Source organism: Myotis lucifugus, unplaced genomic scaffold (assembly GCF_000147115.1).
Source record: "Myotis lucifugus unplaced genomic scaffold, Myoluc2.0 scaffold_198, whole genome shotgun sequence".
NCBI classification, from domain to species: Eukaryota; Metazoa; Chordata; class Mammalia; order Chiroptera; family Vespertilionidae; genus Myotis; species Myotis lucifugus.
Window position 1 is genome coordinate 2393466 of NW_005871246.1, and position 72089 is coordinate 2465554.

Here is a 72089-nt window from a genome sequence, read left to right on the forward strand (position 1 = left end):
GCCAGTGTCAGAGCTGCTGCTTGCACCACTGCCAGCACCAACCCCGCTCGCACCTGCAGGTGGTGCCTGCGCTGGTCCCGATCACTCAGCGCCATCAGCAGGTGCAAGCAGCGGCTGCTGGCCCTGATCACCCCTGAGGGGTTCCCCACCTCCCCCTGCTCCTGAGGGGCCATTGGGGCAGCAGCTGCCGCTCGCAGCCGCTGACGGCACCGGCCCTACTCCCACCCGCTGCTGGTGCCAGCCCCAATCGCTCCATGCCGTTAGCGGGTGCGAGCAGGGCGGGCGCCATCAGCACATGGGAGTGGCAGCAGTGGGAGCGGGGCTGCCGGCAGACAGGGGACCGGGGGCCATGGCGGGATGGGCCGAGCGGGGGCACAGAGGATGGGCCGAGACCCGCCCCTGTGCCTACCACAGCCTCGTGGCCCACAGTTCCTGTCAAGGTGCACGAATTCATGCACTGGGCCCCTAGTGTGCTTGCGTGTGTGTGTGTGTGTGTGTGTGTGTGTGTGCGCGCGCGCGTGTGTGTATACTGGTATAAAAGCCTAAGCAACCAAACTACCGAACGACCGAACAGCCAGTCGACCGGTTGCTATGACGCACACTGACCACCAGGGGGCAAATGCTCAAGGCAGAAGCTGCCCCCCGGTGGTCAGTGTGCTCCCACAGCCAACCTCCTGCAGTCCCTCCTCCCCGCGGGTTGACAAACTACCCGATGCCCTCCACCATCCGGACAACGTACCGTGGCCCTTCACCCACCGGCCAACCTCTCTTGGCCCCAATCGGCCCAATCGCCAGCCAGGCCGAGGGACCCCACCCATGCACGAAATTGTGCACAGGGCCTCTAGTAATAAAACAAGCACATCAGCACCTGGAAGATCTAAATAACTCAGCAAACCAAGCACAGTTGTAAAAGATCATCTCACAATGCAAGGAAGGACAGTGGGTTTAAATGTAGCTGAAAAGCAACATTCCATGACTCAATGGAGGTTTCAGGCTACCACTGACCTTTCCCTAAGTGACCATTTGTCCAGTTTTGCTGTCATATCAAAAAAAAAAAAAAAACACTCTAAAATTATGTCAAGAAGCTATTCAAATACTCTTCCATATTCCAACTACATATTTGTATACTTTAACCAAGGCAATATATGATAATCACCAATATTTTGTTTTGGAAAATAACCGTTATTTTTAGTAAAGATTTGTTATTTAGAGTAATATGCAATGGGTTTATCATTCCTATTAGAAAATAAACATTTTATCAACAGATATACCCATATAGACAAAAAAATTCCTTTGACTCCTCAGTATTTATAGCATAAAGAGTTCCTAAACCCTGGTTGGGTAGCTCAGTTGGTTAGAACATTGCCCCTGATATGACAAGGTTGTGGGTTTTATCCCACCAGGACACATACAAGAATCAACCAATAAATGCATAAATAAGTAGAACAACAAATCTCTCTCTCCTCTAATAAAAAAATTTTTATAGAGTTCTGAGATGGTAAAGTGTGAGGACAGGGCCCAGGACAGGAGAGAGTCCAGGACCCTGCCTTCCATCACAGAGCCTGTCAAGACCTCACCTATGACAATACCCTTTCAACTGTGTATCCCGCTCCCTGAATCCCACCATAAATGCTATTAACTAGATGTAATCTGAGCAATTCTCCCAAAGAAGTGTCGCTTTCTGGCCGTCTCCCTGGGGTAACTCCAGATGCCCAACACAGGGTTGTTCCATGTCAGGAGCACAGAGGCAGGCCTGGTCCCACCAGGTGGACTTTTCTGCTGTCTACGCTCCTTCTTTAGGAAGAGAAAATGTAGCCACCTCCAACTAAGATGTGTGAAGACCAATAGAGCACGTCCAGTTGGGCAATGGGATGGGAACTGGGTACACAAGAAGCCTGTTTGCCTCAGGCTGAGGCATGACCAGGAATGTGTCCCTTTTGCTCAGCAAGGATAAGACACACTATTTCAAATTTTTCTGACTCCTTTTCTAGACCCAGACCCAGTACTGTCCCTTGAATGTCAAAATGAAAAGGATCCAGAATTATGTAATGGGTGTGACAAGGATAAAAGCCTAAAGGAAAGGCTGCAGCACAGGCTGAGTGCACTGGTTCCAAGTCATCCCAAGCTGGCTACCAGCCCAGGACACAATCTTTCACCTCTGGACATGTATTCCGCCAGGTAGGATTCCACCTCGGACAAGACAGGGGTGGGAGAATGGGGGGCTGAGCAGGAATCCTGTTGCTGAATCAGTGTGCAGAGCTCACTCTCAAAAATGATCAGAAAGGGCCATGAATAAAATTAAATTATGTTTCAAGAATCTGATGACATTTTAAGCAGCTAAAAATCTAAATCCAGGTTAAGAATTACTAGTCTAGCCCTGACTGGTTTGGCTCAGTGGATAGAGCGTCGGCCTGCAGACTGAAAGGTCCGAGGTTCGATTCCAGTCAAGGGCATGTACCTTGGTTGCGGGCGCGTCCCCAGTGTGGGGTGTGCAGGAGGCAGCTGATCGATGTTTCTCTCTCATCGATGTTTCTAACTCTCTATCCCTCTCCCTTCCTCTCTGTAAAAATCAATAAAATATATTTTTAAAAAAAGAATTACTAGTCTAGTCTCTGAAACAAAAATTGTGGCCTGGGCAAAGGCACATTGGCTGACACAGTGGCGTACATTGTCCCAAGGAATCCAGCAAGGACCTCACACATCTCTAGACTAAGTGCATGGACCTCTCAGACATCCCAGCGAGACTACAGTCTAAGGCCATCCTTCTCACTCCCTCTCTCCCATCACCAACTCTGCAGTGTTTAAAATGTTGTGGGAATGGTTTCCATGCAAGATGTTTCAGGTGTTCCCTAAGGTCTGTATCATTCCTAAGCAATATCCTCCTGTTACAGTCCAGGGCTTTTGGAACAAACTGGGGACACAACACAGCACAAGCTTTGGGAGGGAATAGCCCCTCTCTTCCAGGCAGTTCACAGAGAAGCCAGAACTGAGTTCAGAAGTCAGCAGCTGGCTTTGTTTATTGTTTGTTTCTCCATCAGAGAAGATTGGAAAGATGATTAAAAGTGATCCAAGATGCCCTTTTGTAGGAGAATGGATAAACTGTAGGAAATCCAGATGATAGAATATTATTCAGCACTAAAAAAAAAAAAAAAAAAGAAAATTAAGCTGTCAAGCCATGGAAACCAGTATGAAAAGGCTTAATACTGTAGGCTTCCAACCATAGGACATTTTGGAAAAGGGAAAACTATGGAGACAGTAAAAAGATCAGTAGCTGCCAGGAATTAAAGGGAGGCAATGAATAGGTAGAAAGCAGAGGATTTTTAGGGCAGTGAAACTATTCTGTACAATGAACTTTTAGAAATGTACACCACCAAGAGTGAACCTTAACGTAAAGTGTGGCTTTTGGGTGATAATGTGTCAATATAGGTTCACTGATTATAAAAAAATATACCTATACCACTCTGGTGGGAGAATGTTGATAATGGGGAAACCTGGGAGGGGGATGTATATGGGAAATCTTTGCACTTCTCAATTTTGCTGTGAACCTAAAATTGCTCTAAAAAATAGTTTGGGCCCTAACTGGTTTGGCTCAGTGGACAGAGCATTAGACTGCGGACTGGAAGGTCCCGGGTTGGATTCTGGTCAAGGGCACATGCTTGGGTTGCAGGCTCGATCCCCAGTAGGGGGCATGCAGGAGGCAGCCGATCAATGATACTCTCTCATCATTGATGTTTCTATCTCTCTCCCTCTCCCTTCCTCTCTGAAACAATAAAAAAAAAAAATTGTTTTGTTTTGTTTTGTTTTAGTGATCCTCCTGCCAAAAAAACACAATGTGCAGCAGGACTTACTGGGTCAGTTCCCAGGGAGAACTGAGGTCCCAAGAGAGGGCCCCAATAAACAGAATGACTGATTTACATAACACAGGCAATGCCTTCCCAGAAGGGGCCCCATCAAGAACAGCCTGAACAACCAGAACAGCCTAGATCAGTGATGGCGAACCTTTGACACGCGTGTCAGAGGTGAAACGTGAACTCATTTTTTTGGTTGATTCTTTGTTTTACTATGGTTGCAAGTATCAAAAAATTTCTATATGTGACACGGCACCAGAGTTAAGTTTGGGTTTTTCAAAATGCTGACACGCCGAGCTCAAAAGGTTCGCCATCACTGGCCTAGATAGCACCGGGCCCTGGTCCCCCACCCAGCTGGTTGCCCAGGCACCCCACCTCATGATGCTCCTCCAACCTCCAGACCTGCTTTTAATATGGTCTCTGACCTCTTGAGGTTCACAGACAAGCTCAAGTCATCTCTGCCCACCCTCATAAAGCACCTGCCACCCATTGCCGGATGCTCAATGGTTAGAGCATTGACCCACAGACCTAGGGATCATGGGTTCAATTCCCGGTCAAGGGCACGTACCTCGGATGCAGGCTTGATCCCTGCATGTGGGAGGCAACCAATAAATGTGTCTCTCTCATATCCATGTTTCTCTCTCCCTTCCACTCTCTCTAAAAATCAATGGTGCCCTGACCCGTTTGGTTCAGTGGATAGAGCATCGGCCTGTGAACTGGGGTCCCAGGGCCAATTCCAGTCAAGGGCACATGCCCGGGTTGCAGGTTTGATCCTCAGTGGGAGCCATGCAGGAGGCAGTCAATCAATGAGTCTCTCTCCCCATTGATGTTTCTATCTCTCTTTCCCTTTTCTTTCCTCTCTGAAATCAATAAAAAATATATATTTAAAAAATTAAAATTAAAGGAAAAATATCCTCGGGTGAGGATTTAAAAAGTAATAATAATAAAGCACCTGCTAACTGTGCTGATGCCTTGTGTGCTCCCACTAAGATGAAAAAGAAACCAAGGTGCCAAATGGACAAGGTCCCTTCTACAGAAAATGCGAAAATTAAAACTTTATCAGATACATTATTTCTCTTTACATTGAAAAAAACATTAAAAGCCACGTTTTGAAGATTAATATCATGGGAAATTAATATTAAGTTTTAAAATGCAGAATATGAAATTATGTACAGCATAGTCCTTATTTTGTGAAAAGTATAACATTAAAAATTTTCCATTTAGATGTTTAAATTTGGTCGGATTGCACATTTTTTATTGATCTTGTTTTTTTGTGTTTTTTTTTAGAGAGAGAAAAGGAGAGTGAGAGAGAGAGAGAGAGAGAGAAACATCGGTAAGACAGTAACATCCATCAGCTGCCTCACGGACATACCCTACTAGGGATCAAGCCTGCAACTCTGGCATGTGCCCTGACCAGAAATCTAACCAGCAACCACTTGGTGCATGGGACAACATTCAACCAAGCGAGCCACACCGACCAGGAGGATTACACATATTTTTGTTTTCTTTATATTTAACTTCATTTACTAAGTGTTATTAGTTGAATTGTATCCCCCTGAAAAGATATATTGGGATCCTTCTAACCCCCAGTATCTCAGAATGTGGCTTTATTTGGGAAAAGGGGCATTGCAGATGTAGTCAAGATGAGATCATTATAGGGTGGGTTCTAACACAAATATGTCTGGTTTCCTTATAAGAAGGGGATATTTGGACACAGAGACACAAGCAGGGAGAACACCATGTAAAGATGGAGGCAGAGATGGAACAATGCTCTACAAACCAAGGAACAGCAAAGATTGTCAGCAGATCAGCAGGACTGGGACAGAGCCTGGACAGATTATCCTCAGTGCTGACACCTTGGTCTCGGACTTCTGGCCTCCAGGACTGTGGGGAGATAAATGTCTGCTGTTTAAACTGCCCAGTGTGGGGGACTATGTTACAGCAGCCATGACAAACTAATACACTTAAATTTTGTTCAATGTGCATAAACTACTTCAATAATAGGAAAATATTTTTCTAAAAGACACTACATAGCATAACTCTTAGAATAAAGATAAGATTTCTAGTTCATTGCACATAAATACTGACTTTCATCAAAAGAAAGCAATAGCCTGGCCACTGTGTTTGGATACCTATACTTTATTTTAACCAGCTCTTTGTAGAAAAAAATGGGAGTTACTTTACTGATACTAGTTTCTAATTAACCACCCCCATAGAGACAAAATAGAGACGTATAGGAACATCCCCACTAACCTTTCAACTGAATCTTCTCTTGCCTCTGAGTCATGTTTAGAGCAGGCCCTGGGGCCTCAACCCCAGGATCTCTAACTGTGCACTGCTCCAGGAGGTCAACCAGATGACTAGGACAGTAAGTAACTTTAAATGGGATCTTCACATTAATATATGTAGAGATACTATGAACTACACAATGTGAAATGTTCCTTAACTCTTCAGATAAAACACTTCAAAAAAATTCCTCCTGGATAAGTAAAGATAACACTCCTTATGGCCTAAAATGTATGAAATATCTGACATGTGCCAACTCAGGCCAGCCACAAAGCAGCTTTAAAATAATCACTGTGTGGCTAAATCCTATCTGGTCTTGATGGGACTCTCCAAGAACTCAGAGCCTGACGGTTCCAACCAAGTCTGAGACCATGTCTCTAGTGGTCTGGCTTCCTGGAGGGTCTGTGTGATTTCAGGGAGCCAGGCTCAGTGAGGGACAGCCAGATCGGGAGAAGCCAACAAATCATAATACATAGGTAAACTTAGGCCCAAAGCTCTGTGATGGTGACCCCAGTGATGGAGGCTGAAAATGCGTTCCCAGAGCTGCTGGTGGCTCTGTGGTTGAGCGTCAACCTATGATCCAGGAGGTCTCAGTTTGATTCCTGGTCATGGCACATGTCCGGGTTGCGGGCTCAATCCCCAGTGTTGGGCATACAGGAGGCAGCCGATCAGTGATTCTGTCTCATCATTGATATTTCTATAATAAAAGTCTAATATGCAAATCGACCGAACAGCAGAATGACCAGCCGCTATGACACGCACTGACCACCAGGAGGCAGACGCTCAACGCAGGAGCTTCCCCCAGGTGGTCAGACCCCTCAGCCACAAGCCAGGCTCAGGGCTGGCAAGCGCAGCGGCGGTGGCAAGCGCAGCAGGCCGGGCTGAGGGCCCCCTCCCCATGTGCATGAATTTCGTGCACCGAGCCTCTAGTCATTGATATTTCTATCTCTCACTCACTCTTCCTTCCTCTCTAGAATCAATATAACAACAACTTATCCCCTCAATAATGCCCAGCCCACAACTTTTTTGTCCAGCTTTGATTTCCAGTCGTACCTGTGCTGTGGTTTGGCTTCTGCTTCTTCTGCTCTGTTATCTTAGTCTCTGCCTGTGCCCTGTGACACAGATATGCTCCAGACCCGTCCCAGGGAGGCTGCCTGTTTCTATATTGATGGGCTGGAGACTGTCAGTTTGAGGAGTGCTTTAATATATATGTTCTCCTGCACAACCGCCCACTGATTAATTTGGAGACTGCTGGGGCAAAAGGGGAGGAAAAACTTAAAATGTCTCCCTTTTAATATTTCTCTATGGTTATTTCTAAATGATTTTCAGAGTAGCCCCCCCCCCCCCCGAATCTGTTCTCTCAATTTTCACTACCTTATAATTGACCAGAAGCCTGGTGCACGGATTTGTGCACTGGTGGGGGCGTGGCCTGCGGGGATCGGCCTGCTGTGGGATCGCCGCTCATCCCGGTCAGCCAAGCGGCTGTGGACCCGCCCTCTGAGACACAACGGCAGAGACACATGCTTCATACCACTAGAGAGCACAGCCTCACTAACACTACACACAGGGGAGGGTGGACCCAATCACGAACCACCCAATGTGCTTCTGGACTTATAGGCAGTCCTGAAGGAGACACAAAAGTTTGCAGTCCCGAAAAGAGCATAAGATACAAAGGCACAACCATGAGCTATGGAAACAGGACAGCTGTAGTGAAGAAATCAGATGAGCCCTTGGTGCTTAAGGTCTTAGGGGAGAGGGGGACACAGAAAACAGAAAAGGGCAGCACAGGGGCAGGAGAGCAGATGTGGCATCTGCAGGAATGACTTCTTCAAAGAAGCTAGACCTAAGTGCCTTCCCAAAGCTCACAGCACTAGCACCAGGCTACTGAGGATGCAATGTGCTATGTAGAGAGGCAGAAGCAAAATGCAAAAGAGGAGAGGTGGGAGACTCTGAAACCCACAGCCGAAGGGAAAACATGAAAGAAAAGGGCCTCAAAGGGAACACTGAGAAACGTCAGCACAATTAAAAGGAGGAGGGGGGTGGATAAAGAGAGCAGATGGGAGAAACTAATAAAAAATAATATGGTCAGCCCTAACTGGTTTGGCTCAGTGGATAGAGCGTCGGCCTGCGGACTCAAGGGTCCCAGGTTCGATTTCAGTCAAGGGCATGTGCCTTGGTTGCGGGCACATCCCCAGTAGGGGGTGTGCAGGAGGCAGCTGATCGATGTTTCTCTCTCATCGATGTTTCTAACTCTCTATCCCTCTCCCTTCCTCTGTAAAAAAATCAATAAAATTAAAAAATAATAATAATAATATGGTCACAGAGATTTGAAGAAAGAGAGCAAGAATGAAGCTCAGGAAACCCAACAGGGCTAACCACTGCAGGGTGTGTTTTCCACTGGCCATTGTCCTAACCCCAAGGGCAAAGGCACCCAGCTCACCAGTGTTAGGGCCACTGGAAAACACATGTAGAGTAAGAAATTAACTCCTTTGTTCATACAATAAAACTCCATCTTCCATTTAACTTGGGGGGAAAAAAGGCTCAAACTGATAAATTATGGATCAAGAATGAGGATGCCGATAACTATGTGGGAAGTCATGGCTGCCCTTCCTCAGCTACAGATTCAAGCAGTGGTGTTGCTTTCTCTAAAGTCAATCCCAGACAGGGAGCCAATGGCATATGTGTGACCACAGACGAGGAAAGGGAAGAGGCCACGGCCACAGCTGGCAGGACTCTGAGGGTGTTGCACTATTTGAAGAATACTGGTGTACACAGTCAGTCACCAAACCAATGCTGAGTGAGTTACCAGCTGAGACACCTCATACCTTCTCCCTTCGAATTCCTTTTGACCATCACCACAGGGCTTTACTGAGCTTCTCCTGTGGCAGTAAGCTCTGGCAAGACCAGAGGAGACTAGGCCCTCAAGACATAGACTGTATTATATAATTGAAACAAACCACTACCTCAGCAAGCCTTTCATGTTTACTTAAGTCTCAGGCTGTCATATAAACAGACAAGAGGAAAAATAGTGTAAAAAGGTCAGCTATGTAGGTAAGCCACCTGACTGGGCAGAAAAGGCCAGGATCAGGAGCTAGTTCCCTGGAAAACAGAGAAGGAAAGGATGGCAGGTTGGAGGCCTTTAGAAAATAAGCTATGCCAAATGAATAAACTCCTAGAAATATACAATCCTCCAAGACTAAATCAAGACACAGAAAATCTAAACAGACCAATTACAATAAAAGAAATCAAAGCAGTAATCAAAAAACTCCCAATAGGCACCCAGCAGGCCATCCATCCCGCCGTCGCCACCAGCTCCACACAGTTTAACAAGGGGCCCTTGGCTTTCGGCCAAGGTCAAGAACCAACACCTGTCCAAATATGACCCTCAAAAGGAGGCGGAATTCCGCAGCTGGATCAAAGGATTCATGGGCCTATCAGTCCTGACTTCCAGAAGGGTATGAAGGATAGAATTATCCTGTGCATACTCATGAATAAGCTGCAGCCAGGCTGTCTCCCCAATATAACCACTCCATGCAAAACTGGCACCACCTAGAAAACCTCTCCAACTTCATCAAGGCCATGGTCAGTTACAGCATAAACTCCGCGGTCCTGTTCGAGGCCAATAACCTATTTGAGAGTGGAAAATGACACAGGTGCAGGTCTCTCTTTTGGCTCTGGTAGGGAAAGCCAAAACAAAGGAGCTGCAGAGTAGCGTGAACATTGGCATCAAGTACTCAAAGAAGCAGGAGCGGAATTACGGTAATGCCACCATGAAGGCAGACCAGTGCGTCATCAGGCTCCAGATGGGCACCAACAAGAGTGCTACCAGTCAGGCATGACAGCATATGGCATGAGAAGGCATCTGTACAACCCCAAGAACCATATCCTGCCATCCATGCACCACTCAACAATCAGTCTGCAAACGGGAACCAACAAATGTGCCAGGCAGGTGATCATGACAGCTCCCGGGACCGGGGCAACACATCTATGATACCAAGCCAGGGACCAACAAGTGTGACAACTCCTCCATGTCTCTGCAGATGGGCTGCATGCAAGGAGCCAACCAGAATGACCAAGTCTTTGGCCTGAGCTGGCAGTTATACAACCCCAAGTAGTGACCACAAGACCCAGGAGCTGACTGAGTTCCAGGGTCAATTGGCAACTGCCCAAGTCCAGGGAAGGTCCTGGAGTATCCCTCCTACTACCAAGAGGAGACAGGCTACTGAGCCCCCCTTGTAGGTGTCTCTCCACATCATTGCCCCATCTGAAACTTTGGGGCTTTTGGAATTTTCATCCTGTTTTTCTTTATGTTCAAGTGCTTTCCAGCTGAGGGTCTGTGAAGGCCAGGTCCAGATGCATGTAGTGCAGGAGTCCCTGCCAGGGCAGATCCAAGTAGCAAATTTCCCAGCAGGCTTTGGGACAAGCTGAGGCGGGGGGGCGGAGACACACCTGTGTACGGATAGAAACTGGCCCCAAATGGGGCCTCTACCCTTTTCTCTGTCACTCTACCCTTTTCTCTGCTGATCACTTTGTGGTTTCTGTACCCACAGAGCATTCAGGCAGTTTTAACAAAAGTAAATTTTTTCCCCCAGGGGAATTGGGTGTGGATTGTGGAGGGGGTTGCTGGGAAGGAAGTCCCCCCAGGAGAGGGCCAGGCCACAGTCCTCAGATATTTTAGGCATCGTGAGGGACTGCATTTCCTCAGGACCCTCCCAAGGGCCCAGTGAGGAAACTGAGGCCCAGATAGGACAATGGAGTTCTGAGTGGTTGAGGCAAAACCAGACCCCCACTTCCATATTTGTCCCTTCTTCATTAGCCAAGCACTGCACAGGGACCCTGTACCAGGAGGCACTCCCTGGGACCAGGAGATAATGTGAAATACCAATGGTGCATCAAAGACAATAAAAACTAGAAAACCAAGATGGCCATATAGGTAAACACCTGTACTCACGGACTCCCACAATCACATCAAAATTACAAGTAAAATACAGAAAAACCACCATTCAGAAACACCTAAAAGTTGGCTGAATCGAACTCCTACAACTAGAGAATTAAAGAAGAAAGCAGACTTAGACTGGTAGGAGGGGTGAAGGCACAAAATGGGCTGGGCTGGTCCGACACCCAAGCGTGGCATTTTTTTCCATCGGGAAGAATGTCTCGGTTGTGGAGATCCCTCGTGAGGAGCTAGGGGTACCAGGCCCACACCAGCCCCCCAGCCCAGGGTTCCAGAGCTGGGAAGAGAAGTCTCTGTAACTTCAGGCTGTAAAATACCATCAGGAATTGTGATTGAGTAACACAGAGGCTGCTGGAGGCCCAGGCAGTTCCTCATAAAGGGCCCACAAACAACTTACACGGGCTTGTTCCCTCTGGCTCAGGAGACATACAGGGACATACAGGGAGGAACTGGAATGTCTGGCATCGAGGGTGGCTTTCTCGCAGACATAGGTGCTCACATGGGTCACTGTTTCTATGCTGAGACCTCCCCCGTCACAGAGCTCACTTACAGCCATATCTGAGTTTCCATTAGCCTGGCCCACACTGTGCACTCAGCTCTAGTGATTCCCTGAGAACCTGCTTCATCCAATTTGCAGCCCCACCCAAACTATTTGCAGGAGCTTTTCCTTATGAATGGCCTATCCTGGCTGAAGCTTCAGACTTTCCTAAAATTTCTCAAACAAGCATCAGCTGGCTTCAGCAGGCCTCAAAACTATTAATAAGAGGCCAAAGACAGCTTGGCCTCACATGGGCATTTCCATGCCCAACACAAGTAGCAGCCATCTGCAGATAGCTCTATAGCTCCTGCCAAGTGGCCTCAGGCAATAGCTGACTTTGCACCACCCAGAAGGCCCCAGAGCCAGTGCACCCAGTGGACAGCATCAAACCATAACAACTTGCAACTTTACACATCCACCAGCAACACACTCAAAGTGAGCACTGAAGCAAGCCCTACTCCATAGGGTGTCTCCTACACAGCAGCTCTTTCATGGTAGTTGCAGCTGGTACTCACAGCCAACTGGCCTGGAGGTCAATTCCTCCCAGTGACGCCAACAGCAAGAGTGTGAACACAGCTCACATGGGTGCCCCACTTGGGTGACTGGGGAGGCTGAGCCACTGAGCCCTAAAGGGCATCTACTACACAAGGCCACTCCACCAATTCCAGGAGACATAGTAGCTCTACCTAATACATAAAAACAAACACAGGGAAGCAGCCAAAATGCAGAGACAAAGAAACATGTCACAAATGAAAGAACAGAAGAAATCTCCAAAAAAAGAACTAAATGAAATGGAAGCAAGCAAACTACTGGATACAGAGTTCAAAACAATGGTTATAAGGTTGCTCAAGGATCTTAATGAGAGTTTCAAGGGAATTAATGGGAGCTTCAATGGACTTAAGAATTTCAAGGATCTTAGTGAGAATGTCAAAGACATGAAAAAGGACCAGTCAGAAATTAAGCATATACTAACTGAAATAAAAAATAATTTATAAGGCCCTGGCCAGTTTGGCTCAATGGATAGAGCGTCGGCCTGCGGACACAAGGGTCCCAGGTTCAATTCCGGTCAAGGGCATGTACCTTGGTTGCAGGCACATGCCCAGTGGGGAGTGTGCAGGAGGCAGCTGATCGATGTTTCTAACTCTCTATCCCTCTCCCTTCCTCTCTGTAAAACATCAATAAAATATATTTTTTTAAAAAAGAATAATTTATAGGGATTCAACAGTAGAGTAGAGGATTCCGAGAATCAAATCAACGATTTGGAATATGAGGAAGCAAAAAACACCCAATCAGAACAGCAGAAAGAAAAAAGAATCCAAAAATATGAAGATAGCGTAAGGAGCCTCTATCAACTTCAAGCATACCAACATTCGCATTATGGGGGTGGCAGAGGGAGAAGAGAAAGAGCAAGATATTGAAAACCTGTTTGAAGAAATGACAGAAAACATCCCCTACCTGGTGAAAGAAATAGACTTACAAGTCCAGGAAGCCCAGAGTCCCAAACAAACACAACTTAATTAAAATGCCAAGGATGAAAGACAAAGAGAGAATCTTAAAAGTAGCAAGAGAAAAGAAGAAGGAGGAGGGGGAGGAAAGGAGAAGAAAATAAAAAATATGAATGATAAAATGGCAATAAATACATATGCATCAACCACTGAATATAAAAATCAAAATAAATGAATAAGGAATCTAACGAACAAAATAAGCTGATAAATAAAATAGAACCAGAGGCATGGAAACCTGGAACAGACTGATGAATCTCAGAGGGAAAGGGGAGAGGGCGGGAAGAGATTACTTAAAGAACGTATATGTATATATGCATTACCTATGGACACAGACCCTATGGTGAAGGCTTGTGATGGGGCAGGAACTGGGTGGAGGGGGACAATAGGGATAAGCAAGGGGAACATCTGTAATAATCTCAACAATAAAGGTTTTTTTAAAAAAAGGCAATAAAAACTTCTTGGGTGAAGGGTTGGATTGCTGGGGAGAACGAACTCCCAACAAATAAAAGTCCTAGACCAGATAGCTTCATAGGTAAATTTTACCAAAAAGTCAAAGAAAAATTAAAACCTACCTTTCTCACACTACAATGGAACCTCGTTTCTCAAATATCTCCCATCTCAAACAATTCCCTTCTCAATCTGACAATCCTTTCATCATGCTGATACTAGTATAATCAGTCAAGCATCTCTCAGGTGACAAACAAAGGAGAGAATGCAAGAATATGAGTCAGTTTACCACTGTTAAAATCTCAGGAGATTGTGGTGTGTTTTCCTTTTGTTGCTGCTTATACTTATTAATTTTCTTTTTTTTTTACTGTATCCTTTCCTTTTTGTTAAATTTTCATTTACATTTCATGTCCTTTTTGTTTTTAAAGTGTTTATCTATAGATTAAACAGTACAATAAACATGTACTGTATAAGAAAGGTTAAAACAGAATCATTTGGGGTCAGGAATGGATTAATTCAATTTACATTATTTCTAATGGGAAAAAAATGATTTGTTTCCAAACAGCCTTCTGGAACGAATTAAGTTCGAGAAACGATGTTCCACTGTATTCCCAAAAAATTCAAGAGGAGGGAAGACTCCCAAGTTCATTTTACAAGGCCAGCATTATCCTAATTCCAAAACCAGATAAAGACATTACAAAGAAAAAAAATTATAAGCCAATATATTTGATGAACACAGATGCAAAAATCTTCAACAAAATATTAGCAAACCTAATTCAGCAATACATTCAAAAGATCATACATACACATGATCAACTGAGATTTATTCCTGGGATGCAAAATTGGTTCAATATCTGCAAACCAATTAATGTGATATAAACAAAATGAAGGATAAAAATAATATGGCCCTAACCAAGTGGCTCAGATGGTTGAAGCGTCATCCTGTACACCAAAAGGTTGCGGGTTTGATTCCCGATCAAGGCCCACACCTCGGGTGTGGTTTCTATCCCCAGTTGGGGTCTGTAAAAGAGACAATCTCTCTCCTTCTCTCTCTCTCTCTCTCTCTCTCTCTCTCTCTCTCTCTCTCTCTCAACATATCCTCAGGTGAGGATTTTGAAAAATCATATGATCATGTCAGTAGATGCAGAAAATGCATTCAACAAAATCTAGCACCCATTTAAATAAAAATTGTCAACATAAGAGACAGGATTGTCCACTTTCACTACTCTTATTTAACACAGTATTGGAAATCCTAGCAACACAATCAGACAAGAAGAAATAAAAGGCATCCAAATTGAAAAGGAAGAAGTAAAACTGTCATTGTTTGCAGATAACATATTATATAAAGAAATCCCTAAAGAGTCCACCAAAAAACTACTAGAACTGATAAATTCAGTACAATAGTGGGATACAAAATAAATATACAGAAATTGGTCGCATTTTTATACACCAACTAGTGCACGGATTCGTGCACATTGAAAGTAAATGGATTAGAAGAAATACTTTAATATCGCTATTAGCCCTTTCTCTATAATAGAAGTGTCAGAGATGAAAGAAAATTAGTAAAATGCATATGAAAATAATATATAAATTGATTAATAAACAATAACAACATATAACAACAAAGACATGATATAAAAACAAAAACCATGATGTAAAAATAAAATCATGATATAAAACATTGATAAAAACAATGACTGATAAATTGATTAAACTTATTCTAATATCTCTCTGTATACCACAGTAAGAAGTAAAAACACTTTCAGAATGCTTGACTACTTTCCCTTGTGATGAAGTATTTACAACTTTAATATCACACACTCTTCGAACTCGAGAGAAAGCAACATATAACTGACCATGTCCAAAAATGGGTTCAGGTAGGCATATTCCTACTCTGTCTAGATTGGCGCCAGCGAGAGCTTCATATATATTGCACATGCGCGAGTCAACATTTATTTTTAAATTGCCAGTGCGCATCATATGTACTGGCCAGTCGGTCAATCGGACAGTCAGACGGACAGTCACTTAGCCTTTTATATATAGAGAGAATGAATTATCTATCAGAAAGAGAAACTAAGAAAAAATCCCATTTACAATTGCATCAACAGAAAATACCTAGGAATAAATTTAAACAAGGAGGTAAAAGAGCTGTACTCAGAAAAGTATAAGACATTGAAGAAAGAAACTAAAGATACAACAAAAGCGTATATGGTGCTCATGAATAGGAAGAATTAACATCATTAAAATGTTCATACTCCCTAAAGCAATCTATAGATTCATTGCAATCCTTAACAAGATACCAACGGCATTTTTCACAGAACAAGAGCAAATAATCCAAAAATTTATATAGAACCACAAAAGACCTAGAATAGCCATAACAATCTTGAGAAAGAACAAAGTTGGAGGTACCACACTACACTGATCTCTGTGTCTTTTTTTATTATTATAGCCTTATAGTATAGTTTGACACTATAGATCAATGAAACAGACACATATATCAATGAAACAGAATAGAGCCCAGAAATAAACCTACATCTATATTGGCAATTGATATATGACAAAGGAGTCAAGAACATACAAAGGGATAGAGACAATCTACTCAATAAATGGTGTTGGGAAAACTAGACAGATACATGCAAAGAAATGAAACTAGACCACTTTCATACATCATAAACAAGAATATACTCAATTAAAGACTTAACTGTAAGACTCGAAACCACAAAACTCCTAGAAGAAAACATAAGCGATACACTCTGACATTTCTCTTAGCAATTTCTTTTTTTCCTGATAAATGTCTTCGGGCACAGGAAACCAAAGGAAAAATAAGCAAATGGGACTACATCAAACTAAAAAGTTTTTGCACAGCAAAGGAAACCATCAACAAAACAAAGACAACCTATTGAATGGAAGAAGATATTCACTAATGATACACTAGTGAATGATACATTCAGTAAGAAGTTAATATACAAAATTGTAACGACCTCATACAAATCAACACATAAGAAATAAACAATCCAATTAAAAAATGGGCAGCCCTGGATGGTGTTGTTCAATGGTTAGAGTGTCGGCCTGTGGACCAAAGGTGCAGGTTTAATTCCTGGTCAAGGGCATCTACCTGGGTTGCGGGTTTGCTCCCGCCCCTACCCGGGGTGTGTGCAGAAGGCAACAAGTCAATGTGTCTATCTCACATCTCTCTCTCTCCCCCCCTCTTTCTCCCTTCCCACTCCCTCCTTCCCTCTCTCCCACTCTCTCTGAAAAGCAATGGCAAAAAGATCCTCAGGTGAGAAAAGGAGGGGGTGGGAGAGGAGCGCAGAGGACTGAATAGACACTTCTCAAAAGAGAACACACAGATGGCCAATAAACATATGAAAAGTTGCTCAACATCAATAATCAGAGAGATGCAAATTAAAACCACAATGAGATCTCACCTGACACCTGTCAGAATAACTATCATCAATAAGTTAACAAAGTATTGGCAAGGATGTAGAGAAATGGGAACCCTCGTGCACTGTTGAGAATGTAGATTGGTGCAGCCACTACGGAAAACATTAAAAATGGAACTACCTGATGACCCAGTGATTCCACTTCTGGGAATCCAAAACTAACTTTATAACGGTTTGCTATTCTGCTACAGGGCAGAATTTAACATAAGGTAGGCATTTCATGAAACCCAATTGTGTGGGTATAGTCACTCAATCATCACATGGTATTCTCATAAGGTCATCTGACTCTAAAGGTGGCATCTGGTCAGCCACTAAGATGCAATGTTTAGAACTCGGGTTTCCATTAACAAAAAAATGAATAAAAATACATTTTAAACAGAGCTTGACCACCATCAAGATGAAGAAAATGCACAGATAGTGGTAGGAATGAATGATCTAGCCACTCATACCAAATGTAAAATGCCTGGCCAAGCTGAGGCCACCATCAACTGAGCATTTGCTCCCACAGAGACCAGGCACTGAGGGAAAACACTGCCCTCCACTCATCCCTCTAACTGACTTTCTGCCTTCCAAAAATACCAAGGATCCAGACAGTGGCTGCTACCTTCCTTAGATAGGGACAAAGGCCTCAGGGTTTATTCTTTCTAATAAACTATTCATTAACAAAAGGTCAACAAAGTCAAAAGCTTTCAAAGAAAGTGTCATTTGATTTCCAAAGAACCCCTTCTTTACCTCTTTTCCTATTGCTGCTCAGGCAGAGAGCCTGCTTAGCCCACAGGAGCTTCAACCCAGCCTAAGGCAGGGACTCTGAGTTTAAACATAAAGTGGGGAAGGAAGAAGCAGAGCTGTGAAGGAAGCGCGCACTCTTTTTCTCTCTCTCTCTCTCACACACACACACCTCCCTCCCTTCCACTCTCTCTTTAAAATAAAAAAATCAATGGAGAACGTATCCTTGGGTAAGGATTAACAAAAATAAAAATAAGAACTTATGGAGCCCTGGCTAGTGTGGCTTGGTTGGGCACTGTCCCATACACCAAAAGGTTGCAGGTTCGATTCCCGGTAAATGCACATGCCCAGGTTTCAGGTACAATCCCTGGTAGTGGGCATGGGGGAGGCAGCCGATTGTCCGCTCTCACATCAATGATTCTCTTTCTTTCTCCCACACCATTCTTCACTCTCTAAATATCAATAAAAATATTTTTAATAGAAGGACTTATGGAGCATCTATTCTAAGTTAGGATACAGGCAAATCTCTTTACCTTCAAATATAAAACATGAAGGAAATCCCTTCAGTCAGCTTTAAAATTTGATAGTATTAAAAAATAAAATAAACACTGGCTCCATGAGTGTCCCTGTAATTAACAATGAAAGGAAAATAATAGAAATATTATAACCAACAAATGAGGAATTACAAACAGCCCATAAACCCTTCTCTGTCCCAAGCATGCCTTCCTTCCCTGTGCAGTTGGGGTCACAGAGCCCAGAGGCCCTTAAGAAACTGCTTAAAGGGAAAGAAAAGTCCAACAGCCAGAACTCACAGCACTTAACCATTTGTGGGACGAGGCTCCCCTTCTGTTCTGACCTGCCTTTCCAAATCCTCTCCCCATCATGTGAACTCTCCAGCAATTCAAATATCTTGGAATAAGAGGACCAAAGGTCTATTAATCAACAAGGGCTGAGCTAGAGGAACAAGAGCTTCTGGGGAAAAGTGTTTGAATGCAATTACCAACTTTTATATTAACAAAAAAGATGCATTTAATGAAATCTAATTTAAATGATATCTAATATTCTATACTTTATATGCAGTTTAAAAGAATGTAGACAAAGAATATTCCCGAGAACCCTAAAATACAATAAAAACTCATTATACTAAAAAAATTCAGTAAATTATATTGGCATAATTAGCTATGCATATCTCTCTGATAATGAAGCAAAGTGTGCTTTATCTATTTTTGAGTCATAAAAAAACTTCTTTGTTAAAAAGACAAATGAATTAGCATTAGGATATACATGCTCCTAACAACCTACAAATCCAACCCAACCAGCTGCCTAGACCATGGCAAATGCATATGCCCTGACCAAGAAGGCACTTAATGGCCAATTAGTAACCTGGGATGGCGGTAGGATCAGGAAGAATGGCTAGTCCTACCATACAAGCGGGTACAGAGGGACCTGCCTAGGGAAAGCTTCTCTCTCTGCTTCAATATCAGATGGCAAGACATTCTCTGTCAGAAGGAGCACCAAAGACTGGACCCCCTCCCCCACTCCTTGCCCCCTCCAACCTTGCTGCTCAGGCAGGACGTGGTTCTGTTGCTAACAATACTTCCAGTCCCCTAAATTGACAGGGATGCAGGGTCAAGCATCAGATGTGCAAATCTCTCTACAGCAGCGGTTCTCAACCTGTGGATCGCGACCCCTTTGGGGTCAACGACCCTTTCACAGGGGTCGCCTAAGACCATCGGAAAACACATATATAATTACATATTGTTTTTGTGATTAATCACTATGCTTTAATTATGTTCAATTTGTAACAATGAAAATACATCCTGCATATCAGATATTTACATTACGATTCATAACAGTAGCAAAATTACAGTTATGAAGTAGCAACGAAAATAATTTTATGGTTGGGGGTCACCACAACATGAGGAACTGTATTAAAGGGTCATGGCATTAGAAAGGTTGAGAACCACTGCTCTACAGTGAGCACAGGCTGGTCAGAGTGCACTAACTCCGTATTGCCTCCAGGGACACTGAGAGTCTATGCACATCACTCTTCTTCGTGCCTTGCAAATTCAACATCTCAACACGTCAAAAAGTGATCACTTTTCCATTTTATTTTTGTAATTCTCACCCAAGGACATGTTTATTGGTTTTAGAGAGAAGAGAAGGAGAGGGGAAGTGTGTGTGTTGCGGGGGGGCCTGGACATCAATGTGAGAGAGAAACATTGATCAGTTAGTTGCCTTCCCCTATACTTCCCAACTGGGGATTGATCCCACAAACTAGGTATGTGCCCTAATCAGGAATCAAACCCACAACCTTTTGGTGTAGGGGATGACACTCCAACCAACTGAACCACACCAGCCAGTATTTTAAGTAGAGGTGTTCAATTAAAAATATTAACCATTAAATCTAAGCTTCCATTCATATAAACAACACTGCCTTTATTATCCTAACATGCCACTTTCAGAAACCATTTTGTTTTTTAAAACATAATTCAAAATTCCTAATTCACAGTAAATGTAAATGTAACATTCACATTCCACCTAGGTTGTCAGTCAGTGCTTGGAAACAATTCTCATCAGCAGTGTGGCCTCACTCACTCTGACTCTCATATGTACATCCATCTAACCCTGGGGAAATGTGTGTCATCAAGAGCTTTTTCAATCTCATCACTTCTCTGGAAAGGCCTTGACCAAGGTATTACCAAGAAAGATGTTAACAAAGTGAGAACTATAACAACTGTCAACTGAAATTAGAGTTTTATGCTAGAGTTTTAAAAAATTCTAATTATTTTGAAGTTTACATTTTCATGAAGCTCTATTTCCATAAACAGTGTAATTTAATCTCTAAAGAAACCTTTCAAATAGGTATCACCATTGCTACCTCACAGGGGAGGAATCCAAGGCTCACAGGGTTAAAGACATGGGCCCAAGATCATAGAGCTAGTACCAGATTCCACAGACTCCTGTAACCAACCATAGCCATGCCTAGAACATTTCAGAGCAGAACAAATCCAGAATCTACCCAAAAATCACTAAAGGTGCTTTAACAAGACTACCTTCCCAAAAAAGTGATTTGAATCTGATCTAAATGGCTCATATTCTACCTTAATTAGGTCAAAATGAAAAGTAAAAATAATGAATAATATGAGTAACAATGAAAAAGTATTAGAGTCTGCAAAATAATTGTATTTTTTAACCATTTGCCTGCCGTAGCATCTATAGACCAACTTTAAAATCATTTTTTTCGTGAGAATTTCAACTGAAAATATTCAAGAACACCCGAATTGTAATTGTGCCAGGCTTACACAGCTGTGGGTGAACCTGAGAGGGGGCAGTGAAGGATTTAGAAAAGACAGACAAGAGAATAAAGCTGGGGCTAGGTAGGACGCTGCTTCTCTGATGGAGAGAGACAGCGCCACAGCCTGCAAGCTGAGTCTTTATTTTATAGCCAGTTTCCAGAAGGCAAAGTAAGGGCGTGGTCAAGATGTTTACAATGTTCTCGTGGGTTTCGAATCTACTCCATTACATGTACCTAATCAAGCTTTGTTTACTTGCTGCACCTCCCCCAGCCTATATCATTTAGCCACGTGGGACCATAGGTTCGGACCATAAGGTCAACCTTACAACTATAGACTTTGTGCTGGGAGGGCTTTGCCCTCCAAGCTAGGACTTGAACGTGGCAAGCCACAAGAGGACTGTGCCCTCTCATTAGCCTGAGGCTTGAACCTGTCCAAACATTGTAGCTGCTCTCCACAGTAATATATTTATTTTTATAATATTCATTGCAAATTGATTTTTTAATTAAATTCAAAATATCGTGGCGTGTGGGGATGGTTTCCGTTTTGGATGCATGACAGTTAACTAGTTAAATTCTGCCTTTTGATGCCAGGAAAGGTCATGGAGGGTCTACAACCCTTGAGCCTGAGCCCCTGCTCTCACACATTAGGGCCACTGCCTATCTGCTGGGCAGTCACAACAGCATCTCATGTTAATACGAACCTTTATCTTTATTCAATTCAAACACTGCAGATTATTAACTGCATATTTATGGTTCACTACAGTGTTAAATGGCATTAGACACTTTGGACTATTACTGTGGTATGGTCAAAAAGCCAATCCTTCAAATGTCAGAAAAACCTTCTAAACATTAACATATCCATTGCTCTCAATCCACCCAACCAATTAGGGCAACCCAACAATCTTTCAGCAAAGAGTTGCTATAATTGTTTTCTTTTAATCAGGAATCACCAAATACTTATTAAGAACCTAATTTAAGCAGCATTTTGTTTTTTCTTGTTACAAATTAAGACCAGTATCATAGTTTCCAAACAAAGGCAAAGCTCAGCCACTAAGACCTAGTCTCTCAATGGCTGACCCACTGCCTAAGACAACCAACCTGAGTCCACATGCATATCCTGGGAATGCTTCCCAGACATTCCCAGGGTGTCACAAAGCCTATCACCATCCCACCTGGTCAGCAACACCCTCACTCTGCAGATTAAGAGGAGACAATTCTAGGCCTACTCTCAGAGACACTGAAGTATCTTTTCCATCAAACCTTAACCCAATTTCCAAAAAAAAAAAAAAATACTTGTCAAGTCAAGGAAAGTACCCAGGTGCATTTCAAAGTGGCCTGATTCACTGATGGCTGAGATAAAGGATAGGTTCTGTTAGATTAAGAACACTTGCCCGGCTGGCATCGCTCAGTGGTTGAGCATCGAACTATGAATCAGGAGGTCATGGTTTGATTCCCGGTCAGAGCACATGCCTGGGGTTGAGGGCTCAATCCCCTGTGTGGGGTGTGCAGGAGGCAGCCAATCAATGATTCTCTCTCATCATTGATGTTTCTATCTCTCCTTTCCTCTCTGAAATCAATAAAAAAAACTTTTTAAAGATTTTTTTAAAGAACACTTGCCAAGAAAGTAGCAGGAAAGATTTCCTTCATGTCTGCTAGGAACAACAACACAAAATAGATGATACACTTTTGAACTGCTTGCTTAAAAAACACTAACACCAGCCATGGTATGAAAAACTAAAATGAGCTAAGTGTTGCCTTTCCAATTGTTATCAATCCACATATCAGAGGAAATAAAGCATATGCCAATGTGATACATTTCCCAAGGAAGGGCTTTGTTTAGGAGCAACAGATGTTAGGTCAAACCCGAGACCAGTCTTGAGGAAGCAGCCACCCCTCCTCTCAAACCTCCAGGAATACCATGGAGTAGTTATCGAGACTACCCAGAAGCTACTGGCTGCCCAGACACACAGGACACCAGACAAGACCACAACCAGGCCTCACGGCTTCCCCCAGGGCAGAAGCAACAATTCTCAGACTAGAAAAGCTCTCCACTTCGTGCAGTGTTAATGCAAGACGCATAGAGCACAAGACTAACACAGTGAGTTAGCAAGCACAGGGTCCCGGTAGCCTCCAGACTACTTGGGGATGGAATAAGATAAAGGAAGTTGAAAAGAAACAAACTTCCTTCAGGCCCGGATACCAACCTGTTCAATTTTTCCAAAGAATTCCTCACTGGGACACCGCGGATGCTGTTTATTAACTCCACACAGCTCATTACCACTATTCTGAAACACTTTCATCTAAGTGAAGTCCAGAACAAAATTCAAAACACTTAGCAAAAACTCTATCAAGCCCAATAAAACCAACTTGGAGACTGAACCATTATTTTGACACTCCTTTTTACAAACTAATGAAAATAAACACACACACACACAAGAAAATAAACACACACGAACTGATGAGAGGCAATGCAATAAAATATTTACCGATTCCATAGCTGAAAGTTGATGTTGATAAGGACTGTATATTAAATCCAATAGAGGTGTGTCCAGAGCAGTACTGTATATATTCTGAAACAAGAGAGTAAAATTAGCAAAAAGTAATAATTTCTACTTCAGTTCTCTTTACAATTTGTCTCTCTCCATTTGAAGAAGCCATTTATTCTATTACTTACTACCTTGCTTCATTTTACTTAACACCAGACAAGCAAAAAGTTTGTAAGATGTCTGATTTAGGGTTACAAAGGGAAAGTAAAGCCCAGGAAAGAGGCTCACACCTGATGATTTGTTTTAGGACACTATTCAAATAGAAATCTCTATTCTCAGTAATTTTTCCTGGAAAGCAATACCCAGAAAGGCCAGGCTGAAAAAAGAACACTCAGGTGGGCCTGTCATTCTCCACAGAGATGGGACCTCGGGACTGGGGCTTGGGTGATTCACAGACTTTTCTCTTTACAAGGAGTTTGATAGGAATCTCACAATTATTAAACCTTTGTCAAAATTATACACTTTGCAAGCTTCCTCTCAAACTCAGAATACATCCAAAATCTCCCTTTGGTTCACAAAACCCCGATGGCCCACCTCTCTCCACCTCCCACAGCCTCCTAATACACTGCTTCCACTCCCACCCCATTCCCCCACTCCACTTCCCTGTTCTATATGGCCTCAATCTGGACACTTCCCTCTCAACACTGCCCACATTCTCTCTTCCATTTTTGGTCTGTCTGTGCTCACTGGTCCCTCTCAGCAGGACATTCCTGACTACCCTAAATCCATCACTCAGTCTCTCCCTCAATCTACTTATGGGTCCATTCTCAAAGACGCCAAAACCGGTTTGGCTCAGTGGATAGAGCGTCGGCCTGCAGACTGAAAGGTCCCGGGTTCGATTCCGGTCAAGGGCATGTACCTGGGTTGCGGGCACATCCCCAGTAGGAGATGTGCAGGAGGCAGCTGATCAATGTTTCTCTCTCATCGATGTTTCTGACTCTCTATCTCTCTCCCTTCCTCTCTGTAAAAAATCAATAAAATATATTTTAAAAAAAAAAATCTACTTATGGGTCCATTCTCAAAGACAAAGGACCATAATTCAGACCAATGTGCTTCAGATGACTCCAATTCAGAAACGTGATTCAAGCCTCCTACATGCATTTGAGTTCCTCCAAACACAACTAAGGACAAGCAGGAAGATCAGGGCAACCCCAGGAGGGTCTGAAGATTTTGTAAATGTGATTAAGAAATGTTGTCTGGACTGGCTGATGTGACTCAGAAGTTGAGCATCGACCCATGAACCACGAAGTCACCAGTTTGATTTCCGGTCAGTGCAGATGCCTGGGTTGGTCTCCACCCCAGTAAGGGGCATCCAGGAGGCAGCTGATCAATGTTTCTATCTTTCTATCCCTCTCCCTTCCTCTCTCTATAATAAATCAATAAAAACATATTTTTAAAATGTGTTACTATGATTTATTTTAAAAAAATAAATGGCCCTAGCTGGTTTGGCTCAGTGGATAGAGCATTGGCCTGCAGACCAAAGGGTCCCAGGTTCGATTACGGTCAAGGGCATGTACCTCGGTTGCAGGCTCCTCCCCAGCCCAGGCCCTGGTCAGGGCTCGTGCTGGAGGAACCAATCAATGTATTTCTCTCACATCCATATTTCTCTCTCTCTTCAACTCTCTCTAAAAATCAATAGAAAAATATCCTCAGGTAAGGATTTTTTTTTTTAATGTTGGGGGTGGGGGGTGTAGGTATCTGAATACTGTGGCAAGCACACAGTGCTGAGGCTCATGGAGCAGAGGCTCCTTCCAAGTCATTCCTTACAGAGGTAGTCCACATGTAAACAATCTCTTTATTAATTACTAAACTACAACCATACATCCTATATAATCCTATATAATAAAAGGCTAATATGCAAATTGACCGAACAGCCAGTCACTATGACATGCACTGACCACCAGGGGGCAGACGCTCAGCGCAGGAGCTGCCCCCTGGTGGTCAGTGCGCTCCCACAGGGGGAACAGCGCTCAGCCAGAAGCCCGGCTCACGGCTGGTGAGTGCAGCAGAGGTGGTGGGAGCTTCTCCCGCCTCCGCAGCAACGCTAAGGATGTCTGACTGACGGCTCCCGAACTGTGAGAGGGCGCAGGCCAGGCTGAGGGAACCCCCAACCCCCTCCAGTGCACAAATTCCGTGCACCAGGCCTCTAGTGTCAACATAATCAAATCTCAAATACCATTAACAGTGAATAAAAAAAAATGGGTTTCAGAGGAATATACTAAATATATCTGTGTCTTTCAAAAGTACAGGAAACTTAAAATATTTGAATTAATATACATACAGTAAAATGTCAGTGAAAAGCAAATCATCATGAAATATAAAATTCAAAATAATGCTTCCTCTGTGGGTAGGAGGTAGACACCAACTGGGAAGTGCACCAGAAGTTTCAACAATATTGCTAAAGCAGGGTTGGCTGAAACACAGGGTATAAAGAACTGGTTTTCATATTTATACCATTATAACCCCTGCAGCTCACATGATATACTAGCTATAGTCTTCCAAAATTTCAACAGTGACAGAGGCTGCATGCCCCTCACCCCCTCTAATGCCTTGACAGGGAGTGGAGAGGAAAACAAAGCCAGGCTGACCCCTGGTCCCTAAATTGAACAACTGGTCCTAATTCCATTTGTGATTAATTAAAATCATTTATTTCTATCATTCACAACTAAGAATTTAATGGTATACAGACAACTAAAAACTTTATTTTCAATTATCAAATATTTTTACATTAAGATGTAGCAATTTCAACAATTTGAAGGTAAACTGAAAGTTCACTATCAAAAAAGAACAAATGACAAAATATACAATCTTGCAAAATAACTATGAGAAACAGATTTTATTTAGAAGCCTCTCAAATTTCCTATACACAAGAAACCAAATAAATCAAGTAACCACTATAGCCTGGACATTTGACACAATAATACTGCCAGTAAGAAAGGAAGAAACCATACTACAGTATCGTGGGGGAAAAAATTAACTCAATAAAACTGTATCACCTCCCAGGACAGCTTTGAGATCTTTAACAATAAAACAAACCAGTATTAATTTAAAAAAAAATACCATTCATGCCCATTTTCCATAATCCCATCCTAAAATCAGGCTCTCTTCTATCTCCAAACACATCAAAAGTGCAGAATCAGGCAGGGAAACACACAGACAGGAGACAGGGAGAAGGTTCTCAGGACATGGTGCTTTTATGAAGTGGGATTCCCAGGCCCTGCAGTCACAGTGGTTTCCTGACCTTACAGATGTGTGTTTTGCAAAAATAGAGTAAGATTTTTCTGTCCTTCTATTTCTTTATAGGGCTTTTCAAAGCTGACATTAACCTCAAGGACTATTAAAAATGAATATGGAAAAGCAGCTTCCAGTCACAACTCACTTTTAGTGAAAAGCAACATGTCTAAGTTTTTCAATTTTCCAATAAAAACAGTAATGAGCAATAGAGTGTATGATGAATGTCCACAACAGGAATACAGCAAATAATATCTACTAATACAACTGAAGAAAACTTGAGGCCCCTTTAATCCATGGTTTCTCAAACTCAGCACCACTGATATTTTTGGCCAGACTATTCCCTATTGACCTGCCACTGGCAGGTGTTGAGCAGCACCCCAGCCTCTACCTACTAGCTGCCAGGAATGAACCCCCACAATATGACAACCAGAATATCTACAGACACTGTCACATGTCCCCTGGGAGCAAAAGCATCTGGGTAAAGAACCAGTGCTCTAATCCACCTGCTATTTTACAAGTAAGGAAACTGGGCTCAAATTCAGTTAAGGGAGATTTTTAGTTGTATGAGGTCATGGCAGAGAATTAAAAGCAAGTTGAAAACAGAATCCAGGTCTTTTAAATCCTGACCTAAAGGTCTTTTCATTCTAAGTGAAAAAATTTAGTAATTGATTCACTTATTTACGGAACAGTACAAATTAAAAAGCCTCTAAAATATTTATACCTCTTGACAGAGTAAACTCATTTCTGGGAAGTATGCTAAAGAAATAATCTAAGATTTTTTTTTAAAGCTTCATATAGCATACCTACCAGTTCACATCATGTAGCATACCTGTTCACAACAAAACTACCACCACCACAACTATAATCAAGCTACATTTTCAAACAGAAATGCACTAGACAATTCTTTTACTTTTAGCTTATAGCTACAGTACTTCAAAACAGCATATTCCCAGACTCAACAGAGTGCAGACTCAGACATGAAGACATGAACAGTGAGTGTCTAATACAGCTGGCAGGTGACCACTGAGAGAAGGAGGAGCTAGTCAATTGATGGAATAATTTACCCATCCATGTCTGGGAGGGAGGCCAGCATGGATGCAAAACCTCACCAACAATCCATCTAAAGCAACAGAGATGTTTCCACCAATGGGAATGGCAATATGGACAAGATGATAATCGTTAAGTGCTGGCCCTTGGCAGAAAAAAGGGAAAATAATTGTTTTGAAACATTAATTTTCTATTTCTTGCTTGCTTTATCCTGTAGTGAAAAAGAAGCACCACTGAATCATACCAGCCAGGGCAGGAAATATCTAACAACTAGAGGCCTGAAATTCATGCAAGAGGCTTGGCCCTCACAGCCCGGGCACCCAGCTTCGTCCGGACAGTCATCTAGACGTCATTCAGCTGTTCAGCCATCCAGCCTAATTAGCATATTATGCTTTTATTATTATAGATAGTGGTGGTTATCCCTGAATAATGAAGCAATGCAAGATTTTAAATTAATCTTTCTCGCCCTAGCTAGTTTGGCTCCGTGGAAAGATCATTGGCCTGCGGACTGAAGGGTCCCGGATTCAAGTCCAGTCAAGGGCACATGCCCGTGTTGCAGGCTCAATCACCAGGATGCGTGCAGGAGGCAGCCGATCAATGATTCTCATCATTGATGTTTCATAAGTTTTTATATATTATATATATACACACACACTAGAGGCCCGATGCACATAGGGTCCCTAAGCCTGGCGGGCGATCAGGGCCGATCTGTGAGGCGACTGGCAGGGGCCCCCGCTGGCACCTGCCTTGGCTGGCCTGGTGCCTGCAGGCTGGGGGGCAGTTCCTGCGTTAAGCATCTGCGCGTCATAGCGACCAGTCGTTCCACCAGTCATTCTTCCATTCGGTCGATTTGCATATTAGGCTTTTATTATATAGGATATATATAGTGTATCTTTTTCTATTGATTTCAGAGAGGAAGGGAGAGGGAGAGATAGAAACATCAATGATGAGAGGGAGCCAGAACCGGTTTGGCTCAGTGTATAGAGCGTCGGCCTGCGGACTGAAAGGTCCCGGGTTCGATTCCGGTCAAGGGCATGTACCTGGGTTGCGGGCACATCTCCCCGTGGGAGGTGTGCAGGAGGCAGCTGGTCAATGTTTCTCTCCCATCGATGTTTCTAACTATCTATCTCTCTCCCTTCCTCTCTGTGGAAAATCAATAAAATATATTAAAAAAAAAAATGATGAGAGGGAATCATTTATTGGCTGCCTCCTGCACATCCCACACTAGGGATCGAGTCCGAAACCCGGGCACATGCCCTGACCAGGAATCAAACCATGACCTCAACCACTGAGCCACGCTGGCCAGGCAAGATGAGTATTTTTTTAAAACCTATCTTGATATACTTCCAATCTATACCAAAAAATATCATGGTATTTCAATTGGCTTACAAACCATTCTTTTGAATAAACAATTTTCACTCTGGATTTTAAAGTACTGAACATTACTCGAGCCTCCCTTCTTTCCCTCCCTTTACTACCTTTCCAAAAGCCCTTAATGCCTAGGAATTCCCTTAGCCCACAGGTCTTAAAACACTATTAGCCAAAAAACCACCTTTTTCAATCACAATCTTATGTAGAGCTAAAATTCTCATTCATAGAAACTAGGCTGAATGGGTTAAGTTCACATTCAAACCACTGACTGACTATGGGGCCCAGGGCAGGGGAGGCACTCTAAATACACTGGTTGGCAAAACCACCACAATTACACCAGGGTGGTGGCCACACCCAAGGAGCTACAGGACTGGAGACGATTTTGTCTCCCTACCCACCCCCTACTTCCCAGTGTGCTCAGGGCGGGGTTTTAAGAAACTAGTGCAGAACTATGGCTTTTCCTGATAAGTAAAAACTTTTTTAGTAAGTTCAAATACATGCACAGAGACAAGCTAAGTCCAGTGGAAGTGCCAACACTCAACAGCAGAGCACCTACTGCCTTCTGGATACCAGACTGAGCTATTTGAGATACCATTTTTGTAGATCCAATACGCTGCACAATATTCACAGCTCGGCCAGTGTGGCTCAGTGCTTGAGCGTCGACCTATGAACCAAAGGACACAGTTTCATTCCCAGTCAGGACACATGCCTGGATTGCGGGCTCAATCCCCAGTGGGGGGCATGAAGGAGGCAGCCAATCAATGATTCTTTCTCATCATTGCATTTCTATCTCCCTCTCCCTTGCTCTCTGAAATCAATAAAAATATATATTTTTTAAAAAGAATATTCATAGCAGTTTCCACGCACACCATGGAACAGTGATCAGCAACAAAAAGGAAGGCGGTATTGATATGGCAATATCTGAGATATCAGAGCCTACACTCACAACTACTTTTTCTCTCTTGAAACTGAAAATGTAAAATACAACCAGACATGCTGTTCTCAGCACAGCTTTGAAAATCTCTTTAAGCCCAGCTGGTGTGGCTCAGTGGATGAGCATCAACCAATGACTCTCATATCAATTCCCAGGGCACATGCCCAGGTTGTAGGCTAGATCCCCAGTAGGGGGTGTGCAGGAGGCAGCCAATCGATGTTTCTCTATCATCGATGTTTCTATCTCTCTACCCTTCTCCCTTCCTCTCTCTAAAATCAATAAAAACAAATATTTTTTTAAATCTCCTTAAAATGTAACCTTAGAGGACTTCAGTGGACACTGTTTAAAGACCACTAATCTAGCCTCAACTGAATCACAGAAAACTACAACAGACTAAATTCTATCTGCACACCAGCCATAAAACATTCCTCCCCTGACAGTGTCCAGAGCCCATAATTCAAGAGTCTCACTCTGCTGTGGGAGTGGAGTGGGTACCACCTGTCATCTTTAGTCAGGACTATTATCCTGACCTTGATCAACTTCCAAGTAAACAAAAGTTGTGAGGGTGTGTTTTGTTTTGGGTGTGTGTGTGTTGTTGTTGGTTTTTTTTTTTTGGGGGGGGGGGTGTATTTGTATTTTGGTTTCAGATAGGTACTATTTGTTAAGTTTTCTTCATTTGGTTTGAATGAACAAGAAGGCTCAAGGGAATAAAGCAACCAAGCAAACTTTAACAATAATATGAGGTAGGAAAGAAGCTGGAGGGAAAACAAATGCTCCTCATACAGTTTCTTTCTTCAATTCAAATGCTTCTTTTTCACTTCAGGACAAAGCAAAAAAGAAACAGAAAATTAATGTTTCAAGACAATTCTCTTAATACACAGAAGTGGGGAACCTCTTTCCTGCCAAGGGCCATTTAGATATTTATAACATTATTCACTTAATGTAAATTTATATTGCTATGAAAAAAGCTCCTAGATTTATTGAATTTCGAGTCCTAACTGTGATTGCCTTGTCAGGGACACCAAATGATTTATCTGGCCTTATACAGCCCACAGGCCAGATGTTCCCCATCCCTGCCTTAACAGAAGAAAGTGCAAAGTGAATAGATGCAGAATGAACACAGAGAGGGAATGATGTGGCACAACCGTCCCTGCTTTCTCAGACAATTGTGCTGAGAGTAATCAAACACCGAAAGCGCTTTGGCCAGTGTGGCTCATTGATCAGAGTATGGGTCACAGGTTCAATTGCTGATCAAGGGCACATACCTGAGTTGCAGGTATGATCCCCGGCACCACGTGTGGGGAAGTAACCAATTGATGTATCTCTCTCACATAGATGTTTCTCTCTCTCTATCTCCTCCTCCCTCCCTCTTTTCCATTAAAAAAAAAAAAATCAATAAAAAAGACATCCTCAGGTGAGGAATAATTTAAAAAAAAAAAAAAAAAAGCCCACACACCACAAGCCCTGAGGGAAGCTCCAGTCTAAAGTGAAGTTTCATGCTCATGCTACCAAATCCAGGGAGAAGACAGAAAATGGGCTTTTTAAATAAGTAGCTATAAAGAAAAAAAAAAAAGGGGGGGGGGAGACTATAGAACGGAAACTAGAAATTCCTGAAAACTAGAGGTTAAAAACATGAAATCAAACTAGAGAAAAGAGGTTGCAAGCTGACTGTGAAAACAGGCCTCTGTTTAACAAAAGATAGGCTGGTACCCAGTGTCCTGACTCCATAACATTAGGAAGGCAATCCACAATTCTTTTTTTTTTAATTTATCTTTATTGTTGAAAGTATTACAGATGTTCCCTTTTTTTCCCCATTGATCCGCTCCACCCTGCACCTGCCCCCGCCCCCCAGGCCTTCACCACACTATTGTGAAATCCACAATTGTTAAGTTTACAGGTTCCCTGACTCCCTAACTCACCCTCAATATAAAAGGCCACAATAAGGAACAGTTGTTTAGACACCACACACTTGAAATCCTGATTAACAGGCATAAAATGGCTATTCCTGGGCTCTAACTCAGGAAACAGATTACCAATATCTCCAGCTCTTAGCCATAATCCTATGTAATAAAGAGGTAATATGCAAATAAACCCTCACACCCTCACAAAATGGCTGCCTAGAACCTGGCCGGCAGGGGGGTTAGTGAGGGACAACCAAAACAACTGAACAAGCAGGCTGTATGGGGCGACCAGGCCAGCACACAGAGGCAGCGAGGGTTCAATCAGGCCGGCAGAGGGGGGAAGTTAGGGGCGACCAGGCAGGCAGGCAAGTGAGCAATTAGGAGCTAGCGGTCCAGGATTGTGAGAGGGATGTCTGACTGCCGGGGATCGGGCCTAAACTGGCAGTCAGACATCCCCCAAGGGGTCCCAGATTGGAGAGGGTGCAGGCTGGGCTGAGGGGAACCCCCCCTCCCATGCAGGAATTTCGTGCACCGGGCCTCCTCTAGTACTTTTAGAATTCCAAATCACTATCACACTCTAAGGGCAAGACTCAAAAGAAAACATGAATAACCTTGCCAGTGTGGCTTGGTGATTGAGCATCAACCCATGAGCAGAAGGTCAGGGTTCAATTCCTGGTCAGGGCATATGCCTGGGTTGTGGTCTCAATCCCCAGTACAAGGCGTGAAGGAAGTAGCAGATCAATAATTCTCTCTCATCATTGATGTTTCTCTCCCTCCCTCTCCCTTCCTCTCCCTGAAATCAATAAAAATATATTGAAGAGAAAAGAAAGAAAACATGAGTATGCTATGATCTGTCCATCTTTAAAGTGCACTGCTGGCCTCACCATTTTATGACTGGGGTCATGGGCACTGGAAACACACAAGATAATAGAAATCAGTGCTAGGGCTATTTCACTTCATTCGTGTGAAGTGCCTACAGAACAAATGCTTATTTATTTGCAACCTCTGACAACACTCATCTGTTTTATTTCTTACAAAATGAATAACCCAAGGAGGATAGACTACAGGACACTGGGTACCAGTCTGTCTTTTGTTAAGAGAATCTGACACAGCACCATGAAAATACTGTCCTCATTCTACACAAGTCTTATTCACAAAATCCATTAAAAGTGCTCTACATTCCCTTCCCCTTGAAAACCCAAGGCAAGACTTATAGTAACATAGCTTAACAGAAGCAGTATACCAACCACACAGGGACACAGTCAGGAAATCAAAACCTATCACCAGTGGGACACAACTGAAGCTTGAACTGAACTGGTTGTCCAGCTAGAACACTCACCATAAAAAAAGGATGTAAAACCCTAAAGAATCTATACAAAACTATTACAGCTAATAAATGAGTGCAGCACAGCAAGGTTGCAGAATACAAGATCAATATGCCAAAAAATCAGTTGTATTTCTATACACTAGCAATAAACAATCTGAAAAGAAAATTAAGAAAAAAATACACCATTTACAATAGCATAAAAAAGAATACAATATTTAGGAATAAGTTTAACCGAAGACGTGCAAGACTTGCACAGCGAAAACTACAAAACAGAAGCCCTAAGAAAATGGGGGAAATCCTGTGTTCATGGATAGAAGACTTAATATTAAGATAGCAATACTACCTAAACAGATTTACAGAATCAATGAGATCCCAACTGCCTTTTTTCCAAAACTGAACAAGTGATCCTAAAATCCACATGGAATTGTCTTTAAACATCTTATATACTGTACCTTATAGAACTATAAAAATTTTCCTAAAACTTTTTTAGAATAGACAACTAAGACATAGCTGAAATGTCTAATACTTATATGTTTCCATTTTTCTCCTAAAAGGGTGACTATTTATAAGTAAAGGCAGGGGGGTTGGGGAAGCCTCAGATTATTAATATATTTTTTAATTTAACTTTATTTTATAATCCGTAACACTCCTTTAGTTCTAAACGTTTAGGATTCTCCAATATCCAACATAAAACATTGTTTTCTTTAAGATACATTACTTTCCCTAAGAGCAGCTAAGAGAGAAGAGAGCTGCTGAAGTCCCATGCATTCCTCATAAAGGGTCTGTACACAGACTTACTCCAACTCTAGCTGTGAGCTCCAGCTCTGAGGCAGCAGCTCAAAAGATGCCAGAAACATACGGAGAGGAACTATATTGTCTGACATGAGGGTAAGGGTTGGAGGGGCAGCTTTCTCACAGACAGAAGTGCTGGCAAATGGCATTGTTCCCTTGCTGAGCCCTCTTTCCCTCCCCGCCCCCCCCCCGCCCCCCACAGAACTAGCAGGTGGTTGCCATATCTGAATGCCCATCAACACTGTTCACCCTGCCCTGGTGATTCCCTGAGACACTCATTGCTCCACCCAACTTTCAGGCCCCACCCAAACCCTTTCCAGTGGCTTTTCCATACAAACAACCTGTCTTGGCTCATGCTGCAAACATTCCTAAAACCTCTCAAACATGCAGCATCTGGCCTTGGTACCACCTCTTCCTAAGCCACCCCAGGCCCAACACTAGCAGCAGCCAGCCTCAGTTCACAGCCTGGCCTCTCCGGGCGCCTCCAAGCCTAGAACAAGTGGCAGCCTTCTACATATCACTTTGTAGCTCATGCCAGGTGGTCCCCAACAAGGCACACGCAATGGCTGACCTTGACCTGCAACTCCTGGGAAGCCCCTCCTGGGAAACCCCACAGCCAGTGAACCAGTGGACTGAAGCACGACCCAACCACCTCCACAAGCAACACATTCAAGAGGCAGACTTAGCGGGCATCAGAGCCCCGCTGAAGTGAGTCCTGCTCTGTGGGGTTGGTCCCTGCAGAGCATATTCTCCATGGTGGTCAGGCCAATCCTCACAGCTGATCAGCGGGGGGTAAATCCCTCCCATGACATGCCAATAGCAATCAAGTCTAAACTACAAGAAGAGGGTGCACACAGTTTAACAGGTGACCAGGTACTCCGTGCCTCTGGTTCCTACAAGACACCTGTTATATAAGACCATTCTACCAAATCTGGGAGACACAGCAGCTCTACCTAATACATAGAAACAAACACAGGGAGGAAGCCAAAATGAAGAGACAAAGAAACATGTCCCAAATGAAAGAACAGAACAAAACTCCAGAAAAAAAACTAAATAAAATGGAGGTAAGCAAAATACCAGATGCAAAGTTCAAAACACTGGTTACCCGGCAGTGTGGCTCAGTGGTCAAGCATCAACCCATGTACCAAGAAGTTGCTGGTTTGATTCCCAGTCAGGGCACATGCCCGGGTTGTGGGCTCAATCCCCTGTACGGGATGTGTAGGAGGCAGCTGATCGATGTTTCAATTTTTCTCTTCTCTCTTCCTTTCTCTTTAAATCAACTTTAAAAACAAAACAAACACCCACTAGTTATAAAGATGTTCAAAGGAACTTAGTGTGAACTTCAAGAAAGAAATGGGAAACATAAAAATAGAAATTAAAAAACCATGAAAAAGAATTAGTAAGAAATAAGAATTACATTATAGAGGAATCAACAGAAGAGTACATGAAGCAGAGGATCAAATCAGCAATTTGGAAGATAAAGAAGCAGAAATACCCAATCAGGACAACAAAAAGAATTTTTTTTTAAAATGAGGATACTGTATTTTTCCGTGTGTAAGACACCCCAATGTATAAGACGCGCCCCTACTTTTCCAACCCAAAATTAAGAAATCAGTATTTTAAACATTTTGCTGATATTCCTCTTAAGGTCCTCTTCTTTTTTGGCATCTTAAAGTTGTTCTTCCTGTTTTCTCCACTGTCTGATCATACACTCAGTGGGAGGAGGTCCAAATTGTCTCTCTGCAGCTCTATTTCCATGCTCTTTTGCATAGCTGATTACATTCAGTTTGAATTTTGCAGAGTAAGACAATCACTTACCAGTACTTATCTTTTTATTTTTTGACATCTTTATGGGCTCGGAACGCTCAGGACCCTGTTGCATCTGCGCACTCTCCACTTCCACCTCCAATTACTAAGGCATCAGCTGACATCAGTAACAATAAGGCTCGTGAATGGAGGAAGCCTGTTTGACACGGTATGGGCAGCTACGCACCAGTGCAGGCTCCCTCCTTGACTGAGTTCCATGTATAAGATGCCCCTCGATTTTTAGTCTAATGATTTTAGAAAAACAGAGCGTCTTATACATGGAAAAATACAGTAATTTAAGGAGCCTCTGGGACAATTTCAAGTGTCCCAATATTTGCATTATGGGGGTGCCAGGAAACAAGATGAACCAAAAAAAAAGCTCACACCAAGATACATCATAATTAAAATGCCAAAGGTTATGCCCTAACCAGTTTGGCTCAGTGGATAGAGCATCGGCCTGTGGACTGAAGGGTCCCAGGTTCGATTCCGGTCAAGGGCATGTACCTTGGTTGCGGGCACATCCCCAGTGGGGGGTGTGCAGGAGGCAGCTGATTGATGTTTCTAACTCTCTATTCCTCTCCTTTCCTCTCTATAAAAAAATCAATAAAATATATTTTTTAAAAAAAATATATTTATATATAAAATGCCAAAGGTTAGCCTATCCGGTTTGGCTCAGTGGGTAGAGCATCAGCCTGAGGGTCCCGGGTTCGATGCCAGTCAAGAGCACATGCCCGGGTTGCAGGCTTGATCTCCAGTAGGGGGCATGCAGGAGGCAGCCAAGCAATTATTCTTTCATCATTGATGTTTCGATCTCTCTCTCCCTCTCCCTTCCTCTCTCTGAAATCTATATTTAATAAATAAATAAATAAATAAATAAAATGCCAAAGGTTAGAAACAAAGAGAGAATCTTAAAAGTAGCAAGAGAAAAGCTGTCAGTTTCCTACAAGAGAGATTCCATAAGGCTGTCACCTAATTTCTCAACAGAAACTTTGCAGACCAGAAGGGGTTGGCAAGAAATAGTCAAAGTGATGAAAAACAAGGACCTATAACCAAGATTATTCTGCTCAGCAAAGCTATCATTTAGAATTGAAAGACAGACAACGAGCTTCCCAGAAAAGAAAAAACTAAAGTTCATCACCACCAAACCAGTATCACAAAAAATGTTAAAGGGTCTTCTTTAAGAAGAAGAAAAAAATATTTAAAATATGAATAAAATGGCAATAAATACATATCTACCAACAATTACTTTAAATGCAAATGGCTTAAGTGCTGCTATCAAAAGACATACAGTGGCTGAATGGATTGCAAAACAAGACCCTTACATATGCTGTCTAAAAGAGACCCAATTCAAATGGAAAGACACACACCAACTGAAAGAAATGGACAAAGATATTTCATGAAAATGGACAAAGCAAACAAAAAAGGCTGGGCCAGCAATACTTATACCAGACAAAATAGACTTTATAACAGAGGCTATAACAAGAGACAAAGAAGGACCAAGCAATTCTACTTCTGGGTATTTCTCCAAAGAAACCCAAAACACTAAATCAAAAAGACATACTAGGTATGCTTCATTATGTCTATTGCAGCATTATTTACAATAGCCAAGATATGGAAGCAACTAAGTGTCCATGAATAGATGAATGGATAGCCAGCCAGTGTAGCTAGTGGTTGAGCATCGACCTATGAACCAGGAGGTCACAGTTCGATTCCCCGTCAGGGCACATGCCTGGGTTGCAGGCTCAATCCCTAGTGTGGAGCGTGCAGGAGGCAGCCAATCAATGATTCTCTCTCATCATTGATGTTTCTAATTCTCTCTCCCTCTCCTTCTCTGAAATCAACAAAAATATATTTTTTTAATATATTTTATTGATTTTTTTTACAGAGAGGAAGGGAGAGAGATAGAGTTAGAAACATCGATGAGAGAGAAACATCGATCAGCTGCCTCCTGCACATCTCCTACTGGGGATGTGCCCACAACCCAGGTACATGCCCTTGACCGGAATCGAACCTGGGACCTTTCAGTCCGAAAGCCGACGCTCTATCCACTGAGCCAAACCGGTTTCGGCAAAAATATATATTTTTTAAATAAATGAATGGATAAAGAAGTGGTGCATATATACAATGGAATATGACTTAGTCATTAAAAGAATGAAGTCTTGCCTTGGGCAGGTGGCTCAGTTTGTTTGAGCGTCGCCCCGTATGCTATAAGGTTGTGGGTTCATTTCCAGATCAGGGTTGTAGGTTTGACCCCTAGTCGCACGTGTATGGGAGATAACCGATAGATTTTTCTTTCTCCTATCTTTCTCTCTTCTCTCTCTCCCTCTCTCTATCTCTAAAAATCAATAAAAATATCCTCAGGTGAGGACCCCAAAAAAAGGAATCTTACCATCTGCAACAACATGGATGGACATGGAGGATATTGTGCTGCGTGAAATAAGTCAGACTGAGAAACACAAATGCCATTTAATTTTACTTATATGTGGAATCTAAAAAAACAAAATAAATGAACATGCAGAATAGAAACAGACTAACAGTTACAGAAGACATTTTGACGATTGCCAGATCAAAGAGGGTTGGGATGGATGAAAATGGTGATGGGATTAGGAAGTACAAATTGGTAGTTACAGAACAGTCATAGGGATGTAAAGTACAACATAGGGAATACAGTCAATAATATTATAATAACTATATATAGTGCCAGATGGGTAAGAGATTTATTGGGTGATCACTTTATAAGTTATATACCTGTCTAATCATGGGGTTATACATGTGAAATATTGTACGTCTACTGTAACTGAAAAATTAAAAAAAATTTTTTAAGAAAAAATGCATCCTGGCAGGTGTGGCTCAATTGGTTGGAGGGTAGTCCCACACACCAAAAGGTCACAGGTTCAATTCCCAGTCAGGACACATACCCAGGTTGTGGGTTCAATCCCCAGGCAGGGTGCATACAGGAGGCAACTGACCGGTTTCTCTCTCACACTGATGTCTCTCTCTCGCTCTCACACATCAATAAAAACATATCCTCGGGTGAGGATTTAAAAAAAAGAAAAAATAGTAATAGTTCTTGCGGGGAAGCATCATCCCAATAGGCCAAGGTTGCAGGCTCAATCCCCAGTCAGGGCATGTACAAGAATCAACCAATGAATGCATGGATAGGTAGAACAACAAATCTCTCTCTCTCTCTCTCTCTCTCTCTCTCCCCCCCCCTTATCTCTCTGTCATTCTATCTAAAATCAATAAATTAAAAAAAGAAAAAAGAATAAAAACAAACTAAAAGTACATCCGTTTCCCTAAATGTGTGCTGCTCTTTTCATTTGGAATGTGAACCCACAGCAATGATTTGTGCAGTTTAACATTAAGATGCAATGAATAAACTGTAAAGAGGGGGTGTGAGGAAACGATAGGTAGGATGCACAACTTTTGACATTATAGAACTGAAATGTAGTTAAGCAGGCAATTCTCAACTCTGGTGTTCAGATATTCTAATATATGGCAGCTGAGTTGCTTCCATGTAATAAGGACAAAGTTTAACAACTGTCTGCTGAAAGAAAACTCTATAAAACGCGTTTCTTCCCTGGGGCTTTTTTTCCAACCTGAGGGGAATTCCCTCCCCCGAAAGTTTTTTCTCCCTAATTTTCCTAAGGGGACCTTTGGAGCTTCACACCCCGGGAGGAAAGGCGCAATCCCTAAAAAAATTTATTTTGTTTTTTAAAACAAAAACAAGGGAGGAGTTTTTTTCTTTTGTTGAATTTGTTAAACCCCAACGGGGGCCCTTTTTTCCCCATCCCTTTTTAAAGCCAGTGAAAAAAAAAAAATTTTGGGGGGGGGGGGGGGGGGGGTTGGGGGGACATCGAATGTGAGAGAGACAAATCGATTGGTTGCCTCCTGCACCACACACGCCCCGACCCGGGTCTTGGGGAGTGAACCTACAATCCAGTCATGTGACCTAGAATCTAACCCAAGACCATTTGGTGCGTGGGCTGACGCTGTAACCACTGAAACACAGCGACCAGGGCAGGGACTTATTCTTTATATCAGCGGTCGCCAACCTTTTGTATCTCACGGTCCACCAGTGGTCCGCAGACCACCGGTTGGCAACAGCTGCTTTATATATCTTTTCCAATTTCTATTTGGAAATCATAATGTTCATTAGTATTGACTGTACTCTTCCACTTCTACTTTTTCTCCCATCATGAATGAAGTGCTGCAGCCATTGTACATAGGCTGAGAAAGAGAAGTGACCAACCAAGAAGTCAACCTAAGCTCCATCCAAGCCTTTCAGCAAAGCCTTCACATACACAACAAACCCTTCCTGACAGGCAGAGTTTACAGCCAGTTCTGTCCTTCCATTAACTTCCAACAGGTCTTTTAACGCCCCCAGGAGCTGCCACTCAAAATCTACCTGTTTATTAAGAACTGTTTACAGAACATCCAAGTAGCAATGGTGAAGTACAGAAGTAAAAGCAAGCTGGCCCAAATGAGTGTGACTTGATATGTAATGTATTTATTTACTGTTTGTTCATGCTCTGATACATCCAAACATCTGGAAGGTACTGGCACAGAATGGTATCCTCAGCCAGCCCCGAAAGTCTCCACCACACACTTCCACTGTTCTCCATTCACTGTCTCATTTAACCCTCACAACAACCTCAAGGATAACAGGACCATCTCCATGTTTCTCATGAAAAACCAGGTTCTGAGAGGTTGAATCATTTACTGCCAAGCCAGGATCAAACTTGCGCTTTATAGCCTGTATCTGTAGCAGTCACACACACCACCCACTTCCCCTGCACACAACTCCTCGAAAGCAATTAAAATATAAAACTGACAAAGCCCTCCCCAACCCAAAATACTGACATGATGCTGGCACTTATGAGGAGATAATTCATACCTCAGAAACCCAGACTTAGTTCATCCTCCAAACCAGGAATATAATTGACACCTTGTTTGGCCTCTCAGCAGCATTCATCTTACCAACCCGCCCCCCACCACCACCACCACCACCCTTCCTAGGCTTCCCACATGCCACACAGTTTCTCTTGCTAATAACTCTTTGTTTTTGTTACTACTTCCTCTCACTGGCTAGCTCTTTCTCCTCCACCTGCTCCTTAAAGTGTGGTTTCCTTCAAACTCTTCCTGGACAGTCTTATCTGCCTCTTTGGCTTTAATAACCATGATGTTAAATCCCAATTCCAGTCTCCAACTCAGAACACTCTAAAGAACTCAAGTCCACCCATATCAGAGGCACACTCGCAAGCACACATGAGGCCCCTAAGTTCATATGACTGCTGCATTTCCTGCCCTAGTTCGGGATACCACTGTCTAGACAACCCTCCAAGTCAGAAACCCGCTGTCCCCTTCTGTTGATCAAAAGTTGACAAGTTCTGTCAATTCCAGCCTCTAAACATCACTGCTCCCTACTGCCACTGCCCTAATTCAGTAGAGTCTCAGTGTTTCTTCAACTATCCTATATAACCCTATATAATAAAGAGCTAATATGCAAATGGACATCACACTGTCATGCCTTAACCGCTCAGACACTCAACACTAGGGAGAGAGGAATGGGGACCAGCCAGGCACAAGTGAGCTCACGAGAGAGGAATGGGGACAAGCCAGGCTGTGGCCCAGGAGAGGGACAAGTCGCCCACCCTGTGGTCCCGGACACCAGTGGCTGCGCCTGCACCTGCACCTGCGGCCAGGGAGAGGGACAAGCCGCCCGCCCCACGGTCCCAGGAGCCAGCGCCTGCAGCTGCAGCCTAGGAGAGGGAGAAGCCACCCACCCCACGGTCCTGGGCACCAGCGCCTGTGGCTGCGGCCCGGGAGAGGGACAAGCCGCCCACCCCGCAGTTCCGGCGCCTGCGGCTGCAGCCCAAACGAAGCGGCCAGCCCGGGCGAAGCCATCCCAGGTCCTGAGTGCCTGCGGCCTACCAGAGGGAGGGAAGCCCGGGTCCCGGGTGCCTGCGACCGGCCAGAGGAGAGAATCCTGGGTCCCGGGTGTGGGGCAAAGCAGAGGCAGTTAGGGGTGATCAGGCCAGCAGGGGAGCAGTTAGGGCAATCAGGCAGGCAGGCAGAGGTGGTTAGGGGCGATCAGGCAGGCAGGCAGGCAGGCGAGAGGTTAGGAGCCAACAGTCCCAGATTGCAAGAGGCAATCGGACATCCCCCAAGGGGTCCCAGATTGGAGAGGGTGCAGGCCGGGCTGAGCACAAATTTCATGCACCGGGCCTCTAGTCTATTATACATAAAAGCCTAAGCTACTGTTACGACCAGGATCAACCGGTCATTATGACACGCACTGACCACCAGGGGGGCAGATGCTCAATGCAGGAGCTGTCCCCCAGTGGTCAGTGTGCTCCCACAGCCAACCTCCCACGGTCCCTCCCCCCGGCTGGCCGGCTACCCTGATCGGTCCCGATCGGGACTGGGCGAGACTGCCCTGATTGGCCCTAATCGCCCGTTAGGCTGAGGGACCCCCACCCATGTACCGGACCTCTAGTCCTATATAATAAAAGCCTAATATGCTAAGTTTCCAACCATTCAACCAGTCACTATGACATGCACTGACCACCAGGGGGCAGAAGCCTCAAGTGGTAGGTTAGCTTGCTGCTGGGGCGCGGCCGATTGGGACTGGGTAAGATGGGCTGGACACACCCTGAAGTCCTCCCCAACGCCAATCGTGCACCAGTGGGGTCCCTTGGCCTGGCCTGCGCCCTCTCGCAATCTGGGACCCCTCAGGGATGTGGGAGAGCCAGTTTCGGTCCAATCCCTGCAGGCCAGGCCAAGGGACCCTACTGGTACACAAATCTGTGCACCAGGCCTCTAGTGTTATCGTAACAACTTAATTATCTCCACTTCCAACTACACACACCAACCAACTCATTCCCCACACTGCTGAGAAGTGGCTGCTGGTGTTGGTTTTTACTGTGGGTGCATCCCACTCTAAGTTATTTCACAACCCATCAATGTTACAACCCCCTAATGGAAAGCTAGGGAAATTAGGCTTTGAATGATGCTGTCCTGAGCTGCCTTCTGGCAATTTCATTCTTCCAATTTCTTGAGAACATCACATTTCACTCATAGGAGGCTCCCTATGCCCACTTGGGCAATCTCCTATTCATCCTTCAATATCACACTGAGATGCTGACTTTCTTCCTTAATAATGTCAATATTTTTCAAATTTTCTAGAGTGGACATTATTTTATATTATGTCACCACCGCACTCAGGAAACTTTTCCCACACACCCCTCCCAACTCTATAGTACAACCACTTGTCTCCCCACTCCGTATAAGATCCTTTTGTCTCAGAGCCCAACACTGTGTTCTGGTCTCATGGCACACATGCACATATAAGACACATTAGAGGAAACCCTAACCTTCAGAAAACATGAGAATACATAACTAACTGCTATACTAGCAAGCACAAATGACGATATTTCATAGAGAAGCACTGTCCCAATAAAGCTCTTCACCCTTTGCCTCTCTGAGTATAAAGCTCTTCACCCTTTGCCTCTCTGAGTATTTGTGCCCTTCCAATCCATCCAGCTTACAATTATTATTTGATAATTGATGAGAATTCACCTCAAATATACTTTATAGACAAAATTTTAAGAATACACAAAGTAGCCCTAACCGGTTTTGCTCAGTGGATAGAGCGTAGGCTGCGGACTGAAGGGTCCCAGGTTCGATTCCGGTCAAGGGTATGTGCCTTGGTTGCGGGCATATCCCCAGTGGGGGGTGTGCAGGAGGCAGCTGATCGATGTTTCTCTCTCATCGATGCTTCTGACTCTCTATCCCTCTCCCTTCCTCTTTGTAAAAAACCAATAAAATATTTTTTTAAAAAAGAATAATTCTAAGGACACTCCTGTTAAAAAAAAAAAAAAAAAGAATATACAAAGTAATAAGCCCTCCCCATCTAGAATGTTCTACTACAAGCCCCAGCTGAGTGGCCATGCCTGGTCAGCTACTGTTCCCCAGGTGATTCAAGAATTTTGGCATAACATATTGGTTCCTCAGAGCCTTTCATTCTGACTCACCTACAAATGAATACATTTCTATGAATAAAGTGTCCATATTTTCTTCTTTCCAGAGCCACCAATTCCTGAAAGCACTGGTACACTTAACTGTATGCCAAGTTACAGTCTACTTATTTATTCTACCTTACTACCACTGACAAAGCTTTCAAAAAATATCGTTATCAAATGAAAAGGAAAGAGTGCTCACTAGTCCATATTCAAGCAATATTAAGCTCTCAGATTAACAGATCTCCCTCAAAAAGCAGTGAGAGAACGAGACAGAGATGGAGACAGAAAGGGAGGGAGGGGTGTCCCCTCAGTCTCCAAGGACTACATAAGAAAACAGTGAAAGAACACTTGAAAAACAGCTACAAATATGCGTAAGATTAGTAACATTCATGGACTCTTTTTTTTAACCATAGTATCTTGGAGAAGGACACTGGCCTCCAAATGCAAGTAGAAGTTTCCAGCTACCATCACTTAACATTGTATTATCCACCAGGAATTTAAGATCTTCTATCACTGCCCAGCCTGTTCCATGCACTAGATATAAACAAGTGGTCCAAGCTGTAAACAGGCACTGAAGAAAAAATGGGTTGCAGGGAAGACATGCCCACTATATTCCAAAAATTCTAATCACCCATGACTTGTCTTTTACATATTCCCACCCACTAACGATGCATCAGATTCTGTGAGTCTGGGGTGAGAACTGTAGAAATGTGTTTGTTTTTAATGCTTCCCAAGCAAATCTAATAAATCACTGATCCAGATCCACTATCCCACTGGAGAATTCTTATTACCCTTCCCCTATAAAATAAGTCAGAAATGCCTAGTTTGAAAAAGGCCGAAACCGGTTTGGCTCAGTGGATAGAGCGTCGCCCTGCGGACTGAGGGGTCCCGGGTTCGATTCCGGTCAAGGGCATGTACCTGGGTTGCGGGCACATCCCCAGTAGGGGGTGTGCAGGAGGCAGCTGATCGATGTTTCTCTCTCATCGATGTTTCTAACTCTCTATCTCTCTCCCTTCCTCTCTGTAAAAAATCAATAAAATATATTTTTTTAAAAAAAAAAGAAAAAGAAAAAGAAAAAGAAGGCCACAGAAATGAGAAGATTCCCCAAAAGTCATTTAAGCCAGGCGTAGCAGGGCTGTGAAGAAGAGCAGGCTGCCCTCACCTCAGAAGTCACAAACCCAAGACCTGTGTGTTAACATAATGACTAATGAAACATGCTGCTGGTCCACTCACTGTGTTCCCATACAGTCCACAACAGACGTCTCCTGGATCCAAGTATCAGCTCTGAGGGACAAGATCCAATCCTTATTTAGTAAAGGCTGGTATGTGGACGGGAAATATCAGACTCATACAGCCACACCATACATGTGAGTCTAAGACTCAAATCAAGATAATCTCCTGAGATCTAACATTTGATGAGTTATCTTCTGCTAAGATCCTGGATGTTTGGGGAATGCTCGCTCCCTAAAAAATTGCACAAGATCAGTCACAGTGACTCCTGCTAAGGGGCTGCAGGGTGGAAGGTGCTAGTTAATTGGCAGGTATATACATCAGTGTGGGGGATTTGCTTTGAAATATGGCAGTGATGGCGAACCTTTTGAGCTCGGCATGTCAGCATTTTGAAAAACCCTAACTTAACTCTGGTGCCGTGTCACATATAGAAATTTTTTTATATTTGCAACCATAGTAAAACAAAGACTTATATTTTTGATATTTATTTTATATATTTAAATGCCATTTAACAAAGAAAAATCAACCAAAAAATGAGTTCATGTGTCACCTCTGACACGCGTGTCATAGGTTCGCCATCACTGAAAAATGGTGTCTGCTGAGAGCTCAATATCTACCTACCAATCCACAATTACTATCCCGTCACATACAAACATGCTTTCAATTTGTCAGTTTAAGAAATAAGATGTCGCGCCCTACCTGGTTTGGCTCAGTGGATAAAGCGTCAACCTGTGGACTGAAGGGTCCCGGGTTCGATTCTGATTAAGAGCACATGTCCAGGTTGCAGGCTTGATCCCCAGAAGGGGGAGTGCAGGAGGCAGCCAATCAATGATTCTCTCTCATCATTGATGTTTCTATCTCTCTCTCCCTCTCTCTTCCTCTCTGAAATCAATAAAAATATTTTTCTAAAAGAAATGAGATGTCTTTCTCACTTCAATTTCTATATTTAATTCAATATGCTGGTGATGCTCTTCATCTTTAAATCACCACAAATTTCCAAAAGGACACCGGTGTTCTAATAACAGTACTGCACTGTTAAAACGTTGTCATTAGCCAACATATTTTGCTACCAAGCACAGAAACCTTTGCACATACATACATATCCTTCCCACCAATCTGACAGAACACCCCCACCTTAAGCAAAGGAGTAGAATCTCTATTTTGAAAAGTAAAGTAAAACTTTCTTCTATTAAAACATGAAAATCCAAGTTTCTTTCCTGGTAGATTATCCTCAATAAGAAAAACTCAAATACAAAAGACACACCATTTTCCAACAGCAAGTATTATACAGGAACCTCAGACAATGGCTGCCTTAGGTGTTAAGAGAGAAGAAAGTGGGATGGTCATTCAGCAAGAATAAAACTAAAGCAGTTGAAAAGGAAGAAAATAATTTAGACAAAATGTATGAATATCACGGCAACTAAAGCCCCCCTTTTATAAATTTACCATCAGAGTATTGCTTTAAGTTGACTTCCTTCAGAATTAAAATAAAATTATTTTTCAACACTGAAAACTACAGGACACTCAAAAACCAAAAAACTACAATTTGTTTCAATAAGATTATTATAACAATCTTAATTATGAGAGTAACTAATGGCTAAACAAACAAAAGGCCGACTCCTCCCCTCCTCATACTTTCCTCCTCCACACAGGTCATTTCTCCTCATTCATCTCTTCCTTCTTCCAGTTTTTCTCTCTCTCCCATCTCTCACTCACTCCACAATCTGCGATGTTTCTAACTCTCTATCCCTCTCCTTTCCTCCCTCTCCCTTCCTCTCTGTAAAAAAAAAAAAAAAATCAATAAAATATATTTTAAAAAAGAAAAAAAAAAGCAGCACTGGAAAATGTCAAGCACAAATAAAATTAAAGGCCCAAAAAAGTCTGACCCAAACAGTCATGTGGGCAAAGACTTCCACAGGGCTGAAGAAGCCGCCTGGGGCCAGAAAGGAAAAAACACTCACAAGGTTGAGAGGTGAGGAGTACTGAGAGTTCCCACTGGCACGTCTACCAGATTTGCCAGAACAGAAAATGAATCACTATGGCACCAATAATAGGCATATTTGTGATAGTGTGGCAATTTGTGTACTTGTATGAATCTTAGTGGCTATGTAAGTTGAAGTAAAAGGGAGAATTTAAATCATAGTTTTTGAAAACTTGGCTGGTGCAAGTATAGTGGTGCCTACAATTAATTGATCACAGCCAGATACAGTTATTCTTTGTTCCTTCTCCATTCCCAAAGCTTTACTTAACTAGCCTAAAATAAAAAAAAATAAAAGTTTCCTATACTATGCATGTTAAAACTCTATAGGAAGTCTTAAAATATTTAAATGAATTTTCAATCTGAAGAGACCGAAGAAATTCTTAGAACAGGCTCTATTACACAGACTAATTTTTTAAATCTCGACAAAGACAATGTCAGAATATATTAAGCCACCCAATAACAAATGCAAATCATAAAAAAAATCAAATCTTCAAAAACAGAATTATTTCAAAGATGTGCAAACCTGATTCTAAAAAATTACACCTACCCTGAATAATTAAACAGAGGCCACATGCATCTATGTAACTTAGTATTGCCATAGTGATCCCAAGTGCCAGCCAATTATAGCCACTCAGAAAGCTGCCTTCCCGTTTTCTCTTTGCAAAAGGCTTTCCTAAAGTCATCATCCAAGATCTCAGACTAATAGTGCATTTGTTGGCAGATTTCAAAACAATCTATTCTAGTTCAAACAGCTCCAAATTAAAAGTCAGAAGCTCTAGCTGGTTAGGTTCAGTTGATAGAGCCTCAACCTGAGGACTGAAGGGTCCCAGGTTTGATTCCAGTCAAGGGCACATGCCCAGAGGTGGGCTCGAGGTGGCCGATCAATGATTCTCTCATCACTGATGTTTCTATCTCTCTCTCCCTCTCGCTTCCTCTCTGAAATCAATAAAAATATATTGGGGGGGGCGGGGGGGGACAAAGAAAAAATGTCCTCAGGTGAGGATGAACAACAACAAAAAACCTGTTCCTGGATACAGAAAATTCTATAAACTTCTCTCTAGAAATAGCTTGTCCGGACACATTTTTTGGTCTGTCTTCATCTCTGTCCGTCTCTCTCATTCCTCTAGGCCAGCAGTTCTCAACCTGTGGGTCGTGACCCCTTTGAGGGTCGGACGACCCTTTCACAGGGGTCGCCTAAGACCAGGGGTCCTCAAACTACGGCCCATGGGCCACATGCGGCCCGCCGAAAACATTTATCCGGCCCGCCGGGTGTTTTTGCCGCCGCTGTGTGCATAGGAATTTGTTCATAGTTTTTTTTTTAAACTGTAGTCCAGCCCTCCAACGGTCTGAGGGAGAGTGAACTGGCCCCCTGTTTAAAAAGTTTGGGGACCCCTGCCTAAGACCATCAGAAAACACCTATATAATTACATATTGTTTTTGTGATTAATCACTATGCTTTAATTATGTTCAATTTGTAACAATGAAAATACATCCTGCATATCAGATTACAGTTATGAAGTAGCAACGAAAATAATTTTATGGTTGGGGGTCACCACAACATGAAGAACTGTATTAAAGGGTCGCGGCATTAGGAAGGTTGAGAACTACTGCTCTAGGCTTTAGGCCAAAACAAATCAATGTTTTACCACTTGGATTATAATTTTGGAATGGTTTTACACATTTAAGACTCATTTGCATAAGAAGTCTGTGAGTGGCTCAAGGAGAAGGCTTAAGATTTACAAAGGCAGATAGGGGCTGGTTCAACTCTTTCTTCCCCACCAACCACCAAGAATGTTGGTGGATTCCAGGTTCTTACAGCAAGACAGCATTTTGTAGTGTTCTCTCTGCAGCTACCCTTGGCTTCCCTCAAAGGTTAACTCCCAGCAGCACAAAAGTCTGCACTTTCACTACTGCCTCCAGCACCTACCACAGGCCCCAAACTCTCTTGGCCAGCCTCCAGCCTGGCCAACCTCCAGCATGACCATCACTTCTTCCAGCGGGCCCTCTACCACTGTTACTGACCACTTCACTACAATATCCACCTTTCTACCTCTTTCATTAGAAAGATAAATACCAATTTTTACTCTAGCCAGAAAATATGTCAAATGTTAAATAAGTACTTGAAATTAGACTTATTCTTAGTCAGCAAAAAGAAACAGGTAACTGCACTCCAGTGTATCAGGTGCCCTCCAGTAAGTGAGGAGGTGAGAAACACAGAGTGCTCTGATTCCTAACAAACATCCTCCTCCAGCACCACCCTGCACTGCTTTGAGAGTCAACATCACATGTGGGTAACTATGCCAGCCATTCACTGTACTTGCCTCGTGCACATGGAAAATTCTTAAACAACACCCTCCCCACCCAGAGGCTACCCACACCTGTTAAGCACTTCCAACCAGGTTTTGCAAGAGAATTTAATTTATTAGGGACACTGTACTTATGAGTGAGAAATACACTTTTTTACATGTAAAGATATACCATTAGGATGAATTAGTAAGTGGGGGCAAAGGCAATGACCTAATACCCAGATAGGTTAAGAAACAACTTTGCAAATGTGGTGAGAAATGGACCAACAGCCAAAATGGGCCCTGGCCAGGAAGCTCAATTGGTTAGCAGTGGTTCTCAACCTTCTGGCCCTTTAAATACAGTTCCTCATGTTGTGACCCAACCATAAAATTATTTTCATTGCTACTTCATAACTGTAATGTTGCTACTGTTATGAATTGTAATGTAAATATCTGATATGCAGGATGGTCTTAGGCGACCCCTGTGAAAGGGTCATTCGACCCCCAAAGAGTCGCGACCCACAGGTAGAGAACCCCTGGGTTAGAGTGTCGTCCTGATACACCAACATTGTAAATTTGATTCCCGGTCAGGGCATGTATGAGAATCAAGAGTGAATGCATATGCCCTGACCGGTTTGGCTCAGTGGATGGAGCGTCAGCCTGCAGACTGAAGGGTCCCAGGTTCGATTCTGGTCGAGGGCATGTACCTTGGTTGCAGGCACATCCCCAGTAGGGGGTGTGCAGGAGGCAGCTGATCGATGTTTCTCTCTCATGGATGTTTCTAACTCTCTATTCCTCTCCCTTCCTCTTTGTAAAAAATAAAATATATATATATTTTTTAAAAAGAGTGAATGCATAAATAAGTGAACAACAAATCAATATCTATCTCTCTCACTAGCCCCCCTCTAAAATAAATAGACAGACATGGATGGATGGATGGATAGATAGATAGATAGATAGAGCGAGCCAAATGGGTGCAGAGTGAACCCACTTTGAGAAAAGACATCTGCCCCTGAAAGACAGTGTGAACAAAACCTGTGCAAATGTGTAAATACTGCGTGCAAGACATGTGTCAATACAAAGCACCACGTTGAGCTGGACAGGGCAGTAAAGTCTGAGGAGCAAGACCTATCCATGAGGTTTTAGTAAAACATTCATAAACACCAAGGCTGAGTCAAAAGTTGATGAAAAGTGCTCTATAGCTGGTTTGGCTCAGAGCTCGGCCCACGGACTGAAAGGTCTCGGGTTTGATTCTGGTCAAGGGCACATACCTTGGTTGCAGGAGTGTGAGGGATGCAACCAATTGATGTGTCTCTCCCTCTCCCTTCCACTCCCTTTAAAAAAAAAAAATCAATGGAAAAAATATCCTCAGGTGAGGATTAAACAAACCAAAAAAGAATAACTCACTGAGATGCTTTAAAGTACAGTAAACCCTCAATTTTGTGGACCTTGATTTAATGGACTTCATATTTAATGAACAAAATTTCCAGTCAGTAAGTCATATGCGAAAATTAACACCCTATTAATTTAAAAATGCTATTAACCAACATTTGCTTATGATTAAATTAACAGGTTATTTTTGTTGTTGTTGACTCACTGTTATTTTTAACAAATTTTAGCGAATAAGCCATTTGTTGGAAAAAAACAATGCAGTAATTTTGCCAACATAAATAAGTCTTAATCCACATACCTACAACTATAGTCCACATACTTAAATCCAAGAGTCACCACTCATAAGCAATGTCAATGTTCAGTGAATGATTAGCACGTGATCACAACGAATCCCATGCAGTAATTGGTTCTGTTTTCTCATCCTTGACTTTCTGCAGCAGTTTAACACCTTCGGGGAGATGTTCCCACGTGCACTAAGCCATACCACAGCTGTGTGCATTTGTTTACTCATGGAGACTGGAGAATGCACACATTTACTAGACCTATTCAGTATAAATTTAAAATTATACATATAGAAAAAATATGTTAAAAAAATACATATAGAAAACTTTTCTGTGAAATTAAACTTTTCATACATACTTAATTTTAATTACACAAATGTGTCTATATAAGTAAAAACAGGTAAACTAATTTGTAAATTTTTTAACATACACATTCGGAAAACCTACTTTATTATATAGTGGACTTTCAGCTTTAACGAATACCACTTTACCCGAATTAATCCGTTATGTCAAGGTTTTACTGTAGTTAAATAAATTTTATGCTCAGCCCTAGCTGGTTTGGCTCATTGGAGAGAACGTCGGCCTGTGGACCACAGGGTCCCGGTCAAGGACATGTACCTTGGTTGTAGGATCCTCCCCAGCCCCAGCCCTGGTCGGGGTGTGTGCAGGAGGCAACCAATCAATGTGTTTCTCTCACATCAATGTTTCTCTCTATCTTTCCCCTCTCTCTTCCACTCTCCCTAAAAAATTAAAAAATTAAAAAAATCAATGGAAAAATGTCCTCAGGTGAAGATTAACAAAATAATAAAATAAAATAGTAACAAGACTCAAAACAGATCAATATTGCTACTCAATGTTTAAAATTATAAGCAGAATAAACAACACTCTGTACTGAAAAAAATATCACATCAAAAAGCAGTGAACAAAAGAATTTGTCAATAGAAAAGTTTTCATGCCCAGAGTACTTTGAACAAGTGGCTGCTCACCAGAATTCCCTGTGCATAAAATACTTTTTTCTGGGAAGGGCAGCTGAGCATGAAAACACTCTTTCTCCAGACTGCCTACTTTAGGGGAGGGCTGTGCAAGATGGAGAAAGCTGTCACCATTAAGCAGTTTTAGTGAGGCCTGGATCCTTTCCCCTGGATTGCACCTGAAATCCGATTATACTAGAACACCAGAGGAGCCAAGTTATCATGACACTTAATCCACTGCCTCTTATCGTAAAAAAAAAGAAAAGTAAAATAAGACCAGTGGATATGAAACTATTATGGACCACTTCAGGACTTATTAGTGTACAAGACTAGTTTTAGAAACTCTAATAAATAGAAATAGAACATGAAGCACCAATCAAGAGACCTTACAGTCTCTGCAGGAAGTGCATTAGGGGCTGGACTGCTGGGAACTTAAGGGAGTCTAAACAAAGCAAAGAACACAGGAAGACAACACAATGCCCCCAGGGCTGACAGAGGCACACAAAAGCCACACCACCCTGCTGGACCCTAAGTCAATCAAACCCACATGACATCTACCATGCACTACCCAACCTGGGAAGCTCAGAGGCCCTGTTCCTATTAGCCCGCAAGGGGCTGAGGGGGAAGAATGGATACTCAGACACACACTTACAGAACCTCTATCTCCACTGCAGGTCCAACTATAAATGGCTGATTCCTTCCCAGAAAGCTAAGACCTTATCTGTGTGGCCTGTTTATAAAAGAAAAACAGGTTGTTTGGATGTGACATTAATCAAGTATCACAGAGGGAAGGGAGCAGAGCTGTTTTATTTGTTTAACTAACACAAATGAGCAGGTTCTTGTTAAATGCTTTACCAATTCAATCTCACTGAAAGCTCACAGAACCTCCACATGGGAGATTCCACCATCTGATGTCCATTCCCCTTGGCAGGTAAGTAGAAGAGATAAGAAGACTGAGGCACAGGCTTATCCTGCAACCTGAGTCATGTGAGTGCCAGGATCACTGTGGTTGAGTGTCAACCTATGAACCAGGAGTGGCTCGGTGGTTGAGTGTCAACCTATGAACCAGGAGGTCACAGTTCAATTCCCAGTCGGGGCACATGCCCAGGTGTGGGCTCGATCCCAGTGGCAGCGTGTAGGAGACAGCTGATAGATGGTTCTCTCTCATCATTGATGTTTCTATCTCTCTCCCTCTCCCTTCCTCTCTGAAATAAATAAAAATATACTTTAAAAAGAAAAAGAAGACACAAGTGTATTTGGACCTACAGAAGCATCTGCATACACACCTAGATTGCAGCTTCTTTTTCAGACAACCTGTGAACTGAGGTAAACGTCTCCCAGGACACATTTCCTCCAACCTAGAGCAGCAAGAGCACCACCTCTGTGGTAGAACATAGGAACATGCAATCAACTAACTTACAGGAAGTGGGGGAAATGCACCACAGAGCAGCCACTACATATCCTCTTCCTAAAGCCAGGAAAGGTTAAAGACAAGTGGTGTCATTACGGGAGGCAATCAGCAGAGGAGGGCTCCAAAGGAGACCCAGGCCATAGTCCCAAGTCCCAGTACTGACTCAGCACATCCAGGCAGCTTCTCTGGGTTTCAGGGAAACTAAGAGACCATCTTCATGGAGCCCAAGATGCTGCCCCTGGCAGCAGTGTCCTACCTTTCCTTGGTACCACTATCACCCTCTCAAACCTTAACCCCCAAAACCTTCCTGGGATCAGTGCTGGACCTCTCAGTGAATACTCCCCATCTCCTCCAAATGACCAGGCTATTCCAACTGTGGGAAACAAGAATACCCATTACAAACAGGTGTATTTTTTTAAAAAAGAAAGAGTTTTTAAAAGATTAGCTTAGCATACGTTCTTTAACAAGTAAACAGGAAAAAGAATGTTTTGTATTGCTTTTGAGAGGGATCCACTTAAAACCAGTGTTTTAAGGAACATGCCCTTTACAATTTTATAGTAATTTTAAAAGGACATTTTTCTAACTGTATTTTATGCAGAATGTAAGCAAACCATGTTAGGTGTGTTTTCAAATAATTGACTCGTGGGACAGAAAGATGAGGGGAAGTGAAGAGCAGCCCTCTCCTTATTCCCAGACAGGGGATCTGACAGAGGCTGCACCTGGGGTTCTCCCAACAGTGGGGTCCCCTACAGACTGTGCTATGATTTAGAAAAGGCCTAACAAGTTCTGAACAGATTCCTAAAGCTTGGGCCAAAATCATGGGTGCTGACAATAAGGAAAAAGCTTATAATGTAAGAAGAGGTAATGTTTTCCTAAAGTTCCCCATGGCATTAACATCTAAAAAAAGTTTAAGACAAAGCCAATTCTGGCCATCAGGCTATTAAAATCCTTCTGACAGGATCCCTGGATATACACTGACAGAACATCCAAAAGATGGCACAGGTAAAGCCACTCCCATCACTCAGTTTCCAGCCACAATGGCAGCCACTAAGCATCTTCTTACACACACATTCCTGCCCATACCTCCACTCTGTCAGCCTCTCTATCCTCTTTACTCTGGGGTCTAGGGATCATCTCCCACACCACTGTTTTCCTGTGACCAACTGCCACTCCTGCACCTACAATCCATTGTCAACCCACCGAGAAAGTCATTCTCTCTAAGCAGCCCTCTTTGTACATGGGGATGGGATGTTAGCTCCTCCTTCCCAGACTAGGTCCTAGTTAAGGCTCCAGTGGAGCAAAGCTTGGGAAAGACCCAAGAAGAAGTCCAGCCTACAGTCCAGGCCCCAACAAGGACAATGAATGAGTCACCCTCTTCCCCCAGCTTAGCCTGCACTAACTCCACAAGAACACATCCAGCTATCTAACAACATAGCTCCATGCTCACCTCTAGTGACCTTCCCACCTCCAGCCCATGTCTGTAACCCATTGTCACCATATGGATATCTCATCCTTCTGACATCACCTTCACTGCACTTAACAAAGAAAACATGCCTGGGTGGCCTCCTCACCCACAAACACACTAACTCTCTAGTCTTTCCACCAGATCCTCCCTGCTTGTCACTAAACCAGCAATTCTGAACACCAACAATGGGGCCTGAGAAACTACCAGAGAAAAAAACAGTGCAATGCAGACAGTGGCATCCACAAAATTTGGGCATCAAAACCATAGGGGATGCATGACAGCTTCAGATACCTCTTCATATCTCTGCTCCATCTGGATTCTCCACACTTGATCCCAAGAACCACCTTTTCTCCCTCCTCCTCCTAAACAAGTGGCTTACAGACCCTCAACTTCCATGACTGCTCACCCCATGCTCTTCCCAAAACTGACTGGGATTCTTCCTGCTTAAAGCTAATCCTCCTAAAGAATCCCATCCCTTCCTGTGTACTGTGGGAACCTCACCAACCATCTCTGCCAAGCTTTACTTTCCGTATCTTGTACTACAAAACAAGTTCTGTATTTTCACACATAAAACATCTTAATACATACCAACCAATACCTACTACAAAAATTCTTCTGGCCCTGTTGGTGTGGCACAACAACAAAATCAATCTCTCTATCTCTCTCTCTCTCTCTCTCTCTCTCTCTCTCTCGCTCTCTCTCTCTCCCTCTCTCCCTCCCATCCTCTCTCTAAAATCAAATTTTTTCAAAAAGTTTTCTCATAACAGGCAAAGAGTTCCTTAAGGGCAGGGGGCAGGGCTTGAGTGTCTGGTTTACTTTTTTTTTATTGATATTGGGGGAGGGGGGTGGCAAGAGTGTCTGGTTTACTTCTATACCCAGCACCCTAGCCCAGGGCCTGGCACACAGTAGGCATTCAATAAATATTGGCTGAAAAAAATTAAGCAAACCAGAATCTCAAGAATTGGAAAATCCCTTCTAGGTCATTCAGGCCAGGAGTTCCCATACTTTTCTGAATACAGTACATGGTAAGAAATACAATTTACACCTTGGCCCAAAATATACCACATCCAAACAAAACAGAAACATACAGAGACAGTATTTCTGTGAAGTATGTGTGACCCATGATGTTTTCTATTCTATTCCCTTAAATTAGAAACAAGCGGGCAAGACCCATTCTGTTGTGCTATCCTTGGCCCCATCCGGCCAATGTTTGCTAAATTCGCTCATTTAGGTACTATATGCTTAAGTTTTTGCCATAATCATGCATTTCATTACCCATACCATCATTTACCTAGTATCTTTTATAATATAAAATTTTCTTTAGTATATAATTTTATTTAATATGACATTGGTTTCCTTGTTTAAATGAAAGTAAAGTTCCCTTTCATAACAGTACTATGATAATGGAAAGTAAGAACCACTTTCCATACATAGACATAACCCTATAATGCACCATTTGCCCCACCCTCAGAGTCAGGGCTTCAATCCCTACTTGGAAGCAACCCCTATTAGACTTACCATTTCCTTCAGGTGAATTCCCAGGCCCCACCTACCTCCCAACCTTGGCAGAGTTCACAGCATGTTCCAGAGTTGCAGAGAGGAATACAGGGCTGACATTCCCTTGCAGGCCACCTTTGCACTACAACAAGAACAAGCCTCTGTGCCCAACCCATTCAAATCACCATCACCACACTTCTGCACAAGTGTGGCAAGTTTATGCTCGCCTACAAGACTCAGCTCAGCCCAGTCTAGGAGTCCTGAAATAACCCTGTGCATATCTTTCTAATCCTTCCCCAATACTTTTCACTATCTGTTGTCAAGTCTGTCTCCACAGGCAGGCAGCCAGCTCCTCTAGGTCAAAAACTATGCCCTTCCTCTTGGTGGCCATAACAGTGAGGCATGGAGTCAGATACACGGTGGGTGTGACACCCCTGTTGAGTGAGTCCAGGATGAGCTCGTGGCACACACCTGTTTCCTGACCAGGGCTGGACAATGCCTGCCTGCCAAGAGTGAATGTCCTTGTCACACTCACTCTCAAAAGTGGTGGGCACAGAAACTCACACTAAGCAGAACAGGTTATGTTAGCACATAGGTACATATTCCCATAGAATGTACAAAGAAGAAAGTCTCTTTAAGAAGTTCTCAATCATAAAACTAACATAGTCTAAAGATAAAATCAAATGACTCCTTTAAATTTTCAATTGAAAGGACAAGTCAAAGTAATTCTAATGCTAATGGTCAAGGAAAAACTCACAATGATCTGTCAGAATTCACACTATGGGTTCCAAATCCTGTCAAAGCATTCAACATCCTGGCCTAAACAAACCTACTGTAGCATATGAATACAAATCTCCATTATCAATATAAAGAAAAATAATTGCCCTACTGTCATATTACTTAAAGTTTCAAACCAAAAACTGAAATTTAAAATATAAACAAAAATATCTTCCAAATAATATTCAAGTATGCCTTATTTTTAAAAGCAAGCATTTAACTGCACAAATTAAATAAATTTAACATTTACAAGCGAAATTAAAGGCTAGCTGTTACTGGCCTAGCAGTTCAGCACACCAGCAAACAGCTAAGTGCTCTCACTACCTCTGACTTGCTCTGTGAGTACAAGCAAAACTACACTGCCCTGCCCTGCCCTGCCCTAATACACCATCTGTTTATGTTCAGCTTGCCCATATCACCATTTTCTTTAGTTCTTGTTGGCAGCTATCAACCATCATAAACTAGCTTATTTCCTTCTTTGTTGCTTCAAATCAGGATAAAAGAGAAAAATCCAAGAATAGAAGCAAACTAATGGAGGAAGCCAGTGTAAACAGGATCTCTTAAAACTGGTTATTTAAAAAGCATTTACATACACATATTATTCATATATATATACAGACTCACATCTTGTATTCTTCCATCCATCAAAAGGCATGTGTACCTTATAAGGCACTACAAGTGTCACCTAAGCAAGGTTAGTCAAGAACTGCAATAGAAGGAGCAGGTGACAAGTTCAAAGTCACAGGAACAAGGCAGAGCCAAACCAAGGAGTACAGTGCTCCTAATTCCCAGTTCCTACTCCTTCCACCATACTGTACTCCCTAATGTGTCATGGCAGGGGCATGTCTTTATTGCAAAGCGCATTCTTTCACCTTGAATTTCTCAGAGCCCTAATTATTTTCGTGTGGAGCATCTGACTTCAGGATCTGTAAACATGTATGTAGTATTTGTTAAATGTGTCCTATTTCCCTCCTTGTTACAGGGAAAGCAATGGCTGATAATACAGTAGGACAATTCTGACTTGATCCCTGGTTTCCTCTCTACCTCTATTCCCAAATCTCATATCAGGTCCCTCATTGAGAGCTTAACAAAGCACAGAGCCAGCCCATCTCATCTCAGTTACTGAGCTATCCCAAAAATTCCAGAAGCCAGCTTCTACATAAAGGACATTCCATTAATTATTTCTAGTCATTTCAAATACCTAAGAATTCCACCTAAAAACCACATTGTTACATAAGCCTTTTCAAACTCCAGCTTGAAATTCTAAAAGAGGCAAAACGAATCCATGACAAAAAGTAAATCCGGCCCTAGCCAGTTCGGCTCAGTGGATAGAGCGTCAGCCTTCAGACCAAAGGGTCCCAGGTTCGATTCTGGTCAAGGGCATGTACCTTGGTTGCAGGCTCCTCCCTGGCTTGGACCCTAGTCCTGGTCAGGGCTTGTGCAGGAGGCAACCAATCAATGTGTTTCTCTTATATCTATGTTTCTATCTTTCCCTCTCTCTTCTACTCTCCCTAAAAATCGATGGGAAAATGTCCTTGGGTGAAGAGTAACAAAACAAAACAATAAAAAAAGTAAATCAGTGGTTGCTTGGTTTGGGGCTGGGGCTGGTTAAAAAGGAACTTTTTGGCCCTAGCCAGTTGGCTCAATGGATAGAGCATCAGCCCACAGACTGAAGGGTCCCAGGTTCGATTCCAATCAAGGGCACGTACCTAGGTTGTAGGCTCGATCCCCGGCCCTAGTCAGGGCATGAGCTGGAAGCAACCAATCAATGGGTCTCTCTCACATCGATGTTTTTCTCTCTCTCTGTCTCCCGCCCCGCCCCCCTCCACTCTCTTTAAAAATCAATGGAAAAAATATCCTTGGGTGAGGATTAACAAAAAATTAAAAATAAAAACTGTTTGCAGTATTGGAAATGTTCTATATGAAAATTTGCTATTGGTTATATGGAGTAACACAACTGTCAAATTCATCTAACTAAAAATTTGAGAATGGGTACCTTTATTGTCTAAAGTATACCTATATATGTCACAAACAATCACAGGTATATTAGTGATTAACATAAGAAACACATAAACACAGAAATGGATGGATCATGAGAACCATACATAACAATTAAGATCAGATCAACTTAAAGGCCAGAGGCTTCATCTAACAATGAACTCCATGCAAAGAAAGACCCTTGGCCAGAGCTTTAGAGACCCTCCCTCCTTGGAACAAAAGCCCATCAGCAATCAACCTTGTGTTCTCAGAGACACCACTGTTGAAGGGAAGCCAGGAGAAAAAAGTGATACTAAAAGTTTTCTGAAATGACTTAATTTTAAAGTTTATTCATGCCCTGGCTGGTATAGCTCAGTTCCTTGAGAATCTTCCCAATCATGGCACATGTCCAGGTATCCATCCGGTCAGGGTGCACGCATGAAGCAACCCATCAATGTTTCTCACATTGATGTGTCTCTCTCTCTCTCTCTCTCTCAAAACCTCAATTTAAGAATATTTTAAAATAATGAAATCAATTTAAAAATCAACTTTAAAAAGCTTATTCAAAATAAAATTCAATTTTTTCTTCAAAATATATACCCCTGCTCTTTATTACTTTAGCACACATTTTATGTAATTTAGATATGCAAATGTCATTTTTTAGGAAGCAAACATTGCACATTAACAAAAAAATTTTGCAGTACTGCCATTTATTTTACAATTCCATTGGAAGGCTAAGCATTACCCTAGCATGTTTGGACATCTTCCATTTAATCATCTCCAAAGCTGCTGGCTACAAAGAAGCTGATTCATTCAACAGCATTTTTTAAACAAAATCCAAACCTGTCTTACTTAAGGTAGCAAAACTTTTTTTTTTAATATATTTTATTGATTTTTTACAGAGAGGAAGGGAGAGAGATAGAGAGTTAGAAACATCGATGAGAGAGAAACATCGATCAGCCGCCTCCTGCACATCTCCTACTGGGGATGTGCCCGCAACCCAGGTACATGCCCTTGACCGGAATCGAACCTGGGACCTTTCAGTCCGCAGGCCGACGCTCTATCCACTGAGCCAAACCGGTTTCGGCGCTTAAGGTAGCAAAACTTAATTTAAATTCCCAAAAAGGGAAATAGGTCTTCAATGTATATTCCATATCCTAAAAATAACTCAAACCCATTCAATACCAGAGCTGCAGCGTTTATTCATTTTCACCAATTACTGCTTCTAGACATTCTCTAATCCAGCAGTGTACTAAGTAGGATCTGTGAGATCAAAACCATTGCCATAATATACTGAAAAGTAATTTGTCCTCTTCACAGTCTACATTTGCAAGAACGGTAAAATTGCTAGCACATCAGCACCTGTAACACTAAGTACCATATTCTTCATTGCCACAAAATCACTATTTTAAAATGCCCATGTCACTTAAGACTGTTCTGGATTCATCAGTAAAAATTAATTTTATTAAATTTCAACACTGGAGTACATATTATCTAAATACTCTGTGACAAAACCAAAGAGGGCATAAAGCACAAATCTATTGAAGACAGATGTACAATGGGTCTCAGAACAAAAAGCACTTGTTCAACTGTTTGAGTTGCAATTTTATAGGAAAGTAAATTTTATTTAAACGAAAAACTAACAAACCAGTTATTCAAGTAAACAGCTGTCAGTATTTGTTGTCAATTATGAAATCTGAGCTTTCAAGAAAGATAAAATTTTGAAAAATGTCTATCCCAGCTTCCACTCTGACCAAGATGGAATAAAGGAAATGGATCCACTATTCTCTTAAACCTGGACAGAAAGTAGGAAACAGTGGTTTACAAGACACTGGACAGCAAGCAATGAGGAAAGTGATCCTTGGGTGATGAAAACTAGACCAAGTGAACTCTACAACAGCCACGGCTTATTGACCAGAGAGAGTGTCCAGGCTCCAATGTGGGCAGGAGAAACCCAGGAGCAGACCAATGGGTCTCCTTGACTTGAGAGGATGAAGCTGAGATTCCAGGCAGGCCAAAGCTGTCACAGTTTGCAGGGAGAGCGCAAAAAGAGAGAGCAGAGCTGCACAAGGAGCACAGCCAAACTTATTTGCTTACTATGGTCTATGGTTCCTTTCATGTAACAAGGGCAGAATTGAGTAGGTGGAACAGAGAACATGTGGCCCACAAACTATAAAATATTTACTATCTAGCCCCTTACAAACAATTTTTGAGAGATGAATTTAAGGTGATCCCAGCTCCTCCACTACACACCAAAGGGAAATTTCTTTACTGAGTATACAGCAACAACCACATGGTTCTTGTTTACTCCCAAGGTGTCACATGTATAGAAAGCAACTCTACTGAACTCCACAATCGCCAATCACATTTTCAAATATGTCAGGATGCTGACAACACCAGGAGAATGAGATTATATTGGCACAAACTCAATACCATGCCTAGAAAAAGATGCTGGCAAAACCTGCTCCACTAGCCATGGGGCAGTTACATCACAATTGCGAAGAACACATTCACATTCCTTTCTGTAAACTAGTCCAATTTTGCTGACAGTTCAATTCTCTGAAGAAAAAATGATTCTCTCATTTATCTAAAACCTGAAAGCCTTCCTTCTTAACCTCCTCACTAAGCCTCAATTCGGTCATCAGTAAAATAAAAATCATCCTGTTCATCACAAAAAAATCATTAGGGGGATGCAGAGCACTTGAATAGTATCTGACAAACACACAATTAAATACCTGACAAACATTAGCATTATTGCTGACTAAAAACTAAATAAATTTTGGAAGAAAAATCACACTAACATCAAAGAAAAATGTAACTGCACCCTAAGCTTAGGGGAACCAGAACAATTCCCTCAATTAACATTCTGATACCAACAAATATTGGTCATCAAAAAGCAGGTACCAGCTCAGCCGGTGTTGTTCAGTGGTTGAGCATCAAACTATGGATCTCCTAGAGGTCACGATTCAATTTACGATCGGGTCGGCGGGGCACATGCCTTGGTTACGGGCTCAATCCCTTGTGTGGAGTGTGGCGGGGGCAGCCGATCAATGATTCTCTCTCATCATTGATATTTCTATCTATCTCCACCTCTGCCTTCCTCTCTGAAATCAATAAAAATATTTTATTTATATTTTTTAAAATATATTTTTATTGACTTGATTGCAGAGAGGAAGAGAGAAGGAGAGAGAGATAGAAACATCCATGATGAGAGTGAATCATTGATAGGCTGCCTCCTGCACACCCCCTACTGGGGATTGAGTCTGAAACCTGGGCATGTGCCCTTGTCTGGAATTGAACCCGGAACCCTTCAGCCCGCAGGCTGATGCTCTATCCACTGAGCCAAACCAGCTAGGGCTAAAAATATATTTTTAAGAAAACGAACAAAAAAAGGTGCCAGGCCCTGGCCGGTATGGCTCATTGGTTGGAGCGTCTGCCCACCAACCAAAGGGTCACGGGTTCAATTCTGCCAAAGGCACATACCTGGGCTGCAGGTTCCCCAGCCCGACTGGGGTGAGGGGAATTGATGTGGCTCTCTCACATCGATTTTTCTCTTTCTCTCCCCTCTTTCTCCCTAACCTTTCCCTTTCACTTTCTCTAAAATCAATGGAAAAAATATCCTCCAGAGAGGATTTATCCAAAAAAAAAAAAAGGCAGGTACCAGATTAGAGGTAACAGTGCCCACATTTGCACAGGGCAGCCCATCATGCATACATACATGCATGCATGCAGATATATCATTAATCAAGACGTCATAGAATAATATTATGTTTGTAAAACAACTAAGTCACTACCCAGGTTCTTTAACATTTCAAACCATGTAATCATGAAACCTGGCAAGAAGGATGTTAATTTAATGAGTGTTAACCTAAAAAGAAAAACCAAGGCAAAGAACTAAACATCTGTTAGAATAATTACAGCAAAATTGAGAGGATTTGGATGTAAGCTATTGAAAAGACTGTGCCCTACAGCAGACTTGAACAAGGCACCAATTCTTGCCCTCCTTTATCCACACCTGCAATGTGATTCGCAGCTACTCCCATCACGAACTGGAGTGGTAGAATCTATTTTGCATCCCTTAAATCTGGTATGGTTTAAGATTTGCTTTGCTGGACAGAATGAGGCAGGAGTGAAGCTGAGAGCTCTGGGCCTCTGGACATCATAGCACTGCTACTTTTGTTATTCCACTAACATAACAGCCACCACTGCCATGGGAAAGCCTGGCCCCGCCTGCTGGATTATGAGAGGCACACAGCCCAATCGCCCCATCAAGACAGCCAAGCAACAGATAGAACCAAATGGGTTTTAGTCCCGGAATACAAGATTGGATTGACATTTGAGGGGGGAGGAGGGGAATCAATGTAACCCACAGTATTTACAAAATAATAAGACAATATGATCAACTCAATAGATACAAAAAGTTTTTTAGCAGGCTGAAAGAGGTTAATGGGGGAAAAGGAGGACCTATGCAATACTTTCAGTAATAAAGATTTTAAATAAATAAGTAAATAACGTTTTTTATAAAATCTAATGTCCATTCCTGAGAAAAACTTGGCAAACCTGAAATAACAGGTAATTTCCTCAGTATGATAATGCACATCTATAAAAACCCTGCAGTTAACATAGTTAATGGTGAAAAAGTGAATGCTTTCCCCCAATGATCAGAAATAAGCCTCAGACTGACGTCTACCCTCACCACTTCTTTTCGAGACTGTACTGAAGGTTCTAGTCAGGGTAATCAGATCAAAAGAAAAGACATAAAAGGTACCCAGATTAGAAAATAAGTAAAACTGACTTCCCCTAGCTAGTGTGGCTCAGTTGGTTGGACATAGTCCCAGGGCACATGCCTGAGTTCTGGGCTCAATCCCCAGTAGGGAGCATGCAGGAGGCAGCTGACTGATGTATTGCTCTCACATCCGTTTCTCCCTCTCCCTCTCCTTCTCCCTCTCCCTCTCCCCCCCTCCCCCCGCTTCTCCCTTGCTCTCTCAGTAAAAATCAATTTTAAAAATCTTTTTTTTAATATATTTTATTGATTTTTTACAGAGAGGAAGGGAGAGGGATAGAAAGTTAGAAACATCGATGAGAGAGAAACATCAGCTGCCTCCTGCACACCCCCTACTGGGAATGTGCCCGCAACCAAGGTACATGCCCTTGACTGGAATCGAACCTGGAACCCTTCAGTCCGCAGGCCGACGCTCTCTCCACTGAGCCAAACCAGTTAGGGCTTTAAAAATCTTTTTAAAAAAATAAATTAGCCCTAGCCAGTTTGCCTCAGTGGATAGAGCATCAGCCTGCAGACCAAGGGGCCCTGGGTTTGATTGCAAACAAGGGCTCATACCTCAGTTGCAGGGTCCTCCCTGGCACAGGCCCAGGTTGGGGCTCATGCAGGAGGCAACCAATCGATGTGTTTCTCTCACATCAACATTTCTCTCTGCCTTTCCCTCTCTCTTCCACTGTCTCTAAAAATCAATGGAAAAATATCCTCGGGCAAGGATTTTTTTAAATCCTATATAATAAAAGCCTAATATGCTAAGTGCCCGGTCATCCGTTCAACCAATCAAAGCATAATATGCTAATGATACGCTAAGGCTGCTCAACCGCTCACCATTACGTGCACTGACCACCAGGGGACAGATAGTCGACCAGTCGACCTGTCACTATGATGTGCACTGACCACCAGAGGGCAGACGCTCTGACCAGTAGGTTAGCTTGCTGTTGGGGTCCAGCTGGGACAAGCCCTGGAGCCCTCCCACAGTCCCTCTCTGGCTGGCCAACATCCCACATCCCTCCCTGGCCACAATTGTGCACCAGTGGGGTCCCTCAGCCTGGCCTGTGCCCTCTCACAATCCAGGCTGAGGGAGACACTGAGACACACACACACACACACACACACACACACACACAAGATCATGAATTTCATGCACTAGGCCTCTAGTAATAATAATAAAATAAATAAACTGACTTCATTGGTGAATATCATCATCTACATAGAATACCCACTGGAGCCCTAACCGGTTTGGCTCAGTGGATAGAGCGTCGGCCTGCGGACTCAAGGGTCCCGGGTTCGATTCCGGTCGGGGGCATGTGCCTTGGTTGCGGGCACATACCCAGTGGGGAGTGTGCAGGAGGCAGCTGATTGATGTTTCTTTCTCATCGATGTTTCTGACTCTCTATCCCTATCCCTTCCTCTCTGTAAAAAATTAATAAAATATATTTTTTAAAAAAAGAATACCCACTGGAATCTAGGGAAAAAAATCACTAGAATAAATGAGTTTATTAGTATGGTTGTAGGATACAAGATCAATTATAAATTGACATGTAGGCCCTAGCCAGGTAACTCAGTTGGTTAGAGCTTCATCCCAATATGCCAAGTTGGGGATTTGATGCCATCAGGGCACATACAAGAATCAACCAATGAATGCATAAGTAAGTGGAACAACATATCTCTCCCCACCCCAGCCACAACCTCTCTATAAAATCAATTAAACAATTTTTTAATTTGATATTTATACTAGTACAAAAATTATCAAAATTTCAAAAACAATACCATCAAAATATTTAAAACTTTAGAGATACAGCTGACAAGAGATGTGCAAGATTCCAACACTGAAACTCGAAGCACCACTGAGGGAGACTACAGCAGTAATGGCGAACCTTTTGAGCTCAGCGTGTCAGCATTTTGAAAAACCCTAACTTAACTCTGGTGCCGTGTCACATATAGAAATTTTTTGATATTTGCAACCATAGTAAAACAAAGATTTATATTTTTGATATTTATTTTATATATTTAAATGCCATTTAACTAAGAAAAATCAACCAAAAAAATGAGTTCGCGTGTCATAGGTTCACCATCACTGGACTACAGTATACCTCAGTCAACAGAAAGACATATCATGTTTGTGACCAGACAATGCGATAAAGTTACCATGTCAATTCTCTCCAACTCTGTCATATTGCCAATGCAATCCCAATCAAAATCCCCACAGGTTTTTTTGTGCAATTTGACATATTGATCCTAAAATTCATATGGAAATGAGAAAGACCTAAAATAAACAAAACAACTTTGAAAAAGAAAAAACAAGCTTGAAGGGCTAACACCACTGGACATCAAGGCTTATTATAAAACTACAGTAAGTAATTGTGCTAGTGCACTATGGCCCAAGGACAGATGAAGAGATCAATGGAACAGAGTGTCCAGAAACAGACCCACCTACAGACAGACAACTGATCTTTTTTAATATATTTTATTGATTTTTTACAGAGAGGAAGGGAGAGGGATAGAGAGTTAGAAACATCGATGAGAGAGAAACATCCATCAGCTACCTCCTGCACACCCCCAACTGGGGATGTGCCCGCAACCAAGGTACATGCCCTTGACCAGAATCGAACCTGGGACCCTTCAGTCCACAGGCCAACGCTCTATCCACTGAGCCAAACAGGTTAGGGCAGACAACTGATTTTTGACAGACAAAAAGGCCAGGAGAGAAAAAGACTTCCTTTTATATAAATTCTAGAAAATGCAAAATAACTCTTAGAGTGACAGAAAGCATACTGTGGGGCAAGAAGGGCAGGGTGGCAGGGAGAGATTATAAAGAGATCCTAAAAAATTTGGGGGCGCGATAGATGTATTCATTATCTTAACTGTAGTATACACATATGCCAAAAATTTATCAAAGTGTACACTTCAACAGGTACAGTTTATTGTATGCTAATAATGTAAAGCTGGTTAAAAAGAAAATAGAAGTTACCAGGCATCAAATATCACTCTTGGTCAAGCAAAATAAAGGGGGGAGGAGGGAATAATTAAATTATAATTTAGTTCTTATGTCTGGACAGGGCTGGACAATTATTAAAAGAAAGAAATCGCCCTAGCTGGTTTGGCTCAATGGATAGAGCGTCGGCCTGCGGACTGAAGGGCCCAAGTTCGATTCTAGCCAAGGGCAAATGCCTGGGTTACGGGCTCAATCCCCAGTAGGGGGTGTGCAGGAGGCAGCCAATCAATGATTCTCTCTCATCAATGATGTTTCTATCTCTCTCGCCCTCTCCCTTACTCTCTAAAAATCAGTAAAAATATATTTTTTTAGAAAGGAAGGAAGGAAGGAAGGAAGGAAGGAAGGAAGGAAGGAAGGAAGGAAGGAAGGAATCATGTCAAGCTCACACAATAAATCCAGCAGTGAATAAGCAGACTTATTGACATTCGAAGCAAATGAGAAGCCAGGTGGGTCAAGACAGCCATAGATGATGGATGCAGTATAACTACAGTGACCAGGAGTCACATACATGCCACATCCCTATCCATTCCATTTTAAAGGCTGTAATGTGCAGTGACACTATTTTATTAAGTATCCACCATGAGCATGCCAAGCCCTGTGTCTGGTGCTTATAGATACAAGCTTCATTTATTGGAAAGACAACTAAGTAAAAGATGACTATAACACAGAACAATAAATTATTACCAGAGAGGCAAGACAGACTATGAGAATCTAGTCAAATGAAGGCAGAAACCACATGCAACAAAAAAGCTAAATCATGAGATTAAGAAGGTTCACTGGGCCCTAGCTGGTTTGGCTCAGTGGATAGAGCGACGGCCTGCAGACTGAAAGGCCTCAGGTTCGATTCCGGCCAAGGGCATGTACCTTGGTTGCGGGCACATCCCCAGTGGGAGGTGTGCAAAAGGCGGCTGATCGATGTTTCTCTCTCATCGATGTTTCTAACTCTCTATCCCTCTCTCTTCCTCTCTATAAAAAAATCAATAAAATATAAAAAAAAAAGAAGGTTCACTGGGTGATACATTCGGTAAGGGGTTAATATCCAAAATTTATAAAGAACTCATGCAACTGAACATCAAAAAAAAGCAATCCAATTAAAAAATGGGCAGATGACCTGAAAGGACACTTCTCCAAAGAGGACATACAGATGGCCAATGAAAAGATGCTCATCACTAGTCATCAGAAGAATGCAAATTAAAACAACAATGAGATATCACCACACACCTGTCAGAATAGCTATCATCAATAAATCAACAAACAACAAAGGGTTGGCAAAAATGTGGAGAAAAGAGAACCTTCATGCACTGTTGGTGGGACTGCAAATTAGTGCAGCCACTATGAAAAACAGTGTGGATGTTCCTTTAAAAATTAAAAATAGAACCCTGGCCAGTGTGACTCAGTGGTCAAGCGTCCACCTATGAACCAGAAGGTAAACAGTTCAATTCCAGGTCAGGGCACATGCCTAGATTTTGGGCTCGATCCCCAGTAGGAGGAGTGCAGGAGGTAGCCAATAAATGATTCTCTCATCATTGATGTTTCTATCTTTCCCTTCCTCTCTGAAATCAATTTTTTTAAAAAATTTTTTAAGTAATATAGAACTACCTTGTGAGCCAGCAATTCAAATTCTGGGTATATATCAGAAGAAATCCAAAACACTAATTCAAAAAGATACATGCACTTCTATGTTCAATGCAATATTATTTACAATAGCCAAATTATGGAAATTACCGAAGTGCCCATCAATAAATGAGTAGATAAAGATGATGTGATAGCCTTGGTCAGTGTGGCTCAGTTGGTTGAGCTTTGATGCACAGAAAAACATCCCCGGTTTGATTCCAGGCCAGGGCACATGCCCAGGTTGTGGACTCGATCCCCTGTAGGGGGCATGCAAGAGGCAACCAACTGATATTTCTCCCTCTCATTGATGTTTCTCTCTCCCTCTCTCTAAAATCATAAAAGATGTGATACATATATACAATGGAATATTACTCAGCCATAAAAAATAATAAAATCTTACCATTTGAGACAACATAGATGGACCTAAAGGGTATAATGCTAAGTGAAGTAAGTCAGAGAAAAACAAATACCATGTGATTTCACTTATAATCTAAAGAACAAAGACGAACAAACAAAACAGACTCATAGATACAGAAAAAAAAATGAGGGTTTCCAGATGGGAAATAGTTTGGGGGAGGGGGGGGCTGGATGAAAAAGGTAAAGGGATTAAGAACTACAAATTGGTAGTTACAAAACCATACAGCATAGGGAATTTAGTCAATAATATTGTAATAACTAAGTATACTGCCAGGTGGGTACTAAAATTATCCAGGGCATCATTTCATAAATTACATAACTGTCTAACCATTATGCTGTACACCTGAAACTAATATAATAATACTGAATGTCAACTGTAATTGAAAAATTTTAAAAAACACTCAATTAGTACTGAATACCTTCTGTGTACTCTGTCAACATGACAAATAATGAGCTGTGAAAAACAGTAACAAAAAAGAACACTCACTGGGAAGCTGAGGCCTGAAGGATGAGTAGGCATCATTGAGGGAAAGTGGGGAGCGGAGAACTCCAGGCAGAAAGCATACCACTTAAGACTTGGAAGATGGCAGTCTCCTCTAAAGACTAGGGGCCCAGCCCTAGCCTGTTTGGCTCAGTGGATAGAGCATCGGCCTATGGACTGAAGGGTCCCGGGTTCGATTCCAGTCAAGGGCACATGCCTGGGTTGCGGGCTCGATCCCCAGTAGAGGGCATTCAGGAGGCAGCCGATCAATGATTCTCTCTCATCATTTATGTTTCTCTCTCTCCCTCCCTCTCTGAAATCAATAAAAATATATTTAAAAATAAAAAGTAAATTAAAAAATAAAGACTAGGGGCCCAGTGCACAAATTCGTGCACCTTGAAAGGAACTGTGGGCCGCGAGGCTGCAGTGAACACAGGGGCAGGTCTCAGCCCATCCTCTGCGACCCTGCCCAGCCCCCAGTCACCTGTCTGCCTGCAGCCCCGCTCCCACTGCCGCTGCTCCCATGCACTGACAGCGCCACCCCACTCGCACCCGCTTCTGGCGTGGAGCAATTGGGGCCGGCATCAGCAGCAGGTACGAGCAGGGAAGGTGCCACCAACTGAACCTGTGGCTCAGTTTTGGTTATAACCCGCACCTGTGCCACTAGGCCCACAGTGCCTTGAGAATGGATAGGGCAGTGGGGGAGAGATTCTGACATGACACCCCAAGACTGGCATGTCAGAATCCAGGGAATGAGAGTTCTAAAAAGCATCCCATTCCAATGGACACCCCACATGGTAGACAGACCCTAATGTGATCCCAGTAACCTCACCTCTGACTTGCTTCCAACCAACAGAATATGGCAAAGGGGATGGAATGTCTCTTTCTTTATTGAGTAGCATTACATGGCAAAATTGGTGTGGTGGCAATCCTATGATTACATCCTATATAATAAAGAGCTAATATGCAAATGGTCAGCAACGCCGTAACGGCTCAGACACTCAATATTGGGGAGAGAGGAATGGGGACCAGCCAGGCACAAATGAGCTTGTGAGAAAGAAATGGGGACCAGCAAGGCACAAATGAGCTTGCGAGAGAAGAATGGGGACCAGCCAGGCAAAAATGAGCTTGCAAGAGAGGAATGGGGACCAGCCAGGCATAAATGAGCTCGAAAGAGAGGAATGGGGCCGAAACCGGTTTGGCTCAGTGGATAGAGCGTCGGCCTCCGGACTGAAAGGTCCCAGGTTCGATTCCGGTCGAGGGCATGTACCTGGGTTGCGGGCACATCCCCAGTGGGAGATGTGCAGGAGGCGGCTGATCGATGTTTCTCTCTCATCGATGTTTCTAACTATCTCTCTCCCTTCCTCTCTGTAAAAAAAATCAATAAAATATTTAAAAAAAAAAAAAAAGAGAGGAATGGTGACCATCCAGGCACAAATGAGTTTGCGAGAGAGGAATGGGGACCAGCCAACCTGCAGCCCGGGAGAAGGACAAGCCGCCTGCCCTGCGGTCCCGGGCACCTGTAGCTGCGACCCGGGCGAAGCCGCCCACCCACAGTCCCCTGCGGCTGCGGCCGGCCCAGGCGAAGCCGGCCAGGGTCCTGGGTACCTGTGGCCGGCCAGAGGAAGGGAATCCTGGGTCCCGGGTGCAGGACAAGGCAGAGGTGGTTAGGGGCGATCAGGCCAGTAGGGGAGCAGTTAGAGGCGATCAAGCAGGCAGGCAAGCAGAGGGGTTAGGGGCGATCAGGCAGGCAGGCGAGTGGTTAGGAGCCAGCAGTCCCGGATTGCAAGAAGCAGTCAGACATCCCCCAAGGGGTCCGGGATTAAAGAGGGTGGAGGCTGGGCTGAGGGAAAGCCCCCCCCCCCACTGCACAAATTTCATGCACCGGGCCTCTAGTTATGTTATATGAGACTCAGTCTTAGCAGACTGGAGGCACAAGACTCATTGCAGGTGTGTGGGAGAGATATATGGCAAGGAATGGCAGGAGTCCTCTAAGAACCAAGCAGTCTCCAGGTGAAAGCCAAAAATAAAAAATAAATAAAAAAGGCAGAAACTTCACAACCACAAGGAGATACATTCTGCCAACAACCTGAGAGAGCTTAGAGGCAGACCACTCTCCAGTCCAACCTCTGCTAAAACCACAGTTCCTTCCACCTGACACCTGGACTGTAACCAAGTGAGGCCCTGAGCAGAGGACCCATCTAAGATGCACCCAGACTCCTGAGCCACAAAAACTGCAAGATAATAAATGTGTATTGTTTTAAGCTGCCATGTTTGTGGTCATTTGTTATGCACCAGTACACACATATCCCATCAGCACTCTTCCAGGCCACCTTCTTGCATGCACAAATATTAGCTAGAAATTGGTTGCCCAAAGGGTACACAGGCCTCTCAAACACAAAGTTCAAGAGAAGAATATCAGAAGTTCTTTAAAACCTATTACTCAAATAGATTACACCAATCAAACTGACACCAAGTTCTTCATAACTGACTTTGTAGTATCCAACAATT

General features: G+C 42.8%; 1 long non-coding RNA gene and 1 pseudogene across 1 annotated transcript; one reads left to right on the top strand and one right to left on the bottom strand.

Moving 5' to 3' along the window:
- Positions 1–2987: 2987 nt before the first annotated feature.
- LOC111827667 lies at positions 2988–23616 on the bottom strand. The gene is made up of 3 exons (XR_002831319.1): positions 23532–23616; positions 5629–5732; positions 2988–3135 (listed from the first exon to the last, which is right to left on the bottom strand). It is a non-coding gene; the product is annotated as an uncharacterized LOC111827667 (long non-coding RNA).
- Positions 8883–10524, top strand: LOC102435664 (annotated as a pseudogene).
- Positions 23617–72089: the final 48473 nt, after the last annotated feature.